This window comes from Papaver somniferum, chromosome 4 (genome assembly GCF_003573695.1).
Source record: "Papaver somniferum cultivar HN1 chromosome 4, ASM357369v1, whole genome shotgun sequence".
Classification (NCBI taxonomy): Eukaryota; Viridiplantae; Streptophyta; class Magnoliopsida; order Ranunculales; family Papaveraceae; genus Papaver; species Papaver somniferum.
Genome location: NC_039361.1, coordinates 73,396,795 through 73,468,632, shown reverse-complemented (window position 1 = coordinate 73,468,632; position 71,838 = coordinate 73,396,795). Strand labels below are relative to the sequence as shown.

Sequence of the window (71,838 nt, the reverse complement as noted above, 5' to 3'; positions counted from 1 at the left end):
ATATTTGTATGCGTAAACTCATCTTTCAAAAATGACTGAACTTGGGAGGTTTTCATTTCATCCATTGATAATAATCCTATGAAATCATTGTCCACTAATAATCCTATGAAATCATACGTACCTTTCGTTACATCTTACATGAAACTTACGTATCTATAAAGATATAAATCAATCCTAGTACAATCCCTTCTTGTTGGAGTCACCTAAGGCTAGCCAAAGACATAGCTAGACATGAAAAGTCTCCCCAAAACTGAAAAAGTATGGCACATTTCAGTGACTTACATAGTGTTTAGAACCATCTCCTTCTCTGGTAGCCATACTCGAACAAGTCGATCGTAAAATGAACATGTAGCCGCCACAGGCCTTTCTATTCCATCTTTCTTTCTTAATGGTCCTCTTTGCCAATCGGCCCCATAAGCAAGAGATTTGTGGTTACTGTAAGTCTCCAAGACTTCAGCTTTCTCCCCTTCAACTCTAACAACTGCAAATCCATTGTGCATGCATGCTGCCAGAACCAGACTTGGTATTGATGGATGTTGCTTCAGTCTCCATACTCCCCCTCCTAAACATATGGAGCTCTCGTTTACTGGCTTTGATATTGATCTCACATCCCATATCCTTAAATGCTCGTCGTAGCTCCCGGTCAATAGTACATTTGGATCTGTTCTGTCCTTAGTAATGCAACACACACCCATTTGGTGAGTCTTCGTGTTTTGGAAGGCCAAGTTTGAAGGATTCTCTCGCAGATCCCAACAACAAAATTTGCAGTCATCTGAGCCTGTATACACTAAATTTGGTTGTTGGGTGTCAAAATTGGCAGCCCAGACCTCATACTCATGTGCTTCCCATGATTGTTGAATCTTTAGTTGAGACTCCGCAAGAGTGAGCACAGATATGGAACCATCTGAAAGCCCGACAGTAATGGATGTAGCTGATGGGTTCCAATCAAGGCACAGACACATGGAGGAGCTAACCATTTCTCCACAAACTTCTTTCAGCACTTCAACTGCATCATAATGTTAAACAAGCTAAGAAAACAAAACTATAACTTCCACCTACCTACAATAAGCTTGTATTCCCTATTCATTAGAATTTAACATAAAAAACTGATATTTGACAGTTCTTGGTTGATGTTTACAAGGATATTTTGCTAATACAACCACAACAGTCGCAATTCATAGTTCGGCAATTCAATTGATCAATAATATAAAAATAGCAGTGAATGGAATTTTGGAAACCTATTACACTTTTGAACTATAGAAAATGAAATAACAATTGAACTGATTATAGGTTTTTGTGGTACTTTGCAGTATTAAGTTTCCAACTTCCAAGTATTTAGTACATGAGCAACCCAAGTTCTTCTGAATCCTAGGTCTTACAATTGGACTAAAAGTACTCACTACATGCTTACAAGATCGTATATATTTATATGATTTTTTTTTTCTCTCACTGAGTAAGCATTTGATACTCGGTGTCTTTCTTAGGCATCGTGGCTGGAGATTTAAGACTTCATTTGTTTCGAGTCAAGTTCAAGGACAGAGCCTGGTAAAACAACAGGGTTATCGTACACAATACAATTTCCAACTCTGAACAAGAGGATCCCCTTAAAATCAAATGAACTTATCACAAGTAGCAGTTGCTATGTTGAAGAAAGTGTCTTACAGAGGTACAGATGATCGCATTTCTTATGAGAGTAAGAATGAATCTTAGTTTACTTTGACGTGTTTTGGTTTGTGTCACAAGGCGAACCTAACATATACTGACATACCATGTTAATAGATACCAATGCAACCAAACATGAAAGCTTTATACAAGATAAGACTGAGTAGAAAGAGAATTTACAGTCAGATGCACCTCCATTTTCTGATCCGTTTGAACCACTTCCTAAACTGTGTAACCTCAGGTGACCACTGGCATCGGCTTGTGCGAGCAATGGACTGGCTCCAACGGAATTCCATTTTATATCAAAAATTCCAGATGTCTCAACTTGATGAAACATATCAAGTTGGTTTGAATCAGCATCAACCGAGAAAAGTGATATACTTCCACATCGATTCGGCTGATCACCCTCCTGTAGTGTATACGTCGAAACAGCTAAAACTTGATGAAACAATTCATGTGGACAAAACTCTACCGCATCAACATTGCCTTCTAGATAACAATGCCCAATTTCCATTCTTAACAACTGTCAAGAAAAAGAAGGGTTTCGTGCATTTGTAAGATTACGTTGAAAAACACAAGTACAACCATTAGACATGACAAATCTAAGACTAGTACACCAATTCAGGTGCTTATCCACATGTTATTGCAGTTATGATGGGTCGTAACTAGGTAATATTTGTTTCTCAAAAACGTGTAACATCACTAGTAATGAGAATAAATATAATGAATCCAAACTCTGAAAAATAATGGGTATTGTTCTGACTTGAAGACATCTAATAGACTAACGCAGATTGATGGACTGGGGCGGGACATAAAAAACATTAGGCTTCATTCTTAAAGTGAGCTGGCCACTCCCTAACACTCAAAATACTGAAATGGGATAGGATCGGAAGTAAGTGTTTTAGGCATTTTATCAAACATATGTACTGCAAATCAACTCAGTCGACCTAATAAAACTAATATCAAAAGTAAATCCTTAAGGGTATATATATTATGAAATAAGCAAGCAAATTCGTAGAAATCAAATGAAAAAACTACTGCGATCGATGTAAGACACGTAATATTACCTGTTAACCAGATATCGAGACCGTTCAGGAGAAGCTTTTCCAACAGAAGAAACTGACCTGACGGCCGACGCTGATGGTTATAATAGCGGGTTATAGTGGTTGCTTTTGTTTTTTCCGTTTTTCGATTAATATAGTCTGCTTGCTATTGCTCCCTGGGTATGACTATCTTTGGTTGACATATACTGTGGTTCATTTTCATTTATGTCGTGGGTTCGAAAGTCACTGGTCCATTCAGGAGAATATTGTGCAAGTCTTTTTTTTCCCTTCTTTCTTTTATACAACAAAGAATTTGTTACTTATATGGGAAATTAATACGAGTTTAGATCCTCCAAAGTGCATCAGTAATAAAGCTGGGAGGATATGAGTTCAATACTTTCGAAACATCAAATTTTCTACAATGCCTAATTATTTTATCAGCTGGCTTATTGCATAATCTATTTATGAAGCTATTAAAAGGATACTGTGCCATAAGTGTATGTCTCCATTAAGCAGGTAATGGTAAAAGTTAGGAAGCTATTAGATGAGACCAAATGTAGATCACCATGTGTACACAATCCAAATGGGTAATTTGTACACTGTCTCCATCCCAATTCCTAAACAGTGGAATGCTAAATTCTTTTGAAAATAATGGGTTCCATATTAAAGTCATGTACGGACTAAATGTCCTTACATTCAGACTCAAATAAGTATTTTCGGAAAAATTATAGGGATTATATTTATTTTTTTAAAAGAAAATTTATAAGAAAACATTCATTTAAAACTCAATAGCTTCGAGGAATAAACCACATTCAGACTCAAATAAGTATTTTCGGAAAAGTTACGGGGATTAAATTTTCTTTTAAAGGAAACTTATAAGAAAATATTCATTTAAAACTCAATAGCTTCGGGGAATAAGAGTCAGATGGTACCTGGTTCGGAATTGATCATGTCTCATGTTGAGATACTGGATTAGTTCACTTTACTATTCATCGACCCGACCCAACTGTTGTTGGTGGTAGTTTTATCACATGAAATAGATATATTTGTCGCTAGTGAATTACCAAGTTTACAAAGTTAAAACGCAAAAGTTAACGAGTTTGTTTTTTGTTGTTCCAAAAAATGTTGTTATTTTTTATTTATTTATTTTTGCAGTCATATACATGCCAATAAACTACAGAAGAGTATGTTCAATATCTCCTTCATCTCTGGTGCCCACTGGCAAGTAGCTTGTGCACCATTTAGATGGATATGTTCTATGGATTTTTAACCAGAAGATTTCTCTCTTACTTCTTTACGGGTTCTTGCATCGATCATTCATTTTAATTAAATCTATAATAAAGTACAAATATATATCGGGGAGCAAGGATAACACAATATGTATTCAATATCTCATGAAGCGAGATAATGCTAAGTGTTAGAGCATCGCTCGGTCAAACTCATTTAGTATATCAAGCTTGTTGTCATATTTAGTTGATCAAAATTATATCTTGATTTGTAGTATATTGGAGTCACTCTCGGACTTTGAATAAAGCATGGTAATTAAATATCAGAATTCACCATTCGACCTTGAAGATTGAATGATGAATATTAACAACGTCAACAGAAACTTCATTAAAAAATGGTACGTGAAGACTGACTATCATATTACTCATATCTACCATTCTGTCTACTAAGACATTCATAGATTCTAGTATTATGATGAAAGAAGAAATTCAAGCAATAAGGAGTAGTCAAGTTAGTTCTTAAAGTTCACCAATTGTTTTAATCAGCTCATGAACTTGAACTTATAAAGATAAAGACTTGATTAATAAATCTCAATCAACTAGAGCACACGAATTGATTAGCTATGTTCATGAACTAGTCGATTTTGAGATAGTCCTGGAAACTATTTAATTTAATAGTACACTGACTGATTTATGTAGTTTGTGAACTAGCTGACTTTGAATATTTCCTGTACACCTTTTGATTTCAAGTACAACAACTATTTTGACAGTTCGCAAACTTGTCAATTTCAAAAGGTTCCTGAGTTACAAGACGACTTTGAGTTCACAAATTGTTGTGACAGTTCACGAACTGATTTGGCCTTGTGATAACTAAACTCCGAATTAAGGTTGTCAGTTCTGGAATTACTTAACCAATGTTCTTAGTTAACCACTTAGTGCATAACATCTACTTACGGTTGCACACATCTTCTTTGTGAATTAAACAAACTTTCACCTGCTTACATGTACAATATATATGGAGAAGTTTAGTTTCTTGGTTACAAAACAATTCGTAAACATGAAAACTAGTTTACAAACCTTTTTTTTTCTTTTGGTATGCCTAGTTTACGAACCTAACTTTGTTTAAAAGCTACCAAGCCTTGTTCACCAATATAAGTAGAGAACTTCTTGCAAACTAGAATCTCAGTCTCGACACTTCTATGTCGTAGTTGCGGCTAGAGTCATCCTCTTAAAACCTAGGTTTTCTCTGGTGAATTGTATTAGGTTATGACTTTGAAAGACTTCACTAAGGAATTCGTGAAGCCTCAGACTATCTTTTACCTGAAGGTTTGTTGTTATCGGGATCTTATTCTACAGATTATTGTAGTTTCCGAACTATAGATCAGGAACAAGATAGATAGAAATCACAAAGTACTCTCCGTCTCAAACTTTTTGATTCCACTAGATTAATATCTAAATCACTTCCGGTTTGAATTGTTTATATTTTTTTTTGCGAGGTAGAATTGATTAGGCATCTCTATAACTTTTAAAGACAGAAAGTTGGTTTAACCGTTGAGTTTGCTTGATATCTTCTTTTCTTGAAGATCCCTCATAAGAATATATATTTTCATACCTTGATTGAATATATTTCTGAAGATAAATTAAATATGCTTCATGTTAGAGGTAAAATAGTCAAAAAGTCTTCACTAATGTTGAAGAAACTCCTAGGCCTGTAAAGGATGCCAGCTAGGGGAATCACGTTGCGTAGGGTCTTGCAAGATCCAAGAGACGTAAAGGAGCACAAATGAAGCCGAATTACTCGTAGTGTCGATTCGGTCTCAACTACATTCAAGTCCGAAGTCTGATGGTAGGATAGTGTCTATAGCGACTTAATACGATACGGTCTTAAAGTTTTGGACTAGGTCCCGAGGTTTTTCTGCACATTAAAGTTTTCCTCATTAATAAAATTCTTGGTATCTTGTGTTATTTGTTTTCCGCATTACATTGTTTTTCATCATAATAAAAATATCACAAATAGTACGCTAAATAACTTACGGTTTTTAAGACTAAAAGACTGTGCTGAACCCACAAGATTTACCTTAAGAATTCGTATTTTGAAAAACAGATTACAAGACTTGCTATTGTTGGAATTCGGTTCACATAACAGTTTGGATACATACTAGGTTATTAATTGGATATTGAATTGTGAGATCACCCAAGTAAACTTGTTCTACAACTCAGGTATATGATCTTATCTGTTGATCTAGCTATATTACTGATTGTATCAAGTTAGTCCATACAAGTTTCCGAACGAAAAAGTCGGTGGTATACTTTGTACCCTCTCATTTTTCACTAATTTTTTACGTAATTATTTCAAGGGTATTATCCTGCATTGAATCATAGTAAAAGTTTTTCTCATGATTGTAGTTCATGTTATCAACATTCTTCGTTACAAATATAAACATTACTATGGTTGTAGACATTATCAAATTGTTTTGATCTTTCTTATTGAAGATTTTGTTGCATTTCCAGATCCATCTATAGTTCTAGAACAAGACCAAAAGTTAACCAATTAATCAAGACATGATTTAGTATTAATTGTTCATCACTGATACTAGATAAAAAAAATCAAGACATGATTTAGTATTAATTGTTCATCACTGATTCTAGACCAAAAGTTAACCAATTAATCAAGACATGATGACAAGCTACAAAGTTTATTTATTTTGTAATCCATATGTATTGATAGTTTTGTCACTAAATTTACAAAGGGGGAGATTGTTAGAGCATTGCTCGGTCGAACTTGCAAGCATTGATATCTCAAGCTTGTTTGTCAAATTTAGTTGCAAATACTATAAGTCTTAATTTCTAGTCTACTTATAACTATGTCTCGGATTAGGATAAAATGTGTAGTTGAGCTTTAGACTTCACGACGTTCATCGATTGAAGACGAAGAACTACTACGGGGAGCTTGTGGAACTTCATCAACAAAAGGTATGTGGAGACTTAAACTCATTTATCACTCAGAAGTCTATTTATATTCTATCTCCTATTGAGACAAAAGTCGTATAGCTAAATAGACTTTATATTATACACATTTGATATTTCGAGCTGAGTTTAACTCGCTTACATATTTCTCGAAATATATGTTGGTAAGCTTTCAGTTTAACCAAGTTCATCTTTATTCTTGACGAAAGTCAAAAGATGATCGTGTGAAAATCGCCTGGTAACATCTTACATGATTTGTGTGAGACAGTCATTTGATGTAGACTCAGAATGTTTCGTGTTAATCTATTGATCACTTGAAAATTGCTTTGAAGCTAATAGTTTGTGTGATATAGCTATTCCCGTCTTCCAAAAATGTTTCAGTGATTAATATGGAGTTTAAAACGATTAACCATTGATTGGATATAGCACAATTTGCATACTTGTATGCTGATTGTTGCGAATTATTCAAAGTCCGGGAACCATAGTATGCATACACGTATGCGTACTGGTTTGATAGTTAAAGTCCGGGAACTTAGTATGTATATCTGTATGCATACCGGCTGAAAAGTTCAAGTCCGAGAATTCAACTGAGTTTGGTCACGTACGACAGGATGCGTACCCGTTCGCATATTGGCGAACCCAGACCAAGCCTGGAACTCTAAGTATGCGTACCTGTTTGCATACTTGAGTGGGTTAAGTTCTAAAATTGGTTTGTTCGTGAACAAATACATTTATATATTAAGGAATGCAACCTTTTTCAAACCGTGGCTATAATGTTCATGAATTGATTCAAGTGAATCAAAACCGATTTTGCTTCAATTGTGTCTCATATACTTCTGTGAGAATATAAACAATTGAACAACTCCATAACTAGTTTCGTTTGAGTCATTTGAACAGTTGTGATTAAGATGAACAAGGTTGATATGAAAGTGTTCATATGGCTAACTTCGATTAACTATTGTTGATCCAACTAGGTGCACACGTTTGGGTACGGTTACTCATACCTAAATGAAGTCACATTTCATTTGTGTATAACAAGAAAAGTTCGATCTAACGATTGAAAGATAGTATCTTGACTCTAATCAGGTTTTTCATATAGCGGTGAATATTGAATGCTTTGTTACCAAGGTAGCATTGATTGCAAACCCTGATTCGAAGACTATATGAGGGAGAACTTTAGCAATTGGGAAGCCTAATCCCAAAACCTCCTGTGTGATACTAGTTGCGACTAGAGTCGATTCTCATTTAACCTAGGTTTTTCCTAAAACCATTATAGGTTAATGACTTAAGGACTTCAGTGGGATTCTGAAGCCAGACCTAACTATTTTCTCTGTAGTTGCTTGTTCTGATCTTACTTTGTTCTATCGTATTGAGTACTATCTTCTCCAAGATTTGCTTGATATTTAATCTCCGATAGGTAAGATAAAAATTAGTCACAAACATCTTCGTCTCATCGTTTGTGATTCCACAATATCTTATTTCGCTTCTATACGATTAAGATTATTGTGAGGTGATTGATATTACCAGGTTGTTCTTTGGGAATATAAGACCGGTGTATCAATTTGTTTACCTTGATTTATCAAAAGATGGAACAAAAACTCGTAGGTATTTATGTGGGAGACATATTTATCTATTCAATAGACTTTTTTGTGTGAGACAGATTTGCTTATCAAGTCTTCGACTTTGGGTCGTAGCAACTTTTAGTTGTGGGTGAGATCAACTAAGGGAATCAAGTACGCAGAATCCGGTGCGGTTCAAGAGGCGTAAGGAACGAGACTGAACCTTAATCAGTGTGAGATTGGTTAGGGCACAACTACATTCCAGTCCGAAGTTAACTTGTAGTAGGCTAGAGTCTGTAGCGGCTTAATATAATGTGGTGTTCAAATCTGGACTAGGTGCCGGGGTTTTTCTGCATTTGCGGTTTCCTCGTTAACAAAATTTCTGGTGTCCCGTGGTTTTTCTGTATTTGCCTTTTCCTCGTTAACAAAATTTTTGGTGTCTGTGTTATTTCTTTTCCGCATTATATTTTTATATAACTGAAATATCACAGGTTGTGCGCAGTTCAATCAATTAGATAATCCAACCTTTGGCTGTTGATATAAATTGATTGACACTTGGATATTGGTCTTTGATACTATCCAAGTTATTTCTCATATTAATCCGGCTCACAGATTTCTATATGTTCGATTGCTGATTGATTTGAGAAATTGAGATATAACTCTTGGATGTATTTTCCTTGACTGAGTCTGACTGTCTTGTTGATTCTATTGGGAATATATTGGAGTTAGTCCATATAGATTGCCTAAACAAAATATTGGGTGTGGTTGTTAGACCCCCGGTTTTTCACTAACGAAGTTAACTCTAGTTCACTTATTAAGCGACTCGAGTTTTGGAACTAAATATGACAACCAAACTTGACATACCAGCGTTTGGTGGGCTTAACCTAGCAGTGCTCTAACAAAAGGTTAATTATTAATATCTCTTATCTCTTAGGTGGATTTTATGAGTAGCTATTGAGTGAATTTTTTATTTCCTATGCTAACCATGATGCCTCTTAGGATAAATAGTCTCCCAAAATCGTAAGGGGAGATATCTGAGAAGACAGCTCGTCTCCTAACCACCTCTATATTAACTTTGACACTGGATAAACAAATTCTATCAAAAAATAATCACAAATGCCAACTCAAAATAAATCCACTCGTCATTTCCAAGAATCCACCTAAGAGTAACATTTATTAAAGAAAACATTTCTTTAATTAAACATATAAACTTTAAATTATATATATTCCAAATTTGAGTTTATCTCCTCTTGAACAATACATGGCTTTATATAGATTTGTGCTCATGGAAGAATTAACAATCATTAGTTAATAGGTACATGCAACCATGCATGCATGGTTGTTCTATTACTTTTGCTAGTATAAAATAACTTAATTTAATTAAAGATATTAATATCCTAAGTGAACCGATACTTGTTAGAGCATTGCTCGGTCGAACTCACAAGTGTTGCTATCTCAAGCTTGTTGTCAAATTTAGTTGTCAAAACTATATCTTGATTTATAGTCTACATTTAGTCAAGTCTCGGATTATGATAGACGTGTGTAGTTGAGTATCGAGTATCACCGCGTTCTACCGTTTGAAAGCGAAGATCAACAGGAGCTCTGGAGAACTTCTTCAACAAAAGGTAAATGAAGATTGAACCACCTATTTCTCAAGTTTTCGCCTTTCCATCTATGAGACATTGTCGCATGACTAAATTAGACAGTACATGCATAACAAAAATTTCGAGTCAAGTTTATCTTGAATATCGTTCTCGAAATATGTTAAGCTTAGGAACATTTGTTCATACTTGAGGAATTTGGTTAAAAACAATTTATTGTTTATAACCTAATTATGATTCAAGATTTAATCATTTGAAAATAGCCTGGAACAGTGACATGTGTCATTGATGTTATCCGGGAATATTTCATTTTGATGATTAAAGAGATATAGAACTACTGTTAATCTGGATATAAGACAGTATGCACCAGTTCACATACGGGGAGAACTGTTATAAGTCCAGAGCCGTAGTACATGTACCCAGTACACATACCGGTGTATCTATAGTTCGGCAACAACTTTTTGGTACGCATACCCGGTATCCATACCATAAAACGTCTATAGACTCGTGAACCAAGAAGGTACACATACCTAGTATGCGAACCAGAAAAGATCTGTTGGTTTCAAAACCGATAAGGGATGCATACCCAGTATGCAAACCATAAAAGATCTGTGAGTTCATGAACTCGTTTTTGTCTTAAGGGTACCCATACCCGGTACATGTACTATGACAAAAATATTCACGAACATGTACAGTACACGTATTTACCCTGTCGAATATTTTCAGATGCATCAGAATTATTTCTATGAGATAATCGGCATTTGAATAACTCTCTAAAAATACTATCTAGACATGATTGATCACATTTGTGACTCAAGGTTAATGTCTTAAAGTGTTATATGAAAATGGTTAAGCTTATCGTTCAATTGGCTAGTTTCGGCTAACTTTTCATGAACATGTCATTATACACAGTTCGGTTACGGTCCATCCTAACCAGAGTGTATATTCTGCTATGTTAATCTCAAGTCAAGTTTTTCATCTAATGGTGATTATTGATTTCTTGATTCCAAAGCTACCTTAGCATAAATTCAAAGCAACCTTGACCTTGACAGTCTATATAAGGAGAACCTCAAACAACTGGGATCTTTGAATCCCTGACACTATTCTTGTGTGTCCTAGTTGTAAACTAGAGTCGCCCTCTCCTTCAAACCTTCTAGGGTTTAGCGACTAAAAAGACTTCACCTAGGGATTCGTGAAGCCTGGTCCAACTATCTTTATCTTGATAGTTGGTGTATCCCGATCTTGTTTTGATTGTTGAGCTTACTCTAACAAACACGATAGATAAAAATCACAAAGTTTCTTCGTCTCAGACTTTTTGATTCCACAAGTTCATACTTGTAAGGTGAATAATAATTTAGGTTGCTCTTCGGAAGTCAAAAGACCAGATTTTGAGGTTTGATAGACTTCGTCTATTTCAATCGGCTTCCTACCTCACCTTGATCTTTGATAGGAATAGAAATCACGTATAGGATTCAATTAAGTTGAAGCAACTCTTACGCTGTAAAGGACGTTAACTAAGGGAATCAGTTGCGAGGAATCCTGCTAGGATTCAAGAGGCGTAAGGAGCGCGACTGTAACTGAGTTGCTGTGACGGTTTAATTCGGTCGCAACTACATTCCAGTCCGAAGTTTTGATAGTAGGCTAGTGTCTATAGATGCTTAATACAATTTGGTATTCAATATGGACTAGGTTCTGGGTTTTCTTTTTTCTTTTTTTAATTTGCGGTTTCCTCGTTAACAAAATTTCGGGTGTCTGTGTTATTTCGTTTCCGCATAATATTGTTTATCTTTATTATTGAAACATCACAGGTTGTACGTAAATCAATTAAAGTAGATATATCCATCCTTGTTTGTTGGATAAAACTTGATCGATTCTTGGATATTGATCTTCAGAATCATCCAAGTACTCTCACGGTATAATCAGGTTCACGGACGAATCTCTGTTAACATTCTGATTGTGAGCTCTTCATATAATTCCTGATTGAGATTCATTAAGTTAAACTCTCAAAATTGTATTCGAGTTTAGTCCATACAGGTTGCCTAAGAAAAGGTTGGTGGTGTATTTTGGTACCCCGCGTTTTCAATTTATATCAGAGCAGGCAAACACGCGAAAGACCTAATAAGTCCGTGTTTGAAGCAATCTGACTATATGGAGGTAAGTATTATCTCAAATAATGTACTATCTCTATATGAATCAACCTAATAAGTCTGTGTTTTCAATTAACTTTTTCTCTCTCCTCTCTCTCACCCCTTCTTCTTCTCCAACAAAAACACCTCTAGCAACTCCTTATCTTCTCGGATCTAGTCCGTTCTAGGCTAGATCTGAGCAGATTTCTTCATTTTTTCTTTCTTACTTTCTAGGTTAGTTAGTAAGTGTAGCTTACTTGTTATCATTTTTTTAGTTATCTACACCATTATGGTGGTTTTATCTCATTTTTGAAGGTTTATCTACGCTTTAATGGCGGTTCTTTGTTACTAGTTTTGGTTTTAAGATCAATAGGGATGTTCTCCAACGACGAAAGTTTCATCTTTGTTGTCTCCAGGGACGAAATCTTCATCATTAATTTATCAGGCGACGGAGACTACGGAGGGATCTTATTCATGCTTATATTTATCTTACTACGGTAATCCTTCTCTTTCTCTTGTCGTATTATTCGGTATTGTACTCTTACGATATGATCTTGTTTCTTTGTATTCTCTTATTTCGATCTTAAACTCATTGTAACCTTGAATTACCATTAATGAAAAGATTCCTTGTAAACACCAGATCCAGGAGATTCAGATTTTTCTTCCATGACTGATTTAATTAAATCCGTAGAAAAAATTCTTTCTCACCTCCTCCGGGTTTAAAATCCCTCGAAATATATCCTAACTCTATTAGAGCTTCTCCAATGGTTGTGTGGTCAGTTTCACATGTGGCATCGTGGGAAAAAATTTCTTCTCCAACCCATGTTTTTTTTTCCTTTTCTTTGCCTAGCTGTCCGCTCTTTCCCTTGTTTATTCTTTTCAGAGTGATTTTCCTATTTTGTTTCGATGCAGCTATATATCATATCATCTTGATATTGTGATATGATGAATGTAACGTAGAGTATTATGATCAAACAGTACATCTAAGAATACGAGTAAACAAATTAATTAAAGGAAGCCACACTAGATATATACAAATCAAATTACTTTTCTGATGTTATCATCTACATCAATTCAATTGTTCATATAGTCAGAGAAGAACATGGATCATTATCAAATCTCTCGTGTACCTATTTTCATTTTTTGATACCTCCCTTATGTTATAAACCCAAAGATCAGACTTGATTTAACTGATGATGATAGACATAACCAGTAACATGCTAACTATGCTATATATCAATCATACTGCTAGGTTAAAGCTATAGCTATTTTTCGAAAAGTTCAATAACCAAAGAAGAAGGCGCGAGACTGGTATATGTTGTTATTAGAGATGTGATTGGTTCAATGGGGTTTTCCGTGAAGAAATCGGAAAAAATATTTCGGCGAGAATTTAGAGTGAAATTGTTATATGGATACGTCTATATATGAGTGGCCCACCATGAAGGATATCCGGACTGTTCCTTACAAGGCCTAAAGATAAACATTTGTGGCTGATCCACCGGCTTAGTTACATTTCTTAAGTGTTAAGGATTATCTATAATCCTATTTTGGACACGTAGCTTAATACGTGGCCTTTATTACTTCTTTCTCTCGGCTATATATAGCCTTGTAACATTCTGTTTAAGATAGATAGAAAGAAATGAAATACAAAACTATCTCCCTTTATCACTTGAGTATATGTTCTCTAATTAGCTCAGTACTTGATTACTATATACTATTAACTCTGATATGTTCGTATACATATACCATATATACTGTTGCCATGAATTAATATGGAAGTCTGCAAGTGAGTTGAGCAACATTATTTTATAACACGTTATCAGCATGAATTGCTCTGCGATAATCCGAGTGGAGACTGACGATACGGAAAAGGATAATTCTCTTCAATCTTGCATATTTTGTTTAACTATTTTTGGATAGTTTTATGCGTAAGTTTTCGTAACGTCTAACTTCATTTCCTATTTTGATTAGGACTTGTTAAAGAGAAAGTTAGATATTTTATTGTGCCTTGTATGTGCTGTTTGGTGCACAAACAATTATACGGTATATGAAGAGATATCCAAAATAGGTACGTATTAGCAACGGTTAATATTTGTGATATTATTCGATTTCCGAATTTAGCCAAATATTTAAGTTTTGCAGCGTTATTGCTATTTTCCTCTTTAGCCAACCAATGGAAGGTTTTTCCGCGTCCTTTTTTTGGATAGCGTAGAGAATAGAATTACCTTTGTTGGTACATCAGTGATTTTTGTGGTATTAATGATTTTAGTGCCGATAGAGCGAGGAATTGTTGCATCCTGAGGGATAGCAAAATTTTAATATTCCTTTGCTATAGTAATCTCCGAAATTCAAAGTTGTTCCACCTAAGGGTCGGAATGCGATGAAAAATGGACACCGGGTTAACATGGTTAGCCTGTCTCTATCGGCGGTCTTTGAAATGACCTGCAGTTGATATCGAGGCGATTTCTTTTAAGATAAAGAATGTGTTCATATTTCAACTTTGATAAATTAATATTTCGTCGACCCTAATAGACGAAGTTGGAGATTTGTCGGTATTGTGTTAGAACCGTATATATTACATTTGAAATGTTTCTTCCTTGTTTTCACTATTGATTTTTGTGGTAAATAGTTCAGCTTAATTTTCTGGAGAAGATATATGTAACGTATAAAATGTTGTGGTGAGCAATAAGGAGAGCGGCATATTTTGCGCCCTTATGTGTTCCCTCTAGATTTATGGTGTGCATTATATGCGCCAATTATATGCATCGACGAGCTTTAAGGAGCTAGTGCTTAATTTGCACTTTGTATATGTTGTGTCAACAACACCGAGTGCTGCAAATGTTAATTGCGCCTCGTAGATATACAAAAGTCGAACGATAATGAGTGCCGCATTTCTTTAAATGATATTTAGATTTAATATCATGTCTTCTTGTCGCCTGAGCTATTACCTAAAATCATGAATTTGGTGAATTAAATTTGCAGCAGTGCCTATGCAAATAAGCCTATCTTTGGCAAAGAAGGAAAATACACTTGTGGTAGGCATATTTGAATATGGGAACCACAATAGTTATCAGGTTTGAGAACCTGGTAAAACCCCTGACCACCAGAAATGGAAATATACGGGACGGTAGCATAATGAATGGTTTAAGTAAGCCATCTTTGAGCCTGGAAGAGCTCTGCTATCGTTGTGACATAAAAGACACAATACATGCATATGAAATGCCATTCATTATTGTTGATCTCTATCGGTCGTCTTGGCAGGACTGGTACTGATATTGAGATGGTGTCTATGGTCACAAAATTCGTTTATAGTTTACCGTTAATTTTACATAACAATGTAAATTCTTAAATTTATTCCAGCTGGACAGTAAACGAGAGAGAAAACCTTATCAGTTATATCTCCTAGTTTACGTGTTATGTTGCTTTATGCACCCAGTTACTCCCTTGACAAGTAGAGTCATGCAGAACTAAATCTTCTGCTGATGAGACATTCCCTCCTGAGGATCAGGGGGAGAATCGTCGATGATATTGGTTAAATCCAATTGTGTCTCATCTAAATTCTCACACCGAGAAATGCCCGAGGTGTTGGAGATTACTCTATTGCTAGATTTAGCAAGAGTACGCTTGCTTGATTCGGTATAAATTAAAGTCCTTGCAAGGCATGCCATAGAATCACAGTGATTATTTCGTCCAAATGCTTAGAAGCATAGACGAAAAACCTCTTGTACGAGGTATGCCAATCTAATCAGATAACGTCCATATTCTCTTTAAGTTGTGAGTTGATATCTCTCCTGACGAGGAGCACATCCATGAAATTTGCGTTGATATCTCATGGCAAAGAATATCTGCATAATAGAATTAGTACCAATGGATTAGAATATCCTCATACTCTAGAGAATGATGTAAGATCGTTATTAACTGATTGTTAACTGGTTGTCAATAATGTTCAAAGTAGCTACTAAAATTGATTTGGATGGATATCCCCCCTTTGCAAAGGAATTGTCGACAAAGTTTATGTGATTGGCAAATATGGATCTTAGTCCATATTGAATTGTTCTCTCACTTATGCTTTTAGGACCTCAGTCCCAGCATTCACGAGCTTTAGTTCGGAATTTGATGCTTATAAGAAAGCGTGATGAGAGAACTAAGGTCGCTTATTGTATAGCGCCAACCTTGACAACGAGTTTCCACATATAATGATCAGGTTGATGGAAGTATGGTCTGGTAGCCATAAATGACTCGACATATTACCTGGGTACGTAACTGTGTAGATTTTAAATGAAACTCTTGATTATTAGTCGTTGATGTTGTATCATCTTGGTGATGCTCTGGACATTGATGGTGAGTATTTTATTGTTCTTATGCATTCGCTGAATGGTCTTGTTTATTCATTCATCAAGAATTTTGAACTTATTACTCGTAAATCGCTATCATGTTTTCTGTTTTGAGACGTGTTATAGTCCACTGTTGTTACTACTCTACTACAAGGTTTGCAAATTTGATGAGAAGGTCTTCCCGCCGTTAGGGAGAGGAAGAGATATCGCCTGAAAAACGGCGTGAATTATTCGGTCTACCGCTTGAAAAATGGCGTGAATGTACACCGGATCTACCTCATATTAGTATTTACACCAATCAATGATGTGCAGAAGATTTAGTATCTCCAGAAATTGCAAATCAAGTTGCTTCTTGAGAAGCTGTGAATGTAGTAGAAAGTGTGTCATTTAATACACACCACAGCGTGGAATGACTAGTTGATTTCAAATATTCTGCCACTCCTAAAGGGAAGAGCCAGTCTCAATCATTGAAAGATAGTGCTCTCAAGGAGACTGTCAAAGGAAGATCTGATTTCTCTGAGCATAGTTCTCATTATATGAGAACATCTTTGCAACGGCTATGGAACCGCAAAATAAGAGGATCTCCATAAGGCATGTGTGCAATAGGGAAATTTATGATCGTAATACAATGATTGTTGGTCACATACTCGAAGTATCCAATGATACTTTTATAGATGATGCTGGTGTTGAACCACTCTCTATATAGGAATGTCATCGAAGGAATGATTGGTTAACCCGGAGAGGATGGATTCAGGCAGAATAACAAGTTCTCATAAAATGCATGGTTTTGGTACTGCAAACAAAACGCTCGATAGTGTGAGTTACTCTTAGCCACAGGTGGGTGTTTGTACCACCGACGTCCGATGATGTAACCCTAGTGGCTACAGGTGGATTTTTACGCACAATGAGAAAAAATCAAAGTCAACTAATGGCACAAAGTCTTTAATAGAAACATGAAATGGATTACAAAGAAACATATTCCTTGTTACGGATGCAACTACTTTTTTGGTATTGTCTGGCAGTCTTTTAAGGACTCTACGTGCATCTAATGGATGTGGATACTGCAAATCTGTATGAAAGTCTAGATACAGATAACTGCAAATGAATTCCTGAAGGTTTTCACCTATCAGTAGAATCACCATGTCATGTGCATTTTCCCAATAAGGACGAAAATGGTAAATCGTCTTAGTGAATGCTTATATTATCCAGGGATATGTGAACCATCTTATATGCTCATAAATTGTGCATTTACTAGATTTGATTTATGCAACGTCTACTTTGTTGGAGCTTCTGAAGATTTCTCCAAAGCACAAAAATGCTTAAAGCAGGAGTTCGAGATGAACTCTCGGTAAAACAAGGTCTCAATCTGTTGGTTGAGCATTGTAGATGGAAGTCCATTATTTTCGTCAACCTTAAAGGGTTGGACATGTTTAAATGGATAAGCTTGCACAATTGCATCTAGACAGTCTCTTACTTTTAAGATTAATCGATTTACATCTCAACAAAGGAGATGTATCACTTTGTGGTTGGTATTACACAAAAAATGTGTAGATGGTATATTAGCTGAAATATGCTACAAATACCTGATATTGGGTTTGTAAGCCTGGTTATACCCAGCACCAATATCGAGATATTGGTCCAAAGAAAACTTCTTCATCTTCGTGGTACCATTAAGCTTGATCTTTTGCATAAAAGATCGCTAGATGTCTCCCTCAGAGAAAAGCTAATCAGACTGTTTAAGTTTTGATTTTTGGCAGGTTTGTTAAAACAGCTAAACATTTTCCTAGCTAATAGTCTGGTATTAGAGGATACTTGTTCATCCTCCGATCGATTATGATTGTTCAGATAAAGCTAGTGAAGAATAAAATGCTGGCAAAACAAGATGATCATTAACAAATTGCACAAAGATAGATCAGAACAATTTTTTCAACTAAAGGAAGCTGAAGCTGCCGAAGTCATTAGAAGATGGCTCGTGGTCTCTATGCAATACTATCGAACATAATGATCAACTAAGATGCCTACTCATCAGGGGGAGTAAAGCCACAGAATACTATGGATATTGGGTATGTTGGACATTACGTCGTGTACTCTTTTTCCTTAGTCAAGGTTTTGTCCCATTGGGTTTTCCTTATCAAGGTTTTAATGAGGCATGCGGGTCCACTGTTATCCACGGTTTCAAATGTTGTACTCTTTTTCCTTCGTTCTGGTTTTTGTCCCTCTGGGTTTTTTCGAGAAAGGTTTTAACGAGGCAACATCCGTGGATCTATCATCGTTCTGACTACTCATGTTTTCCTACGTTCAGTTTTTTTTTTCCCTTCTGGGTTTTCATGGCGAGGTTTTTAATGAGATATCGACTTAGAACGGTGATAATCATCTAAGAAAATGTATATCCATAGAGTTTCTTGAGATGAGTATGTACAATCTGCTTCAGGTTTTTACCGCACATGGTTTTTCCTAGCAAATTTAACAAGATAACAAAAGCACAGCTTGAAGCTTCGCTCGGATTTTGTCCTATCAGAATTTACCAGCAATGCTTTAACAAGTGATGGTGGTCCAAGGGGGAGTGTTATATAGATACGTCTATATATGGGTGGCCCACCATGAAGGATATCCGGACTGTTCATTACAAGGCCTAAGGATAAACATTCGTGGCTGATCCACCGGCTTAGTTACATTTCTTAAGTGTTAAAGATTATCTATAATTCTATTTTGGACACGTAGCTTAATACGTGGCCTTTATTACTTCTTTCTCTCGGCTATATAGAGCCTTGTAACATTCTGTTTAAGATAGATAGAAAGAAATGAAATAGAAAACTATCTCCCTTTATCACTTGAGCATATGTTCTCTAATTAGCTCAGTACTTGATTACTATCTACTATTAATACTCTGATATGTGCGTATACATATACCATATATGCTGTTACCATGGATTAATGTGGAAGTCTGCAAGTGAGTTGAGCAACATTACTTTATAACAGAAATATAAATTTGCAATCAAAAATCAATTTTGAATAAAATAAACTTATTTTAGTTTAGAAAAGGCGGATTAGGATGGGTAGACATCCTCTCCATGAACCTCTAGAATAAGAGGTTTACCAAGTGGATGTCTACCAAAATCTATGTCATGTCAGCTATATAGTAGCCCAAGAAATTGGGGTTGGAAAAGGTTGTTTTTAAAAGTGGATATATATCCCATATGAACAAATACTTTTTTACTCACACACATACTATTGGAAAAGCTGTTAGCCCCTATTAAAAATATTTTTATGTCGACAAGGGATGAAACCCCAAAGAATATTTAGTTTGGTACGATTTAGAACACGAAATCCAGATATATTTAGTTTGGTACGATTAGAATACACGAAATCCAGATATATAGTAGTAAATGATTAGAATAAGATCGTTTCTAGTAACGCATTCGTTCAAATCTCACACGCGGGTCAAGTACACAGAGACACATCACACAGAGAGGCAAGTAGCCCAACTTATTCTTTTGTTTTGTTTTCAGTGTATAAACTTCAAGGGCGCATCCGCCATTATTTATCTGTGTCTCAAATTTCTTAAGAATCTCTCAACCACAAAAACTGACACAGTTCATTCTCCTTCATTCACATGATGGGTCTTTCTGATTCGGTTGAATTTTATGTGTTTTAGCTAATTTTTGTAGGTTTCTATTGGAGCTAGATATGATAACCTAGTATCACTGATTGATTTATTATAACATTTGATTACTTCTATTAGCTCAATTTCTTGATTTTCAGATTTAATACACTTCAATGCTGCTTGGGGTTTCATCAAAATTAGAAAAAGAAAAAAAAAATCCCGAGAGATGTGATGTTGTTCGTCTATGTAGATTAAGTGTTTGTATAATTGCGTTAAAGAAAATAATTCCCAGCTTTAAAATTTCCAGACTTGTTTTATTTTTATGGTTGCAGGTCTTATATATGAGAGTGACCTTCTGTGGCAAATTCAGTACATATTTCCACATTTCCAGTTGGTTATGGCAGTGAGAAACTGATTCAAATAACATAGATATAAGACTGGGAACAGTATAAAATAATGATTGTTTCGGCTCTTTTAACTTCTGTCGGAATTAATGTTGTCATATGTGTTTTGTATTTCACATTCTATTCTATACTAAGGAAGCAACCAAGTTACAATCATGTATATATTCCACGGTTGGTTGCCGAAGGAAAAACAAAGAAGAGTAGTGGTGATTTCCATTTAGATAGGCTATTGCCTTCTACAGGCTGGGTTAGAAGGGCATGGCAGCTCTCAGAAGACGATCTTTTGTCGAGTACAGGTTTGGATGCTGTTGTCTTTATGCGTATTTTCACATTCAGGTAAATTTATACATGATAATTACAAACAATTATATTTTATATCTTTGCGAAAAGGGTGTTCTTATTAACTGAACAATTTGGTCTCTTGGGCAGTGTAAAAGTATTTACAGTTGCTGCTGTTATTGGGATCTTTATCCTTCTTCCAATTAACTATTTTGGGACTCAGATACATGCCTCGGACTTTGCCGGTATTCCAAATAAGTCTTTGGACTTGTTCAGCATTGCAAATGTAAATGATGGCTCAAAAAGGTATTACTCCCTTGACCTTTTCGTCAGATGTCAGGTAGAAAACATGGATAGAATTGTGGGTAATTATTGTTAAAAAGGCTTCCTAAAGCTTGAAGTGGTTAATTTGTGAATGAAAGTCTTGTTTTGTAATCGACTTCCTAATATTATCATTTTAGAAGAGATTTTCAGCATCATATTGCAATTCTTCTTGCAGGTTATGGGTTCACTTCTGTGTTATATATTTTATCACGGCATTTGTTTGCTATCTTCTTTTTATAGTAAGTTATTTCTTTCAGATTTTTTGATAAATTTCAAAATTTGTCTTCAGTACTATTAGGCACCGTCCTGGATTTAGAGATTTGACATTTCCTTCTTGCAACCCATATTGAAAACATTTTGTAGTGAAGATTTACATTTCTTTTGATATCAATTATGCAGGAATACAAATATATTTCATCAACAAGAATTGCTTATTTTTATGCGTCCAAACCTCAGCCACATCAGTTCACCGTTTTAGTTCGTGGTGTCCCTGTATCCCGACTTGGCAAGTTCAGCGAAAGTATTAGGAGTTTTTTAATGGAATATCATTCTTCTACCTATTTGTCACATACTGTGGTCAACACACCAAGCAGAATCAAGAGTCTTATCGTAAGGATATTTTCTGAGACTTCCCTTAGTTTCTCCCTGCATTTCAGATGCTAAATTAAATTCTGAACTCTTGTATGTTGGTTGGTTGCATTTTCCTCCCGATTCATTGCACATTTCTAGACTGATATGGAGAACTTGCATATGCATAAAAGGGTCACCTGCTTAAAATGAATACTCCTTGTGAGAAATTTCACCCTCAGGTTCTAATAATTGTTTAGCAGAAAGTTGATTGTTAGGCCATCTTGAAATGAAGTTGGGTTAATTGGAGGAACGTTTGAGTGCCTCACTCAGATGTTTCATTGGCAGAAGAGATATGCATTACTGTATGGCATGGTTTATCATGACCACTATTCTGGTTGTTACATGTTTAGTCACTAAACAATCACTCCACTACTTTACTGCAAAAAAGAAAGAACTGTTCCTCATAACGGAAAATCATGTTTTAAATGAATTCTTACTAACATTATTCTTACATTAGAGTACTAGATTTTCCCGCTTATCAAGTGTTTAGTGCTATATGGGGTTTAACTTACCAGAATACCATACTATTCAGACCATGCAACCCAATATGTGCAGTGGCACGGGGGAACTCGAGTTTCAGTGGGAAAAGAGCTACTTATGCACTGATTAACATCTTGGGTCATCTAACTTGTTACAGAGTGGTCGTCCTTTACAGGGATAGGTTTTCCACAATAACCCTTTGTCACTATTTCACTGGGCCGTTCATCTGGTAGTGGTAGTTGTGCATTTTCAGTTTTCTTTAAAAATCCACATGCTGTCAGTCAGTACGCTTTCTGAAAATATACTTCAAAAGAATTGCATAATACTACCTCCATTTAAAAAAAGAAAAGAAAAGAAGAGATACTATCACTTTTTCATTTTAGCCTAAAACTAGGCCAAATTAAAAAGTGATAGTATCTCTTTTTTAAAACGGAGGGAGTATTTATTATTCTGAATCTTTATATGTTCTGTTTACCGTTGTTTTGCATTGAGAAATACTAAATACCCATTTCATTCTATATCTGCTTCAATTTGGCAGGAAGTACCAGCAGCATTTGTTTCCTTCAAAACCCGATATGGTGCTGCAGTTGCCTCCGACATGCGTCAGTCAGATAATCCCACTGAGTGGGTCACAGAGCAAGCACCTGAGCCTCGTGATGTTTATTGGCCATTCTTCTCTCCGTCGTTCATGCAGAGATGGATTTCCAAGCTGGTGGTTGTTGTTTTATCAATTGTTCTTACGGTTCTGTTCCTTATTCCCGTTGTATTTGTTCAAGGTCTTGCCAATCTGGATCAACTGAAGACGCTGTTTCCTTTTCTGAAAGGCATACTTAACATGTAAGTGTCTAATCTTGAAATGCATATTTCCTTTCAGGTTCATTTCAGTTTCACAGAATTTCAGGGTAACTGGAGCTACCTCTTGTTGCATCCGGTGTAATCAAAGTTAGTTTATGTTATTACCCAAGTACATAAAGTTCAATGCAGAAAATCTAATTGATATTTTTTTACAATATGCAGAACTTTCGTAAGTCAAGTGATTACAGGTTATCTGCCGAGTCTCATACTTACTTTGTTCTTAAAAATTGTGCCTCCCATCATGATGCTCTTTTCGTCCATGCAAGGTTTTAGTTCCTATAGTAGGATAGAGAGAAGTGCTTGCACTAAAGTACTCATCTTTACTGTATGGAACATCTTTTTTGCCAACGTACTCTCTGGATCAGCTTTTAGGCAAGTGGATACTTTCCTTGAACCAAAGAATATTCCCACAAAGCTTGCTGTGCTTGTTCCAGCACAGGTAAGGATGTATTAAAGATCTTTTTCTGTTACCGTTTTGTATATTATTCTGTTTTTCAGCAAGATACCTCAGTTATGAATCAGCTGTGCTATGAAACTCTTGATATTTCTAGGATTACTGTAACCCATTCTGGATACTTGATTTATCAAGCTTACCTTATTGCTTGATTATGTTTCCTCTACAGGCATCGTTCTTTATTGCTTATGTTGTCACTAATGGATGGACGAGTCTATCATCGGAAATCTTCAGAGTGGCTCCTCTTCTTTGTACTTCGGTTAAAAACTGTGTAGGAAGTCATGATGACGAAGCTCCATCTCTTCCTTTCCACAGTGAAGTCCCGAGAATTCTTTTTTTTGGACTTCTCGGCCTTACATATGTCTTCCTAGCTCCATTGATTCTGCCTTTTCTCTTGGCTTATTTCTGTCTTGGATACATTATCTATCGTAACCAGGTTAGAATAACTCTTTCACACATGTATGCCTAACATAATACTTCGTAGTAGTTTTTATGCTTTGTAAATTCTAGCAAATAACATCTGGAAATCATTTTGCAGTTACTAGATGTATATCAACCAAGATATGAAACTGGCGGCAAGTTGTGGCCTACTGTTCATAATTCGACAATATTTTCTCTTCTGTTACTGCAAACTATTGCAATTGGGATATTTGGATTGAAGAAGCTTCCCGTTGCATCAACCTTAATTCTCCCACTTTTGATTATCACTCTTTTATTCAACGAATACTGTCGGAAACGTTTCTTACCAATTTTCGATTCCCATTCTGCTGAGGTACTATTAATCATTCTTTAACTGCTAATCAAGAAATTGAACCTAAATTTTTCGTGTATCAACGAGTATTGACTCGTAATATTGTGCATTTGGTACAGAGTGTGATAAAGAAAGACAGAGACAATGAAAACGATCCTACAATGCCTGAATTTCTGGAGAAACTTCCGACCGCTTATAGGGATCCAGCTCTGAAGCCAAATCAGGAGTCTGCAGGGAATCAAGACCACAGTACTCCCCTTCTTTCTTCTGTTTAAGTTTCTAATTAAAAAATTTCACATTCTAGTTCCACAATAGTAAGGTAAATTTGAAACTGTTGATGTATGTTGTGTTAAATTGTCCACAATAGAAAGATTGTTGTTTTTGCTCTATCAAAATAAAAAAATTCTTTTGGTGTAGGATTAGCGTCGCTTTTACAGTCACTTTTTTTTGGCTAATATAAACTAAAAATATGTTTTTTTTTTCTTCTTCTGGAATTGCAAAGAAAAAAAAAAGGATGCGAAACACCAATGAATTGTAATTATGCCAGAAATGAGATTATTTATTGTTTGGTACTTGGGTTTTGTCGGAAAGTTTTGTCCAACATTTGTCGAACTTTGAGTTTACTACTTCAGCAGAGCCTTGAGTTTGCTACTTCAGCAGAGTATGATAATACATCAAGACTTGGAAGGTAAGAGTGTTACAGGGGGTATTGTTATTAGTTTATTGCCATATCTTGCATTGTTCAAATAGTTTCGAAATGATTCTTTTCTTCTTTTCCTTGAAGTATATTGCCATATCATGGAATTAAGATGTAATCTCCTGGAAGCTCACTATTATGTTTTTTGATTAAAAACTTCTAATATTCAAGATGTCATCCCCCTCCTTGGGGAAGCTTGCCCAATTCTGACAATTTCATCAGTTTGTCTATTTAGTTTGTACTCGTTTGCTCAGGCAAACAGCAAATAGCAAATCCGATACTCTCTAGGACATCGAGTTGTCGGATACAGCGGTGTCCTAAAAGCTTGTGTTGGTTGGGCATTCTAATGGTAACATAATAAAGTAATTCATGATTGATTTGTCCCTTGCATGGGTCTGCCCCTGAGTGCAAGATTCATTCACACAATAGGAAAAGGGATGAAACCCAAAGAATATTTATGAAGGTTTGGTATGACAAATCAGTAGATACAACTAGTAAGTCGCCCATTACGTGAAATCCAAATAGTAAATAAATCATTCGTAAAGCTAATGAAAATGATTAGAAAACAAAGGATCTTTTCTCAGAATCAAAATAGTAAAGCATTCATATTACACATGATATATCACACGCGGGTCAATTACACAGAGACACATGCACAGAAGGGCAAGTAGCTCACCTTATTCTTTTGTTTTGTTTTCAGTATATAAACGGCAAGGGCGCATCCGCCATTAGTTCTTTGTGTCTCAAATTTCTTAAGAATCTCTCAACCACAAAAACTGACACTGTAAGATCACTCTCCTCCTATCTTCCTAGTTCGTTCACGTGATGGGTCTTTCTGATTTGGTTGAATTTTATGTGTTTCAGCTAATTTTTCTAGGATTTTATTGGAATATGATAAGTATCACCGATTGATTTGTTTATACAATTTGATTACTTCTATTAGCTAAATTTTTTGTTTTGTTCCGAGAGATATGGTGCTATGTCTATGTAGATGAAGTGTTTAAATAATTGCGTTACAGAAATAACTGTGGGCTTTATTTATTTAATTTTCATACGTATTTTATTTTTTTCTTTGCAGGTTTGTATATGAGTCTTAAATTCTGTGCAATTCAGTACATAGTTCCACCTTTGCAGTGTTTATGGTAGTGAGAAACTAATTCAAATAACATAAGATATAAGACGGTGAACATTGTAAAATAATGATTGTTTCGGCTCTTTTAACTTCTGTTGGAATTAATCTTGTCGTATGTATTATATATTTCACATTGTATTCTATATTAAGGAAGCAACCAAGTTACAATCATGTCTACATTCCACGGTTGGTTGCCGAAGGAAAAGCGAAAAATGGTGGTGATTTCCATTTAGATAGGCTATTGCCTTCTACAGGTTGGATTAGAAGGGCATGGCAGCTCTCAGAAGACGATCTTCTGTTGACTACAGGTTTGGATGCTGTTGTCTTTATTCGTATTCTCACATTCAGGTAACTTTACATATGATTATTACTAACAATTATCTTTCTATATCTTTGCGAAAAGAGTGTTCATAATAATTGAACAATTTGATCTCTTGTCAGTATAAAAGTCTTTACAGTTGCTGCTGTTATTGGGATCTTTATCCTTGTTCCAATTAACTATTTTGGGACTCAGATAAACGCCTCGGACTTCGCCGATATTCCAAATAAGTCTTTGGACTTGTTCAGCATTGCAAATGTAAATGATGGCTCAAAAAGGTATTACTCCCTGGACCTGTTCGTCATATCTCAGGTAGAGAACATGTGTAGAATTGTGGGTAACTTTTGTTAAAAAGGCTTCCTAAAGCTTGAAGTGGTTAATTTGTGAATGAAAGTCTTGTTTTGTGATCGACTTCCTAATATTATCGTATTAGCAGAGATTTTCAGCATCATATTACCTTTCATCTTGCAGGTTATGGGTTCACTTCTGTGTTGTATATTTTATCACAGCATTTGTTTGCTATCTTCTTTTTATAGTAAGTTGTTTCTTTCAGATTCTTTGATAAATTTGTCTTCAGAGCAATTAGGCACTATCCTGGATTTGGAGATTTAACATCCTTCTTGTAACCCATATTAATATAAAAGTTGCTAGAATAGTGAAAACATTTTGGAGTACAGATTTAACATTTCTTTTGATATCAATTTTGCAGGAATACAAATATATTACCTTAAAAAGAATTGCTTGTTTTTACGCATCCAAACCTCAGCCACATCAGTTCACCGTTTTAGTTCTTGGTGTCCCTGTATCCCGACTTGGCAATTCCAGCGAAAGTATTAGGAATCTTTTTATGGAATATCACCCTTCTACCTATTTGTCACATACGGTGGTCAACACACCAAGCAGAATCAAGAGTCTTATCGTAAGGATATTTTCTAAGAGTTTACTTGGTTTCTCCTTGCACTTCAGATGCTAAATTAAATTCTGAACTCTCCTATGGTGTTTCCGTTGCATTTTCCTCCTGATTTATTGCACATATCTAGACTGGTATGGAGAACTTGCATATGTATAAAAGGGTCACCCGCTTAAAGCAGATACTCCTTATAAGAAATTTCACCCTGTCGGATTCTTAGATTTGTTTGAGCAGGATGTTGATAGTTAGGCCATCAGTTGATAGTTAAGCCATCATTAAAATGAAGTTAGGTAATTTGGAGGAACATTTGAGTGCCTCGGTCAGATGTTTCACTGGCAGGAGAGAGATGTGTTGCTATATGGGGTGGTTTATTATGACCACTATTCTGGTTGTTACATGTTTAGTCACTGAACAATCTATCCACTACTTTACTGCAAAAAAAGAAAAAACCGATGCCTTAAACAGAACATCACATTTCAAATGACTTCTTACCAGTGTTAATATTATTCTTACATCAGAGTACCATATTTTCCCACTTATCAAGTGTTTAATGCTATATGGGGTTTAGCTTACCAGAATACCAGACCATTCAAATTATGTAATCCAACATGTGCAGTGGCACAGGTCGATAGAACTCAGGTTTCGGTAGGAAAAATGCTAGGTAGCATTGAGTAACATCTTGGGTCATCTAACTTGGTTAGGGAGTGGTCGTCCTTTAAAGGGATAGGTTTTCCACAATAACCCTTTTGTCACAATTTCATTGGGCCGCTCATCTGGTAGTTGTGCATTTTCAGTTTTCACTTTTAGATCCACTTGTTGTCAGAATATGTACTTCAAAAGAATGGCGTACTATTTATTTTCCTGAGTCTTCATATGTCCTATTCACTGTTCTTTTGCATTGAGTAATACTAAATGTCCCCTTTGATTCTATATCTGCTTCAATTTGGCAGGAAGTACCTGCAGCATTTGTTTCCTTCAAAACCCGCTATGGTGCTGCAGTTGTCTCCGACATGCGTCAGTCAGATAATCCCACTGAGTGGGTCACAGAGCAAGCACCTGAGCCTCGTGATGTTTATTGGCCATTCTTTTCTCCGTCGTTCATGCAGAGATGGATTTCCAAGCTGGTGGTTATTGTTTTATCAATTGTTCTTACGGTTCTGTTCCTTATCCCCGTTGTATTTGTTCAAGGTCTTACCAATCTGAATCAACTGAAGAAGCTGTTTCCTTTTATGAAAGGCATACTTAACATGTATGTATCTACTCTTGAAGTGCGTACTTCCAGTCTTCGATTCTTTTGGGTTCATTTCAGTGATGCAGAATATCGAGGTAACTGGAGCAACCTCTTGTTGTATCCGGTGCTTCTGCATGCTTAATTAAGTTAGTTTATGTTATTACCCAAGAAGATAAAGTTTTATGCAGAAAATCAATTGATGTTTTTATTACAATATGCAGAACTTTCGTAAATCAAGTGATTACAGGTTATCTGCCGAGTCTCATACTTACTTTGTTCTTAAAAATTGTGCCTCCCATCATGATGCTCTTTTCGTCCATGCAAGGCTTTAGTTCTTATAGTAGAATAGAGAGAAGTGCTTGCACTAAAGTACTCATCTTTACTGTATGGAACATCTTTTTCGCCAACGTACTCTCCGGATCAGCTATTATGCAATTCGATGATTTGCTTGAACCAAAGAACATTCCCATGAAGCTAGCTGTGGCTGTTCCAGCGCAGGTAAGGATATATTAAAGATCTTTTTCTGTTACTGTGGTGTATATTATTCTGTTTTTCAACACATTTCTAGGATTACTGTAACCCATTCTGGATACATGATGTATCAAGCTTACCCTATTGTTCGATTATATTTTCTCTACAGGCATCGTTCTTTATTGCTTACGTTGTCACTAATGGATGGACAAGTCTATCGGCAGAAATCTTCAGAGTGGCTCCTCTTCTTTGGACTTCACTCAAAAATTGTGTAGGAAGTCATGATTTCGACCCTCCATCTCTTCCTTTACACAGTGAAGTCCCAAGAATCCTATTTTTTGGCCTTCTTGGCCTAACATATGTCTTCCTAGCTCCGTTGATTCTGCCTTTTCTGTTGGCTTATTTCTGTCTTGGATACATTGTCTACCGTAACCAGGTAAGAATAACTCTTTCATACATGTATGCCTAACATAATACTTCGTAGTAGTTTTTATGCTTTATAAATTCTAGCAAATAACATCTGGAAATCATTTTGCAGTTACTAGATGTATTTGAACCAAGATATGAAACTGGCGGCAAGTTGTGGCCTACTGTTCATAATTCGACAATACTTTCTCTTCTGTTACTGCAAACAATTGCAATTGGGATATTTGGATTGAAGAAGCTCCCCGTTGCATCAACCTTAATTCTCCCACTTTTGATTATCACTCTTTTATTCAACGAATACTGTCGGAAACGTTTCTTACCAATTTTCGAGTCCCATTCAGCTGAGGTACGATTAATCATTCATTAACTGCTAATATTGACTCGTAATATTGTCCATTTGGTACAGAGTGTGTACCAAAAAATTGAACCTAAGAATTTCCCTATTTTTAGTTTGCGTGTATCAGCGAATATTGACTCGTAATAATGTCCATTTGGTACAGAGTGTGATAAAGAAAGACAGAGAAAATGAAAACGAAAACGATCCTACAATGCCTGAATTTTTGGAGAAACTTCCCACCGCTTATAGAGATCCATCTCTGAAGCCAAATCAGGAGTCTGCAGGGAATCGCAACCACCGTACTCCCCTTCTTTCTTCTATTTAAGTTTCTAATTCAAGTTTTACATTCTTGTTCCTCAATAGTGAGGTAAATTGAAACTTTTAATGTAAGTTGTGTTAAATTGTCCATTGTGATCGAATAAAAGCGAGAAAGTGGTGGTGGTGGTGGTGGGGGTTGTTGATTTTGCTCCATCAAAATAAAAAAAAAAAATCCTTTGGTGTAGAATTAGCGTCCGCTTTTACAGTCACTTTTTTGGCTAATATAAGCTAAAAATATGTTTTTTTTCTTCTGAAATTGCAAAAAAAAAAAAGATGTAAAACACCAATTGATTGTAATCGGTGCCAGGAATGAGATTATTTGTTGTTTGGTACTTAGGTTTTGTCGGAAAATTATGTTTGTCTAACATTTGTCGAGCTTTGAGTTTACTACTTCAGCAGAGTATGATTATACAGGTATTGTTATTATTAGTTTATTGCCGTATCTTGTATTGTTCAAATAGTTTCGAAATGGATCTTTTCTTCTTTTCCTTGAAGTATAGTTAGCATAAGATTATTTCACAAAGTTCCAAGTGGAAGCTGGAGAACAGTCATCAATCATGGAATTAAGATGTAATCTCCTGGAAGCTCACTATTATGTTTTTTTTATTACAGCACTAGCTAACTTTCAAGATCCACAAAAGAACTTGCCCAATTTTGATAATTTCATCAAGTTGTCTATTTGTTTTCATACTCTTTTGCTCATGCAAACAGCAAATCCGATACTCCCTAGGACACCAAGTTGTCGGATAAGTGGTGTCTTAGAGCATCCACAGTGGGAGTATTCGGATTTGCTGTGTTGACGCAATTCACGAATGATTTGTCACTTATTTGGTTCTGCCCCTGCTTGCAAGATTCATCCGCACTAGGATACCAAATGCTAGCTAGGGCACCTTATTTAAGATGCCTCACAGTTACTTTCGTCTGCCTGTTTGCGATGCACATCTGCACGGTGTCGCGTCGAGTCATAATCATGTACTGTGTCTCCGTGCAACTTTCAGCCACATGCTCTCCCTAATTGCCGATTTAACTTTTGTTTTGATATTGTGACTTTTGTGCTTTGAGCCGAATTAGTATCTACTCCTGACAAAAAGATTGTGTTTAAGAACTGGACACAGGTGAGGTTAAAAAATGAGCAGTTGAACTCGCCAAAAAGGATGACTAATCTGAAACCGTTAAATGAACGCGGTAATGAAAAAGCTGTTTCACTCCCAGCTCAATAATGTGCGACGCTACTCCGTGACAAAACCTCTATATGGTCTGATATGAAGTAAGAAGACAAGCAGGTAACAACAACAAGCTAGCATCAACAAAATTCAATCAACAATCTCTCTTTCTTACTCACTCTATATATTCACCAACCTAGTTAGCTAGACATGAGCTAAGAGAAAAAGAGAGGTCAAATATAACTATTAAAGCTCATAAGAAGCCAAGCTTAATTAATTAACCTTCTTCTTCGAGAAAGAAAGACATGGCGAGGAAAAGAAAGACAACAGAGGAACCAGAAGATGGTACTCAAGAGCATCAGTGTAGTAATGATAATACTAAGGAGCTAGATGAGATAGTAAAAGAAGTAGCAGCATTAAATGGAGGAAGACGAGGCCGTAAACGATTTGTTGGTGTTCGGCAAAGACCGTCAGGACGTTGGGTAGCTGAAATCAAAGATACTATATAAAAGATTAGGGTTTGGTTAGGTACTTTTGATACAGCTGAAGAAGCAGCTAGAGCTTATGATGAAGCTGCATGTTTACTACGTGGTTCCAATACGCGAACAAACTTTTGGCCTTCTTTTAATTCTTCTTCTTCTGCTCCTTTAACACCAGCTCTCCCTTCAAAGATATCTAACCTTCTTCTTCACAAACTCAAGTCCAGCAGAAACAATCTCAACTCTTGTAGTTCAATCTCTAATCATCAGCAACAACAACACCCCCACCAACAACAACAACTTAATGAAACAGATGAACTAGCACATGAAACCCCGCTGACCGAATTCTTCGATGAACCCGCAAGTTATACTGCTGCTGCTACTTACAGTGATTATATGAATATGTTAAGTTTTGATGAGTTAAGTTTAAAAGGAGAATACCAAGATCCAGTAGTAGGAGATATGGGTATGTTAAAAGATTTAGAAACATACAGGATCAAAAAGGAAAAAATTTGGGGGCCCTGAAAAAATAGGGGCCCGAAGCAACACTATCGGTCGCTTGTACCCAGGGCCGGTCCTGCAAACAGAGCAACACCGCTAGACTTTGTATATACAGCATTAAACTAAAGTTTTATTAATAAGTGTCCAAGGAGCTTCAGGATGAGATATTTTCTCTTTCTATTAGTGATCCTTAATGTCAAAGGACTCTCAACTGTGCAAGGAAAGCAGCACAAAGATCAAGGAATAGAAACTGCGGCCCACTGATCCTCTGTAGATCGAGTAGGTACTTATCATCACGAGTCTTGTAGAGCTGTTAATGAAACAGAATAAGCCATGTCAAATGCTAATGAATATCGAAAGTTACCTTTATCATTTTCTGACAGCAATCCTAAGATATTGCAGTATCATTTACTAAAACATTTAAGTCACCATTTGAGAAGCATTTGGTCAAACCATGATGTAGAAGCAAAATTCTATGACGGCTTGAAGGAAGACTAGCAAGAAGATTATAGTACCTGCACTTCAAACTTGACAACATTTTGTGAGCTGATGCCATCACTCTCAACAATGGCAGATTCATCCCCAAAGTAATGATCAACATGAATCAAATTGTCTACCATGCCTCCATGATGTCCAGGCGACCACCTGCACTTCATGTTATAGTGCCCAATCTTTTTCCAGCCCACATTGAGTTGTTGTAGAGCTTTGAGAACTTCTGTCATTATTTCACGAGGATGGGCTCGAGACTGCCACATTAACCAGATAATGCTATCAATAGTGAGTTCTTTTTTCTTTTCTTCTAATCAATGATGAATCAGCTAAAATTGCTGCAAGGAAATTAAGAATGAAAATGGAACTTAATAAGAAAGATAAAAACTGAACCTGAAGTCCAAGAGCCCATTTCCTCTCAACTGGAAACTGAGTTCTTAACCCAATTCCTTGCTGCTCCAAATACCCTGGACATCGTTGTGCTTTGGGTGAACTAGCAGCATCAGCTGCATGAGTGCGTGTGAAACCAGAGTCCTGGAGAGTTACCCATAAGAAAGTAAATTAAAAGATTTTTCAATCAAGAAACATATACTATCTGATAGCATAATATGCGTGATAAATGTGCAGGAAACTTAACCCAACAATTGAAGGCTCCACAACAGAAGCAGAACGGTGGGTTCTAGGAAACCAAAATCGGTTTTCATCGAATTTGTTTAATCAATCAAAATGCATTTAACTTTCATTAATGATACTGAAGACCAGATTCAAAGTGCGTAATAATATTCCTCACGGGGCATAATAAGAATCAATGACATAGAAGAAGGCACATTCAGGAATGAAAAGCAAAGACAGAACAAGCAACATTTTATAACTTAGACAGATGAACCCACCATAGATTCCTGAAACTCAGCTCCAAGATAGCCACTGGTAGTGCGAAACCGGTTGTCCAATAACAAATAGTACGCAACAGTCCCCTGTAGTGATTAACAAGTTAAGCCAATACTAAATACATTACGGAATTAACAATAGCCATCAACATTTCAGTAACTTGATACCTCATTCTGTACTCTGTTGCGAAGAGATTCAACCAATTGATTTCTGTCAAATCCCATCTTAAGTACTTCTTGAAGTATGTCCTCATCAATCTGCGATGGAGAGAGAGGATAAAATATATTGCTTTATTTGTGCTATGAATCATTGTAAGCAAACATTGCCAAAATGGATATCACTAGAAATGCCTCTACGAGTCAAAAAAGGGAAAAGCAGTACAAAAAAAAAACATCCTAGGATCCAAGCAAACTTTTCTATTTGTCATACCTTTTTGGCCTGCTGCATCGTATCAGGTGGGGGAACAGCCAAATAACGTGGAAGATGAGCTTGAAACCACGCATGCTGACGGATCTCCGGAATGGTCATCCGTTTCATAGGGTCAACGACAAGCATCCTTGGGATCAAATCCCTTGCTCCAGGTGATAAATGGCTCGGTAGAGTATAGATTCCCCCCTGTAGAGTATTTTGGTATCAACTATTCAAACCTCTTTGAGGACAATGTGTAACTAAATCCAGTGGGATGGAAAGACAGATAATCAGAACGACAACATCAGCAAATATCGATTTTAATCTTTATTACAACATGATGCTTCCGTACTATATATACATTCACATCGAACCAAATTGACCCAAAAGAAAGCAAACAGAAAGTAAAGACTACCTTAATTTTCTTGAATAGGTTAGGAATGTTTTCATCGTCAAAAGGAAGGGTACCACAAAGAAGCGCATACAAGATAACACCACAGCTCCAAATGTCTACCTCGGGCCCAGCATACAGTCTTCCAGAAATTACCTACAAAATTTGACGGATCACAATTTGAAGCTTAAACCAAAGCTAACAGAGTCCCAGACTAAGTACCATACACGATTTCTAGGTTTAGCGCGATACCTCAGGAGCAGCATAATTTGGGCTTCCACAACTTGTCTTCAGAAAATGACCATCCCGCATAATATTGCTCAATCCGAAATCAGCAATCTTGACGTTACCTTTTGAATCCAAAAGCAAATTTTCAGGCTTAAGATCCCGATGAACCACCATGTTTCTATGGCAATATTCGACACCAGAAATAATCTGCTTACAGACAAAAAATGACATAAGAAAGCAACTTCATTACTCAACAGTCAATAATATAAGCACCCGCAGAAAAAACTTAAAGTAAGAGACATAAATACCTGCTGGAAAAAATTGCGGGCTTCATCTTCCTGTAACCTACCCTTCTCTACAATGTAATCGAACAGCTCTCCAGATTTCACATACTCCATCACAACATAAATATCGGTTTGTGTTTCTATAACCTCATAAAGTCGTATAATATGAGGGTGCATGAACAATCTCAAGATTTTGATTTCTCTCCTCACTGCATGAAATGAAACACATCAGTCGATGAGAATCAACCACATGGCTCCTTTGTTTTGCGCAAATCAAATAAGCCATATGTTTGGATAGCTGAACTATGAATGTAAACAATGATTAGAAAGATGAAGATAACAATAATTCAAAAACAGAAACGGAATATCTGAGATGTGGCTTTCCTAAGTGAAGAAACACATGAAAGAAGTGCTAAGATTGATGACAGCACCTTTTTCTTCCATATCCATGTTCTTTATCTTACGGCGGTTCAGGATTTTGATCGCAACCTTATGACCTGTTAGCGCATGCTCTGCAATTTTAACCTTCCCAAAGGAACCAATGCCAAGTGTCTTTCCAAGTTTATAATTCGATAAAAATGAATCCGCTGTGCCACCTTTGCCACCTGGTCCATCCATTTTCCTGATATCGAATATGATAAACATACATGAGTGAGATGCAGAATAAAAATGACGAACAAGATATGTATTCGTAAGAAAGGGTGGTCATCATGTGATAATAATTTGATCCACTGTAAATGGAAAGCGAACAGAGAGCACATGCATGCCAACCATACATTGATAGTCAAGGAAGCTTTCTGAAAATCGGTCGAGCAGCTTCCGTGCCTCAGGTGCCACTAAAGCAAGAATATAATGTGTAGGAAGTAGAATCTCACTTTTACTAACATATTACATGGAGACAATAAATTACAATATTATTTAAAACCTCCCACAGCAAGTTTTTGCCGAACTATTCCTTTTAAGGTGATTACTTAATTAGTCATAAACTCCACCAAAGAATTACTTACTGCTCTACATACCAATCAAGAAAGCAGCAGTTCTCTACATACCACTCTCTCATAGTTACACTTAGGACATGTCCACAAGCATTACATGATTGGTCCAAACAGGATGCTAATTTAACCCACAACAGCATGCTTTAAAAGGCGACTAGCTTCGCATTAAACCATTCGCCACATGTAGAAAGAAGTGATCAAAATGTTTTACATTCTAAAATCTTAATCGAAGAAACATGGGCATAACACCTAGAAAACCAAAGCAGCTTCTGTTGGTCGTAAATGAAAAAAACAAATCTCAACCTAACAAGCATTCCCAGTATATAATGCAGACACTGTCCTGACATAACAAGAACACTCATCACAAAAATCAATAACTCCCATGATAAATTCAGCAACATATAAAATGTTAACCACATCTGATAAAGCAAAATTGAAATATAACCAACAAATGATTAACAGACCTATGTATGTATACTACAGAAAATGTAAGGTGCATCCTTTTTTTTATTTAATCTAATCTAGTAATTTCTCCTTCCGTCCTTCTCTTAACAGATACAATTTTGTATTCCCCATGTCACTCATGTATGTACTCAACAGAAAAAAAAAAAAAAAAATCCTGGCAAATAAAAGAGATTAAAATTGATTAACCACAAAACCCATTTCTCTAAACACTAAATGCATGTGAAATAATCATCAATTCTCAACAAAAATGATTAAAAACCCCCAAAATAAAAATCAATTTTAGCTAGATATTAAAGATCTAAAATGGGAAAAATAAAAAGTATCAATCAAGAGAAACAGAGAGAATGAAAAATATAACTTACAAGATAGAGACGAGAATTACCCCAAGAAGAATCAAATTATAAGAAATAGATCTTTAAATTCTTCTCCATCAATTAAAGAAAAAAACCACACAGAGGTAAATGAATGTGTTTGTATCTCTGTGGAGAGAAACGAAAGAGGAAAGGTGTAATGGAGAAGAAGAAGAGACGCAGAGAAAGAGAGTGTTTTGTGTTTTTCTTATCCTACGCCTGTTGTTGTTTCAGTTTGTGTACACTGCGCACCCCCCTCTTCTTCTTCTTGACATAAACCAATCGTATGGTTCTTCTTTTCTTTTCTGTTTTATTATTATTTGGATGATGATTCTTCCTGACGTGTCGTAGATTCATTATTTTAGTTTTTTAGTTTTCTTTCTTTCTCTTTTCTCTTCATGACGTGTCTTTCGGGTTTGGAATCCTATACCTGAGAAAGGAGTTGGTGCCCATAGGGAACTTGAACATACTATAAAGGCTGACGGCAAAAGAAATTGTCGACTGTCATAAGGGTAGGAGCTTCTTCAAAGGTTGTTGTGTGTGTTTTCTGGGTGGCAATGCAAATAAAACATCCTTGTTTCAGGAAAAAAAGTTTATCTCCAATCATATTGTTTGTGATTTTTATTTGATTAAATATCTATTATCTGCTTATCCTCAACCATATTATAACACATTGAGTTAAATATGGGATTGCATCTTGCTATCAACTGTGACATACGATCAATTCCAGGTTCCTGTTCACCTTGATTTTACCAAAAGACGGAACAAAAGCCGAATAAAGAATAGACATAACTGTGGGAGATATATTTGTTTATAAGTCTTCGACTTTGTGTCGTAGCAACTCTTAGTTTTGGATGAGATCAGCTAAGGGAATCAAGTGCGTAGAATCCGGCGTGGTTTTATAGGCGTAATGAACGTGATTGTACCTTAATCGATGTGAGACTTGGTTAGGCTCAACTACATTCCAGTCTGAAGTTAACTTGTAGTAGGATATAGTCTGTAACGGCTTAATACAACATGGTGTTCAAATCTAGACTAGGTCCCGGGGTTTTTCTGCATTTGCGGTTTCCTCGTTAACAAAACTTCTGGTATCTGTGTTATTTCTTTTCGCATTATATTTTTATATAATTGAAATATCACAGGTTGTGCATACTTCAATCAGTTGATAAATACGACCTTGTTTGTTGGATAGAACTTGATTGACACTTGGGCGTTGGTCTTTGGTACCTATTCTCGTATCGATCAGGCTCGTAGATTTCTATCTGTTTGGTTTGCTGATTGTATTGAGAAAGAGATAAAATCACTTTGAAATTATATTGGTGCTCTCGGAATTTAAGTTGGTGCTCTCGGAATTATATTGGAATTTAGTCCATACAGATTGTCGAACGAATTATTGGGTGTCGTTGTTATACCTCCGCTTTTTCAATTGGTATCAGAGCAGGCAAACACGCTAAGACCTCATAATTCTGTGTTCGTAGCAATCTGATTTATGTGGATAGAAGTTTATCTCATTCTAACGTGCATAGAAATATTTTCCAAAGTTTTTGATTATGCCAAATATCTTGAGTTTACCTCAAAGGATAATTCCTTAGCAAATTCTTTCGAATCCCGAGGTAGAAAACTTTTGATATCAGATTCTGATAACATTCCTCTAAAATGACAGTTGACACCATGTCGGAATTTGAGATGGAGCTCACTAGAACCTTAAAAAAATCAGTTGAGATTATTGATGTTCAAGCTTCTAAAATTAGATCGCTTGAAGAAAAGTATGGTCAGCTCACTGATGAACTTGAGAAGTCTCTTGATAGGAACGTGAACTCTATGGTATTATTGAGTCTTTTTCTAACAATATAAAAAACTCGTTCAAGAAACTACTCTGCAGCGTGAAAAAATTAGTATGCTTGAAAATACTATTAAAGAAGACTCAATTAGAGAATAACGTTTAGTCAAGACTCATTGATCAGAATTGAACAGTTGTCGTGTTGAAAAAGATAAACTTGTTGCTTCTCTTGCTTTAGCCCATGAACAGTGTAATTCCTTGAAGAAGGAAAACTATGTTTTGGTGAATATGTCTTTAGTGCCCGTGGTATTACCTAGCATGGAGAAAATTATTCCTAAGGAATTATCTGCTAAGAAACGTTTGCGTAACTTGCAGATATTAGAAAAGGCTATGAGTTACAAACGAGAGTCTTCTAAGGTTTCTTATCCACGAATATGTCCATTCTGCGGGAAAAGGAATCATAATGTTCTACATTGCTTTGCTGAAAAGAAACAAATTTCTGATCTTCAAAATCTTCTTCTTTTTACAGTCGACAAAGTAAATAGTCTGACGAAATCTACAATTAATGACATTCCTGCAGAGAACCGGAAGTCTCATAAAATGGGTTTCCAAGATCACTCATCTAAAGATCCTCACCAGAATCGTGTTCATCATAATGGTGCAACTTCTTACATTACTTATGTACACGTTTCCAGTGTTTATGAGAATAAGTCTGGTAAGTCTAAGTCTAGGAGATAAGATTCTCGTAATCCTTATTCTCTGGAGCGGATCTCAAGAGGTCCCAGACTTAATCCTCATAGAAATCCTTCTGATAGAAATCCAAAAAGGTCAATGTCTAAATCTTCTGGATTTAACCGAAGGAAGGTAAGGAATACACGATTCAAACATTCGGATAATATTTACATCTCTTCCCCCAATATATGTAATGGGATTACATCTCATTTCTTTACCTAGTCTCTAGGTAATTGTATCCTTGGAACTAACTTGAGAGTTGCAAGAATAATATTTTTGGGAGACTCAAGTTTATGATGATATTATCTGGTTGTGTGTTTGTCGTTGAAATAAAGTTGTTTTCTTATGTGAATGTTGAGTCATATCTTCACTCCTAATAACTGATGTATCTTGATTTTTTTTTTCCTGTGCTCTAATTTAAAGTGAATATTTTAATTATCGAGCTATGAAATTAAATGAGATATCTGAAAACAGATAGTGTATTTCGTTATTTTGGATCTTCGTTGACCCATTAACTTTCATAACCGGTCCGTGAACATCCATGTATTCTTCTTCTTGAGAGTTTTTTTATAGGGTTTCCATGACAAGGGTTTGATAGACACATTTTTGTGTCTGAATTGTCCTCAGTGTCTTTATTGCTAGTGCTTGATTTTGTACTTATTATGGTGTTTTTATGTTTGTGTAGGTGTTTTTGGAGAAATACACTTGTGCGGAAAAAGTTGCTCAAAAAGTGCTATTTGGACCCTTGGAGGACATTTGATATACAGACCCCATATTTGGCTAAGGGACACCCAAGGTTATGTGTAGCCCAAATTCATCCTCAGTACCCAAATTTGTCCTCAGCACACATCTGTTATTCGCACCCCAGAAAAGGATAAGGGCACTTCATCTTCAACATTTCAAAAAAAAAATTTGGCGGGAAAACATTTCTATTCACAGGCAGATTTTTCGATCGGATTTTGGAGAAGTTTTTGTGTGATTCAATCGTTGAAACTTCATGCGTAGTTGTGATATATCCTAACAGAGCTGGTATGGGTGTTTGTTTCGATCAAATTTGTCTAGATAACCCAAGATATGAAATCAGAGCATCACGGGTTGGTTTTCCATTCCGAGTCCTGTTTGAGTGACAAAGAGATTTTCGCGTGGCTGCTGATAATTGATTTTTTTGATGGGGTTTTTGTAGTAAATAGGATTCGAACTCAAAGATTTGTGAAGATTAAATTTAAAGGTTTAATAAAATTATATACAAAAATATTAACAATGGTGAGAGTTACTGGGGTTAAGGATTCGGCCAAATTCATTTCTTAAATGGTTCAGAAATTAATTTTAGGCAATTATAATTCAAAACAAAATGAATATTAACTCTATTCTTTGCCAAAGTAGATTTTATAAAATATTACTTGTATTTCTTAAGCATGGCATATCAAAAATCCCTAGGACTAAGCATAAACCATCAAATGAAATCACAAATAATTAATTAAAATCTTAATTCAATTAAAATTGGTGCAAAAAGTAAATAAAGAATTAAATAAAATTACCACATGGATGAATTAAGGCTTCCTCCGTCGCCCCAGTGTTGGGGTTTAGCTCCTCATATTAATCATAATCTCAAAATACATGTATAAAGCTCAAAAGTTGATTAAAGGGAGTAAAACAATTGAACAGAAATAACTGCAACATAAATAATTGTTGCAAAGGCGTTGTTCAACTGTTACAAGAAGAACGATACAAATGTTATGTTGTTGCAAGACCCAAACTACGACCCACTGTTGTGCGTCGTAAACATTGTTGGAGAACGACTGTCTATGCAAGTCCGTTCTTCGTGTTCTTGGCCTTCATCAATGGCAGCAGCAGCAGAAACTCAACTCGTGATTTCTGCTTCCTGCGCTCTCTTCTCCTCCCAACTCTCGACCCCTCTTCCCAATGACCGATACTTGTATTTATAGTGTTTTGGAGCAAGAAATCCGACCATTGATTGTGTATATTTTCTCTTTAATTCGATTATTCTTTGCTGCCCAAAAATGAGAATACTTACCATTTATAGAATTTCCACACGTTAACTCGCTCCCAAAACGCTCCAAATTAGTTTCTTCATGCCTCAGAAGCTTTCCCGCACCTCCACATCACTCCATGCACAGCAGAAACACACTTGAGCTCGTGTTCAGTGTGTGTTGCTCTGTTTTGAGTTTGGTGAATCGAACCGAGAATTCCAGCCTAAATTGATCGATTCTGACACCCATAATGTGTTCCTTAAGCTATATCACATCTTCCTACCAAGTTTGAGCCATTTAATCGCACCACAACACCTTCATTTTGTCGATTGAAATTCTGCCAGTTGATGAACCAATTTTCCCGCCAATTTTATTTTTTCAAATCGTGAAGAAGGTGTCCCCTTAGCAAACAGTGGTGTCCCCTTAGTAATTAGGTTACCCCTTATCCAAAAGCGAAAGTCCGAATAACACTTGTCCTCCGGGGTGCCAAAATCAACTTTTCGAGCCGAATTTTCCAAAAATGCTTATTTCCTAAAAATACATAAAAACACAATATTAGTGCAAAAATAGAGTTCCAACAATACGGACACTGAGGACAAATTAGACACAAAAATGTGTCTATCAAATACCCCCAAACTTATTATTTGCTAGTCCTCGAGCAAATTTATTCTAGAAAGGAAAATCATTTGAACCCCTAGGTGGCCCTAGTGACGGAGTGTTGTCTCCAGAGGGTTTACCAGAGGTGTACCCACAAAACCTTTACTCCAGACCCTAGTTATCTACGCAGAACCTTGGAAGGCACTAAAGAATCTCCTTGGTTGGCATACTTATTGACTACAAGAGGAAGTACCCTGGTGCGAAATTCCAACTGATGTACACGAGTTTGCACTCAAGTATACTAAAATTCATATGTAAGTGACAGAGCTCTACTCAGATAGTTGCACTATGGACATCATATTCGGAGTCAAACTAATCACATGGAAAGATTAAGAGATGGATATAGAAAAACATAGGTGGTTTTGATGTTTACTAAGTGAACGGCGTTTCCCATATCTGTCTGAAGGCCTCCGCTAAAATGAACCTATCTTAATGGATTGAGATACTAGTCTGACTAATATCAACACACTGGCATATACAAGGGAACCAGTGGTCGATAACCTAACTCTAGGTCAACACAACTGGCATATACAAGGGTACCAGTGGTCGACTTTATTGAATTTATTCCTTTTGGTCAAATGGTCTGGTATCAATTTTTTTTTTTTTCAACTTTTTGGTAACTACCATTTTTTTTCATGGTATCTCAATCACTCTAATTCACCCTAGCATTGGTAACAACTTGAATCGTGGGCCCCACCTAATCACTTAGAGTACATGGTTTAAAAACAAAATAAAAATAGAAGTGAAAAGGACTCAACGAGATATGGTGCAACTATCATGTTATTTCTAACACCTGAGCTCTGTGCTTTTATGAATAGACTCTTTAGATGTTTCCATCTATTCAGATTGGTTCCTCAACTCCTACAACCAAAATGCTTCCATCCACTTATATTGGTTAGTGCCATCCTAAATACGCATAAATTTCTAGGCTCTGGAGTTTATTTATTGCGACTAAAAAGTTTCTACCATACCCCCAAACTTAAATCTAACATTGTCCTCAGTGTTCTAAAGATGAAACTAAAAGCATGAACAAGGAGAAACTGTTACCATTTGAAGCAAAAAGAGTTAAGGAAGGATATTACCGTGTTGCATGAGATTGGGTTACCTCCCAAGAAGTGCTAAGTTTAAAGTATTCAGCCAGACGTAGGAAAGGTTTAGTCAACTCGAACCGTATAACAGTAGGCGGAATAACTGTGGGTCTTTAAAACCAAAAAGAGCTGACAAAAGGAAACTGCAGTGAACCAACGAAATGAACAACACTAGCATGCCCTTACCTAGTTTCCTGATAACTATTGCTAATTGTGGTTCAGGTTCAGGTTCTATGAAAGGGTCTAAATAGAATATTTTCATTGGCTGCGTTTCTTCATAGGTTGGATCCAAATTATTAAGTCCTAGAGTCTGGAAAAACTCAAATATGATCTTAGAAGCGCACAATAATAACCTAAATAACTGAGGATCCTCTAAGTCAATAAGATTTGACTTACATAATTGACCAAATGAGAGTAGTGGTCATTCTTAAGCAAATGTGTCGATTCTAATTTCCTAAAGCATTTAGGTTTAGTCTCACAACTTAATATTCGACACATTTGGAATATAAACGTTCCCACAGTTGGAAGAAAACTATTTGGTGGGAAAACAAAGTCAATCTGGGGATCATAGCCTGGGAAAACCACATCAACCAGAGGATGGGTTTCTAACGACTGAACTCCTTCATGGACATCATTAGGCTCGGGAAAACGAGTATGAAGGTAATCTTGTAAAATGGTCGAGGCACAGATATCAAGTCCTAAGTGTGGGGACTTTCTGAGAGTTAAAGGTAAGGCACTAGGGAAGTGATAATCACCCCCAAACTTAGAGTTTTCAGTGTCTTTAGATAGACCTCTAATTATTTCTTGAATTTCCGTATCTTCAGAGTCCTTAAAATATTCAAGAGATTCTTCTAAGTTATTATCAGGTAGTGCATCTTTACTCATCTCTACGGGTCTATCTTCTTCTTCCAAGACTATTGTTTCTAAGTCGCTAGACTCTAAAACAGTATTTTCGAAATGAACCCGTTCCTCTAAACCACTATCGGTTTCGTAATCAAAAGGAAAAACTACATCGTCTAAAACGGTGGTATCCCTAATCAAATCCTCGTCCTTTTGAATAGGTGAATAATCATAAAAATTATTTGGATTTGAACTAGAAATAATATAATCACTATACAGCTCAATTGGATTACTAGACTCCTGATCACTATGCCTACATATTTCAGATTCTTCATTACTGCTATCCTCATCATCATAGTACGAAGATGATTGAACCTTATCTAAATAAGTAGTGTCTTTTATTCTAACCTCGTCCTCTAAATTAGGCAAATATTCACTATTTACATCAAGGGTAAAATTGGAAATACTATTTTGGAAATTTAGATCTTTTAGAGAAGTTCTATTCTGGGTCTCTAACAAAAGCTTTTGGGTCGACTCACATGAATTCCTGACGTAATCTAAAAAATCAGGTAAAGAAAGTTCACTCATTGCATTATTTTCGTCCATAACTAAGTTATTCATTTCGGCGAACTTACGTGCTGTCTCAGCTAACTTACGTGTCGACTCAAGTAAAGAGGAATTAGCAGAATTTTTCTCGTATGACTGATGGTTGTGAGGATAGTGATTGGGCTCACCATGGTATGAACCATAACCTTGAAAAGTTTGGCGTTCCCAACCACTATTCCCACCATGGTAATAAAACTGATGATGTCCATATTCAAATTCAGGTCGATATTCATTGTATTGGCTTCTATCATACCAGCTCGACATTCTTAATTGCAAGGGAATTCTATACAATCACAAACAAGGCTGACTCGACCAAATCAAACCTATAAAATCTAGCAAACAAAAAGCATGATGGCTCCACTTAGATTGTTTCTAGACTAGCTTCTATCTTTCGAAATGGAATTCGTAGAAATTTGAGCAAACCCCTCTGGAATCAATCCGAGTCAAAGTAAGTTGAATAGAGGCGAGGGAAGCTTAGTAGAGCTTTGATACCCAAGGCCTCACCGCATTAGAAGGAGGCGCAGTCACGCATTCAACTCACAGAAACCATCATGAACTTTGAAGTGTGCTTAAAGAGCAACCAATATTTTTCGAAAAATTTTCCTAACAAGCTCGATACCCTATAGGTCTCTTTCTAATCAGATTTTAAAGCTTGGGTTCGCGTTAGGTTTTGTTTTCCTAAAACGGGCAAGAAGGGAACGGTGATGAAATCCGAACCCTTATCTTGTTTAGGCCAGGCCTTGCCCTTTACTAGGAAAATAAAGACAGTCTGGTTCGTCCTCAAACAATTATCACCTTAAGGCAGACAGTAACCCGCTTGCAGGAAATTCGCGGGTGTTTCGATTGGACTTACCTCCCGTACCAGACGGGCTATGAACCGTTGTCGTCGACTCGGGCCACGACTCCTATGCCGTGTGCGAACCCGAGGGGCCGAGACGATATAGTAATCGTCGTCCTTCTCTGCAAACAGTTTGTATTTAATTTTATTTTTTTTAATTATATAACCCTTTCGTAGGGTTTAAAAAAATGTCCAATGTTTAATGTCCGGAAAAAAAAGTGTCCAAAAATAAAAGATTACAAAAATAAAACCTTAATTACAGTTTCTAAAAAAGAATTAATAATAAAAAAAAATATCTAAAAAATAATAATAAAAAAAAAGTCCTTCGTCTTCTTTCCGTTCTTTTTGCTTTAAGCTTTGCTCACAGTCTTTATGAAATCGCCAAAAATCTTTGACAACTTCTTTTTTTTTTTTTTTTCGATCCAAGCCTCAAAACCTGTATCACATGGACAAATAACCAATGAACGTAAAAAAGAACAAAGAAAAATAAATCTAAAAAAAAAAAATTCTACCTAAACACAATTCCCCGACAGCGGCGCCAAAATGATAATTGATTTTTTTGATGGGGTTGTTGTAGTAAATAGGATTCGAACTCAAAGATTTGTGAAGATTAAATTTAAATATTTAATAAAATTATATACAAAAATATTAACAATGGTGAGAGTTACTGGGGCTTAGGATTCGGCCAAATTCATTTCTTAAATGGTTCAGAAATTAATTCTAGGCAATTATAATTCAAAACAAAATGAATATTAACTCTATTCTTTGCCAAAGTAGATTTTATAAAATATTACTTGTATTTCTTAAGCATGGCATATGCATGGGACATCAAACATTTAAGCAAGCATGCCGCATCAAATAAAATGATAACTAATTAATCAAAATCATTTTTTCAATTTTAAATCAATGCAAAAGTCATAAAAAGAATAAATTAAATTTACCAGAATGACGAAAATCGCCTCCTCCGTCGCCCCAATGTTGGGGTTTAGATCCTCATATTAATCATAATCTCAAAATACATGTATAAAGCTCAAAAGTTGATTAAAGGGAGTAAAACAATTGAACAGAAAAAATTGCAACAGAAATAACTGTTGCAAAGGCGTTGTTCAACTGTTACAAGAAGAACGATACAAATGTTATGTTGTTGCAAGACCCAAACTACGACCCACTGCTGTGCGTCGTAAACACTGTTGGAGAACGACTGTCTATGCAAGTCCGTTCTTTGTGTTCTTGGCCTTCATCAATGGCAGCAGCAGCAGAAACTCAACTCGTGATTTCTGCTTCCTGCGCTCTCTTCTCCTCCCAACTCTCGACCCCTCTTCCCAATGACCTATACTTGTATTTATAGTGTTTTGGAGCAAGAAATCCGACCATTGATTGTGTATATTTTCTCTTTAATTCGATTATTCTTTGCTGCCCAAAAATGAGAATACTTACCATTTATAGAAATTCCACACGTTAACTCGCTCCCAAAACGCTCCAAATTAGTTTCTTCATGCATCAGAAGCTTTCTCGCACCTCCACATCACTCCATGCACAGCAGAAACACACTTGAGCTCGTGTTCAGTGTGTGTTGCTCTATTTTGAGTTTGGTGAATCGAACCGAGAATTCCAGCCTAAATTGATCGATTCTGACACCCATAATGTGTTCCTTAAGCTATATCACATCTTCCTACCAAGTTTGAGCCATTTAATCGCACCACAACACCTTCATTTTGTCGATTGAAATTCTGCCAGTTGATGAACCAATTTTCCCGCCAATTTTATTTTTTCAAATCGTGAAGAAGGTGTCCCCTTAGCAAACAGTGGTGTCCCCTTAGTAATTAGGTTACCCCTTATCCAAAAGCGAAAGTCCGAATAACACTTGTCCTCCGGGGTGCCAAAATCAACTTTTCGAGCCGAATTTTCCAAAAATGTTTATTTCCTAAAAATACATAAAAACACAATATTAGTACAAAAATAGAGTTCCAACAATACGGAAATTGAGCACAAATTAGACACAAAAATGTGTCTATCAGCTGCTACATGTTGGAACACTTCTGGACGATGACTGGATGCGTTGAGAGTAATTTGGCGTGGGGAAACAGCGTGAGAAGCTAAATCAGGGAAGAAAATATTCCCAGAATATTTTTCATCGAAGCCGGAGTTATGAGGATTATTTGGAGTAATGGGGTGATATTCGAAGGCCTTTGTGGGTATATATAGGCTTCTGGTATCACATAGAGGAGGGACGGAGAGTTTGGGGTCGAGAGGAGAGCTCAGGAGGCGTGAATCAAGAGTTTTCAGAACTCTGTTTCTGCTGCTGCACCAAGAACACGAAGAACAAAAGACCACCAGAGGCAGTCGTTTATCAACAGTGACAACGACGGCCACACGAGGGTCGCAGAGATACAACAACATCAGTTCTTTTTTTCTTTGTAACAGTGTTTTGCAACAATTATAAACGTTGCAAACACCCGATTTTCATCATTTTCTCCATTTCATCATTTGTACACCTACTTTGAGCAATGAAATCAACTTTTGAGCGTGTTTCCAACATCGTGATGAGCTAAACCCAATCCTTGGGGCTATGGAGGAAGCCGTTGTTTCGGTAAAAGTGATATATTTCTATTAATTAATTACAACAACTCTATTATGATTTTTGCATTGAACTAAAAATTGTTTATATGATTTTGATTAATTAGGTGTAATTTCTCTTGATAGAATATGCTTGCTTTAGGGTTTTGATATTCTATGCTTGGATTAACATCTATTCTTTCGGAAATCTACATGTCTAGGCAATACTATTAGAATCAATTTAAATGTTGAGTTGCATAATTATTGTTTTATTAAATCACTAATATCAACCAATGGTGGAATCCTATCCCCATTCTCTCCATAATTTACACAACATCTTTTTAATTTAGTTCGCTATTTTTATTTATTAAAAAAAATCTAAAAATCCGCTTTTACAAGTATTGAACGAATCATATTACTGCAACAACATTGAAAATCACATCAATTTTTGGCGCCGCCGACGCGGACTTGTCTTTAGGCTAGAGTTTTTAGATTTTTTTAGGTTTTTATTTTATTTGTTCTTCTTTACGTTTTTGGGTTTTTGTGTTTTTCTTACAAAATTCGGAATTTGGAGCGAAAGAAAATTTTGCCAAAGCTTTTGGTGAATACTTAAAGACTTCGATTGAAAGGCAAAGCGAAAGGAGCGAAAGAAGAAGATTTTTTTTTATTTTATAAAAAAAAAGAGACTTTTTTATTTTTGTCGATTTTTATTTTTTTTAGACTTTCTTTTTCTTTTGCACTTTATATTTTTGGACTTTGGACTTTAAATTTTGGGACATTATTTTTAAACCCTACGGAAGGGTAGTTTAAATATAAATTGTTTGCAGAGAAGGACGGTGATTACGATATCACCTCGGCCCCTCGGGTTCGTACATGACATAGGAGTCATGGCCCGAGTCGACTACAAAGGTTCATCCCCCGTCTGGTACGGGAGGTAAGTTTGTCGAAACACTCGTGAATCCCATGTCAGCGAGTTACTGTCTTCCTTCATATGCATGTATGTTGAGGACTTGAAAAAAGCTGCTTTAATTTCCTAGTAAAGGGAAAGGACTGGCCATACAAGATAAGGGTTCGGATTTCATCACCGTTCTCTTCTTGCCCGCCTTAGGAAAACGACACCAAACACGAACCTAAGCCTAAAATTTTGACTAGAACGAGACCGATAGGGTAACGAGCTTAACAGGAAAATCATTCGAAAATATTGGTTACTCTCTTAAGCATACTTCGAAGTTCTTGACGGTTTCTATAAGTTGAATGCGTGACTGCGCCGCCTTGTAATACCGGTGAGGCCTCGGGTATCAAAGCTCCACCGAGCTTCCCTCGCCTCTATTCAACTTACTTTAACTCGAATTGATTCCAGAGGGGTTTGCTTAAATTTTAACGAATTCCCGTTCGAAGGATTAGAAGCTGGTCTAGAAACAATCTAAGTGGAGCCATCATGCTTTTTGTTTGCTAGAAATCAGTAGGTTTGCTGTGGTGGAGTCATCCTTGATTGTGTCTGCATAGAACATCCCTTCCTTTTTAGGACTTTTCTTTTTGATTTTGTTTTTCTAGTGTATGCCCGAAGTTTTTAAACGAGCTTGGAAAAGAAACACTCTAGGTCGTTTGATTAGTGAAAAACCTAGTAGTTCTTCTTTTGAAGGCGGGGAGCTCGAAGACTCTTCTTTTGAGAGCCCCGTTTTTGGAAACTTCAGTTTTGAGAATTTGTCCCTTCGTGAGGGAAGTACCCATAGTACTCCCAGTCCTTTGGTAGTGCCAGAAATGGCAACATTGAAAGCTTTGCTAAACCCAACTAGGACCTATCGTCCGTCTTGTATCAAGTTAGCTGAAACCGAGGCAAATTATGAACTGAAACCTGGGACTTTACAGATGCTCCCAATGTTTTTAGGGAAGGAGAATGAGAACCCCTATTTTCATGTTAGGGAATTTGAGGAAGTTTGTAGTACTCTGAAAATTAAAAACCTAAGTGATGATGCGTTGAAACTTAGTTTATTCCCCTTTTCCTTAAAAGATAAAGCCAAATCTTGGTTGTACAGTTTGGAATCTGAGTCAATTAAAACCTATGACCAACTTACTTCTTCCTTTATACATAAGTTTTTCCCAAGGCATAAAACATCGTCTATTAGGACACAAATATGTAATTTTTCCCAAAAAGAGAGATAATCTTTATATAAGTACTTAGAAAGGTTCAATGACTTGATATCTCAATGTCATCATCATGGTTTGGAGAAGGTTAGGCTAGTTCAGATCCTCTACGAGGGTCTAGATTATTCAACAACAACCATGGTTGAGTCCTTATGCACATGTGGGTTTGAGAATAAAACTGTTGATGAAGTGATGGCATTTTTGAATGAAATCGCCGATAAGACCCAACAATGGGAAAATAGTAGGGAACCCCAGAAAAAAATTCTTCTAAGTAGAGGAAATGTTAATAGGGTAGAAGGATCTTATGAGTCAGATGCCAAAATAGCAGCTATAGCCAAAAGGTTAGAAGCCTTAGAATTAGGTCATTCTAGTGGTAGTAGTGGAAGAAATGAGCCTTTTGGGAAGGCCATGCTGTTGAAGAGCAAGCCAATTCTCTTTATAACAACACTAGGTTTGATAACCGACAGAAGTTTGACCCATATTTAGAAACCTATAACCCTGGCTGGAGAAACCATCCAAACCTTTCTTGGTCCAAGGGCCAGAATCAATGTCAGTCTAGTAATGCTCAGGTTCCCCCAGGTTTTGGCTATACTAAGAATCCTTCAGCTCCGGCACAGTTTCAGATCCCTTCAGATAAGAAAATCATGAGTTTAGAAGAGTCTCTTGCCTTGTTAACTCGGAACACTTTAGAATTTCAGCAATCGGTCGCACAAGGATTAGATGAAAATAAAAAGATGGTACAAGCTAACTCTCAGGCTATTTCCGAGTTGAAAACCCAGGTTAGTCAGATAAATGAGACATTAAGAGAAAAAGGAAAGTTTCATAGTCAACCACAACCCAACCCTAGGGGAGTCCATCAAATATCTTTAGTTGGTGAGAAATCATCAAACCATGTGAACTCGATAACAACCCTTAGGAGTGGTAAAACGATAGACAATAAGGTAGCCATGCCTAGTGTACATACTGTAGTTCCACCTTCTACTTCCCAAGAGGAGCCCGTAGACGAGGAAACTGAAACAGTCTCTAAGGATTCCCAAGAAATTCCGGATAGGTCTACCTTTGTGCCTAGAGCCCCATATCCATATTTGTTAGCCCCAACAAAGAAGGATTGGAATTTCAACGAGATAATGGAAACATTTAAGCAGGTGAACATCAACATTCCGCTATTAGAAGCAATTAGGCAGATGCCTGCTTATGCCAAGTTCCTTAAAGATCTTTGTACACGAAAGTGTAAGCTTAATTTCCATAAGAAAGCTTTTTTAGTTGGTCAGGTAAGTTCCATTCTTCTAAACCAAACACCCTCTAAGTATAAGGATCCTGGATGCCCCACCATATCTTGTGCGATTGGTAATCACATGGTCGATAAAGCTTTACTTGACTTAGGAGCTAGTGTTAACTTACTCTCGTATCATGTATACACCCAGCTAGGTCTTGGTAAGTTGAAACCGACTAAAATGATAGTACAATTAGCTGATAGGTCTGTCAAAGTACCTCGTGGTGTCATAGAGGATGTTCTGATTGAGGTTGATAAGTTTATTTGTCCTGTGGATTTCGTTGTTCTAGACACCCATCATGTTCAGGACCCAAGTCGTCAAATCCCATTGATTTTAGGTCGCCCATTTTTAGCCACATCTAATGCTGTCATCAACTGTAGGACTGGGATTATGAACATATCCTTTGGTAATATGACCACTGAACTAAATGTCTTTAATGTTACTAGATAAACTTCTGAGAACGATGATTTAGAAGAAGTGAATATGATTAGCACTTTAGTTCAGGATTTGGTTCAGGATAATTGGATTGACACTTTACTGGTAGATTCTTTAGATGATTTTGAGGAAACCATTCTCTTAGATCAGATATGTGATCAATCTTTAGAAGAAGCTCTTGAGTATTTTAAATATGGACCCAGAAATTCAGGCAATAGTTTTAGGTTTTTCTGAGAATAATGATGACCCTAAGTTTGGGGGTAGAGAACTAGAAGAATATCTTGAGTATTCTAAGGACTCTGAAGATCCGGAAATTCAAGAAATAGTTAGAGGTTTGTCTGTGAACCCTAAGTTTGGGGGTAGTGATGGTTCTTGTGATTGTATCGTATCCCTAATTAGAGTCCCTAACTTGGGACTCGAGACTTGTACATCTGAGATATTACTTGAGTCTTTTCAGACTCCGCAATCTGATCCTCCTGATACTGTCCTGGAGGTAACCCAGGTATTAGAAACCCGTTTTTCGGATGAATCTATTTATCGAGACACACATATGAATTTCAATTACGCGTCGCAGATAAACCCAGTTGTCTTGACAGAAACCTTAGATGAGGACGTGCTCTTTCTTTCTTTTTTTCTGAATTAGTGTAGTTGTCTCATACTGATGTCAGCTCTATTTGGTCTTATGGACCCACAATTGTTTCGACTATTGATATATGACTTTGGAAGGTGACAATCCTTTTTGAGGTATTTGATGTCAAGCTAAAGACTTTAAATTTAGCATTTCCTGGGAGGTACTCATGCTTACGGTAATATCCTTCCTTATTTCTTTTTTCATCCATCAAGTGGTAACAGTTTCTTATTGTTCATGCTTTTAATTTCATCTTTAGAACATTGAGGACAATGTTAGATTTAAGTTTGGGGGTGGGGAAGAAACTTTTTGTTAGCTCTTAGCTGCAACAAATAAACTCCGGAGCCTAGAAATTTATGCTTATTAAGGTTGTCACTAACCAATCTAAGTGGATGGGAACATCTTAGTTATAGGAGTTGAGGAACCAATATAATTAGATGGAAACATCTAAAGAGTCTATTCATAAAAGCACAGAGCTCAGGTGTTAGAATAAAAAAACAAACATGGTAGTTTCACCATATCTCGTTGAATCCTAATCCTTCTGTTTTTATTTTTTTAAGTGATTTGGTGGGGCACACGATTCAAGTTGTTACCTTTGCTAGGGTGGAATAGAGTGATTGAGGCCAAAAAAATGAAAAAAAAAAAAGAAGAGAGACCAGACCATTAGACCAACCGGAATAAATTCAATAAAGTCGACCATTGGTGCCCTTGTATATGCCAGTTGTGTTAACCTAGAGTTAGGTTTATCGACCACTGGTCTCCTTGTATATGCCAGATGTGTTGATATTAGTCAGACCTGTATCTCAGTCCATTAGGATAGGTTCACCTTGGCAGAGGCCTTCAGACAGATATGGGAAACACCGTTCACTTTTAACCATCTCTTTATCCATCTTCTTAATCTTTCCATGTGATTGGTTGACTCCGGTTATGATGTCCATAAACTATCTGAGTAGAGCTCTGTCACTTATATATGAATTATAGTATGTTGAGTGCAAACTCGTGTACAACAATTGGAAATTCGCATCAGGGTACTTCCTCCTATAGTCAATGTTTTTATGCCAACCAAGGAGATTCTTTAGTGCCTTCCAAGGTTCTGCGTAGATAACTAGGGTCTGGAGTAATGGTTTTGTGGGTACACCTCTAGTAAACCCTCTGGAGACAACACTCCGCCACTAGGGCCACCTAGCGGTTTAACGACTTGCTGCACGTGCTGAGTGTAGTCATTTTATATTAGATTTGCTCGAGGACTAGCAAATAATAAGTTTAGGGGTATTTGATAGACACATTTTTGTGTCTGAATTGTCCTCAGTGTCTCTATTGCTAGTGCTTGATTTTGTACTTATTATGGTGTTTTTATGTTTGTGTAGGTGTTTTTGGAGAAATACACTTGTGCAGAAAAAGTTGCTCAAAAAGTGCTATTTGGACCCCTGGAGGACATTTGCTATACGGACCCCAGATTTGGCTAAGGGACACCCAAGGTTATGCGTAGCCCAAATTCATCCTCAACACCCAAATTTGTCCTCAGCACCCATCTGCTATTCGCACCCCAGAAAAGGATAGGGGCTCTTCATCTTCAACATTTCAAAAAAATATTTTGGCGGGAAAACATTTCCATTCACGGGCAGATTTTTCGATCGGATTTTGGAGGAGTTTTTGTGCGATTCAATCACTGAAACTTCATGGGTAGTTGTGATATATCCTAACAGAGCTGGTATGGGTGTTTGTTTCGATCAAATTTGGCTAGATAAACCAAGATATGAAATCAGAGCATCACAGGTTGGTTTCCATTCCGAGTCCTGTTTGAGTGACCAAGAGATTTTCGCGTGGCTGCTGCATGTTGGAACACTTCTGGACAATGACTGGATGCGTTGAGAGTAATTTGGCGTGGGGAAACAGCGTGAGAAGCTAAATCAGGGAAGAAAATATTCCCAGAATATTTTTCATCAAATCCGGAGTTATGAGGATTATTTGGAGTAATGGGGTGATATTTGAAGGCCTTTGTGGGTATATATAGGCTTCTGGTATCACATAGAGGAGGGACGGAGATTTTGGGGTCGAGAGGAGAGCTCAGGAGGCGTAAATCAAGAGTTTTCAGAACTCTGTTTCTGCTGCTGCACCAAGAACACGAAGAAATACCACCAGAGGCAGTCGTTTATCAACAGTGACAACGACAGCCACACGAGGGTCGCAGAGATCCAACAACAACAGTTCTTTTTTATCGTTCTTTGTAACAGTGTTTTGCAACAATTATAAACGTTGCAAACACCCGATTTTTATCATTTTCTCCATTTCATCATTTGTACACCTACTTTGAGCAACGAAATCAACTTTTGAGCGTGTTTCCAACATCATGATGAGCTAAACCCAATCCTTGGGGATACGGAGGAAGCCGTTGTTTTGGTAAAAGTGATATATTTCTATTAATTAATTACAACAACTCTATTATGATTTTTGCATTGAACTAAAAATTGTTTATATGATTTTGATTAGTTAGGTGTAATTTCTCTTGATAGAATATGCTTGCTTTAGGGTTTTGATATTCTATGCTTGGATTAACATCTATTCTTTTGGAAATCTACATGTCTAGGCAATACTATTAGAATCAATTTGAATGTTGAGTTGCATAATTATTGTTTTATTAAATCACTAATATCAACCAATGGTGGAATCCTAGCCCCATTCTCTCCATAATTTTTACAACATCTTTTTAATTTAGCTCGCTATTTTTATTTATTAAAAAAAATCTAAAAATTCGCTATCACAAGTCTTGAACGAATCATATTACTACAACAACATTGAAAATCAGATCATGGTTTTCTTCTCTTGTTTTCGAACATATATATATATATATTATTTTATTTTCCATCCCTATTTAAAAAAAATATGGAAAACTCTTCAAGATCTCAGGAAGTGGTAAATCTTGATACAGAAAAAGACATCAAAGGATGCAGTTCAGTTCAATAACTTGTTTTGAAAAGATGATTGTAAGGAAAAAGTACAACTCTTGGATTGTTGAATCAGTCAAGGATTTAATTCATTTTCAGAATGACTCAAAGGTCGAACTTGCAAACCTTCAACTGCAAATAAATCATCTCATCGATGGTCAGACCAAAATCCTTGAAAATCAAAAAATCTTGCTACGGAGGAACCAGAAGAAACTTATCTCTGATTGCATCAAGGCCAAACAACTTTCTCGCATTATTGATAGAAAAGTGAATGTTCTAACTCATGAACATGGAGTTACTACGGTGAAAAAAATCAAGGATATAAACGATAACTTTTATGATTGAGTCATGGAGAGGTATGAAGTTATCAAAGAAGTCTGAATTTTGTCTAGGAAACTTCTTATGAGAATTTATTATTATGTTTAAGAAGGATAACTAGGGTTTGGAATAACATTATTTGTGATTACACATAGTTGTTTCAACGATTTTCATCTTGCAATGTTTTTAGATTTATTTATTCAAATTCTAAAATTATTTGGAAGATGATTTTCGCACTATTTAATCTTTTTGATTTCATATATTGCAATTACTTACGAGATATATATGTGTTTACATTGTGAACTATGATTATCTCATATATGTTCAAAAGTTAAGTCTATTGTGTCATTATGCAAATATTGACGAAAGATAGAATGAAATTTTGAAAGTATTCCGCAGTATTGATCTTTCCCTAATCCACTTTTATGTGAAAGTATTGTATGGATCCGTAAGTTTTCTTATGTTGAGCGTTTCCGATTAAATTAATGAATAAGGTCTTCTCATGGTTAACTTATTCGAGTTTATTGGATACAAATCCATGTGGTTTGTTAACGTCCAAAGAAATCCTTCTTTTCCATGTAAAAGTAAGGTCACCCATGTTGTTCTTTCGGGAATGACATCAAATGGGGAGAATTCTTAATTGGACTTATGCTTAACTGCCATATCTTTGTGGGGAGTGCGGTTGTGGAATATTATATGAGTTATCTTGTATATTTATAAACTCCTTGATGAATACACTAAGTTTCGACTATGTGAATTCATCGAAACAAAGTTGATATGTTCTATTTTAGTCATGAAGTATATTTTTGAAAATTCCATTATGATCCCGTAGTTTTCGTACCTTTGCCAATTTATATTGACAAAAAGAGGGAGAATTATTTGGTAGTTCACACTATATACATATGGTTTATGGATCATTATGTAAGGGGGGTAGTTTTTATTGTAAGATGAAGTATTGACTAAGGGGGAGTGATATATATCACCATAGTATTATTTCAAAGTTGCGATACAATTGAACTTTGAGTACATATAGTAATACTATGACATTGTATAACAATGATTGAGAACGTTTGTTTCTTATTGTTATGGCTACGGATCTTAAACAACAATGATGTTGAGTTGAACACGTTCAGAATCGTTGAAGTACTTGGAGTAGCGAAGAATTCAAGGAATGTTGAAGATCCAAGGAAATCAAGCATGATTGATGAGAAGCTACAAAGTTTACTTATTTTGTAATCCATATGTGTTGATAGTTTTTTCACTAAAATTGACAAATGGGGAGATTGTTAGAGCACTGCTCGGTCGAACTCGCAAGCATTCTATCTCAAGCTTGTTTGTCAAGTTTAGTTGATCAAAACTATATACTTGATTTCTAGTTTACTTATGGCTACGTCTTGGATTAGGATAGAATGTGTAGTTGAGCTTTAGACTTCACGGCGTTCACCAATTGAAGACTAGGGTCTACTGAGGAGAGATTGGAGGAACTTCATCAATAATAGGTATGTGGAGACTAAAACTTATCTATCACTCAGAAGTCTATTCTATTCTATATTCTAATGAGACTAAGTCGTATAGCTATATAGAGTTTTACACTATACACATTTGATATTTCGAGACGAGTTTATCTCGCTTAACTTTTTCTCGAAATATGTGTTGGAAGCTTTTTGCTTTAGCTATGTTCATCATATTATTGACGAGTTTAGTTCGAAACAATTTATTTGTTGGAAACTAAATGAAAAAGCGAGGGTCTAACAATCTCACCCAATATTTTGTTTAGGAAATCTGTATGGAAAAACTCCAATATAATTCGAAGAGAATCAACTAGATAGTCAGACTCAATCAATGGAGATATATCCTAGAGTTGTATCTCAATTTCTCAAATCAATCTGCAATCGAACAGATGGAAATTTGTGAGCCGGATTAATATGAGAAATAACTTGGATGGTACCAAAGACCAATATCCAAGTATCAATCAATTTATATCAACAACCAAAGGTTGGATTATCTAATTGATTGAACTACGCACAACCTGAGATATTTCAATTACATAAACAAATATAATGCGGAAAATAATTAACGCAAACACCAGAAGTTTTGTTAAGGAGGAAACCGCAAATGCAGAAAAACCCCAGGACCTAGTCCAGATTAGAACACCACACTGTATTAAGCCGCTACAGACACTAGCCTACTCCAAGTTAACTTCGGACTGGAATGTAGTTGATCCCTGACCAATCTCACATTGATCAAGGTATAGTCGTGTTCCTTACGTACACCTCTGAATCCCAACAGGACTCTGTGCACTTGATTCCCTTAGCTGATCTCACCCACGACTAAGAGTTGCTACGACCCAAAGTCGAAGACTTTGGTTCCGTTTTTTGATAAATCAAAGTGAACAAGAACCAATTAATACACCGGTCTTATATTCCCGAAGAAAAACCTAGTAATATCAATCACCTCACGATAATCTTAATCGTATGGTAGCGAAACAAGATGTTGTGGAATCACAAAAGATGAGACGAAGATGTTTGTGACTACCTTTTAATTATCTTGCCTATCAGAGATTAAATCTCGAGCAAATCTTAGAGAAGATAGTTCTCAATACGATACAATAAAGCAAGATCAGAACACGCAACTATAGAGAAAATAGTTGGGTCTGGCTTCAAAATCCCAATGAAGTCTTCAAGTCATTAACCTACAGGGTTTTGGGAAAAACCTAAGGTTAAAGGAGAATCGATTCTAGTCGCAACTAGTATCACACAGGAGGTGTAGGGATTAGGTTTCCCAGTTGCTAGAGTTCTCCCTTATATAGTCTTCAAATCAGGGTTTGCAATCAATGTCACCTTAGTGACAAAGCATTCAATATTCACCGTCAGATGAAAACCTGGTTAGACTCAAGCTAATATCTTTCAACCGTTAAATCGAGCTTAGCTTGTTACACACAAATGAAAAGTGACTTCATATAGATATGAGTAACCGTACCTAAACGTGTACACCTTGTTGGCTCAACAATAGTTAACCGAAGTTAGCCATATGACACTTTCATACCAAACTTATTCATCTTAACCATAACTAGTTCAAATGACTCAAATGAAACTAGTTCTAAAGTTATTCAATTGTTTATATTCTCATAGAAGTATACAGGACACAATTGACGCAAAATCGATTTTGATTCACTCGAATCAATTCATGAACATTATAGCCACGGTTTGCAAAAGATTGCATTCCTTAATATATAAATGTATTAGTTCATGAACAAACCGATTTTAGAACATAACCTATTAAAGTATACAAACGGGTATGCATACTAAGTTCCCGGACTTTCAATAAACCAACCAGTACGCATACGGGTATGCATACTATGGTTCCCATACTTGAAATAACATGCAACAGTTAGCATACAAGTATGCATATTGTGCTATATCAGATCATGGTTAATTGTTCTAAACTCCCATTTCAATCATTGAAACATTCTTAGAAGATGACAATAGCTGTCTCACACAAACTATTAGCTTCAAAACAATTTTCAAGTGATCGAATGATCAATACTAAATATTCTGAGTCTACACCAAATGACTGTCTCATACAAATCATGTAAGATATTACCAGGAGATTTTCACATGATCATCTTTTGACTTTCGTCAAGAATACAAGATGAACTTGGTTAAAGCGAAAACTTACCACACATATTTCGAGAAATATGTAAGCGAGTTAAACTCATCTCGAAATATCAAATGTGTATAATCGAAGTCTATATATCTATACGACTTTTGTCCCAAATAGGAGATAGAGTAGATAGACTTTTGAGTGATAAATGAGTTCAAGTCTCCACATACTTTTTGTTGCTAAAGTTCCACAAGCTTAGTAGTTCTCCGTCTTCAATCGATGAATGCCGTGAAGTCTAATGCTCAACTACACTTACTATCATAATCCGAGACTTAGCTATAAGTAGACTAGAAATCAAGACTCATAAAATTGACAGCAAGCTTGAGATACTAACACTTGCGAGTTCGACCGAGCAGTGCTCTAACAATCTCCCCCTTTATCAATTTTAGTGACAAAACTATCAATATATATGGATTACAAAATAAATAAACTTTGTAGCTTCTCATCCAAATGCTTGATTTCCTTGGTTCTTCAACATTACTCGAAATCTTCATTACTTCCAAGTACTCCAGTGATTCTGAACGTGTTCAACTCAACATCACATTTGTTGAAGATCCGTAGCTATAACAATATTGAAAAAAACAAGATGTTTTTGTATTGTTATACGGTTTCATAGTATTATTACACGGCATCAAAGTCCAATTGTATCACAACTTTGAAAACAATACTATGGCAATATGTATCACTCCCCCTTAGTCGATACTTCGTCTCATATGAAAACCACTCCCCCTTACATAATGATCCGTAAACCATATGTATTTGTAGTGTGAACTACACATTAATTATCCCCCTTTTTGTCAATAAAAATTGGCAAAGGTACGAAAACTAGTGGGATCATAATGAAATTCTCATAGAGATTCTTCACGACTAAAAGAAAACATATCAACTTTGTTTCGATGATTTCACATAGTCGAAACATAGTGTATTCATAAAGGAGTTTATAAAGATACAAGAAAACTCCTACAATATTCCACAACCTCACTCCCCACAAAGATTTGGAAGTTAAGCACAAGTTCAAATAAGAACTCTCCCCCATATAATGTCATTCCCGAAAGAACAACAAGAGCGACCTTACTTTTGCAAGGAAATAAGTATTTCTTTGGACATTAACAAATTACATGAAACATGAATTTGTATCCAGAAAACTCAATTAAATTAACCGCAAGAGAATCCATGATTAATTTAATCGGAAATGCTCAACATAAAAGAACTTACGGAGCCGCACATTACTTTCATATAGAAGTGGATCAGGGGAAGACCAATACTGCAAATATTCAAAGATTCATTCTATTTTTATCAATATTTGCATAATGATATCATAGACTTAATCTTTGTAATTAAAAGTTCATCTTATTTTCCATCAATATTTGCATAATGACACAATAGGCTTAACTTTTGACATATATGGGACAATCATAGTTCACGGACGCAAACACACATATCCCGTAATAATTTTTGCAAATATATGAACCCAATAAAGATTAATACTGCAAAATCATCTTCCAAATAAACTTTAGAATTTAAATAAATAAATCTAAAACATTGCAAGATGAAAATCGTTGGCAATAGCTACGTGTACTCACAATAATTGCTACTCGAAACCCTAGTTATCCTTTTTAAAACACAAGAATAAATTCTCATAAGAAGTTTCCTAGACATTTGAAAAATTCTTAGTGTCCCCAAACTCCTCGTCGTCAACAGCCATTGGAACATAAGGTTCATGAAGAAAAGAGTCAATTTCAACAAACCTTCATGACTGATGCCGAACCAGGGCCTTCGGAATTTCAAGAGTCCTAAAAAAAATAGCCTTTATTTGTTGTGTCTCCTTTCTTTTTTCCTTCAAACTCTTCAAGAACACCAAAAAATTTCTGAAGATTTGAAGGAACAACCCTTGGTTTTCTCACATTCCTCCGTTTTCTTTTCAAAGTTGAAGGTACAAGAGTTTATCCTTTTCTTTCATGATTGATGGCTTAACAATCATATTAACATCTTTTCCATCAAAAGACATAATACTTGGAGTCTCCATATAAGTATGTGATTGTGAGAGGAATCAGAAATCAAGCTCAACAAGAAATCTTGTGATAAAAAGAGTTTTTCAGAGAAGGAAAAAAATGTAGGGTTACAGAACCTTTATACAAAAGAAGATTCACGTACGCACAATTCTCAACCCTAAATAAGGCATAGCTGTCGATTTTAACCCTCTTTTATTGATCAAACAGGGAAAGTCCTGTTAATATCAATTAGATATGAAAAGATGAAAAAACTCCAAACAGGAGAAAAACGAAACCAAAAAGAAAAGCAAAACAAACAAAATTCTTTTTCTTTTCTTAAACCCCGAAGAGTGCAAAATCTTGTCTCTTTTGAACCAGGCATCTGAGACAAGAAACACCAACACCACAATTAAGTTGTGCTGGGGTAAAAAATAATATGCCCACCATAACTTTCTTGAATGGAGTTCTTAGAACCATGTTTCACAGACTGTTTAGACCATATTTTTTTCTCTAGTGGTTTAATCTTTTCTTTGGAAACTAACTTCTTCGGAGAAGAGATGAGTTTACATACCTCAGACGACTTCTCAACAGGTTTGAGCTTGTTTGTTAATCGATTTTCTCTACGTTGAAGTTTGTTGACATATCTTACTTTATGTTTGTACTTGTAACACGTAGAGAGTTCATGACCCGTAAAAGTACAATAAGAACATGTCAATGTGGAGGACGGTTCAGACACCATAGCTAAGCATGTTGCTAAACAAAAAGAGGTACATGAAACATGTGAAATAGAATTTTCAGTAGTCAGGGAAAAATCCATTTTATCCTCCAAAGTGGTTGACGAAGTTTCTCCAGGAAGAATATCAAGATTTTATCAAAATCAATATTTTCTCTAAGGAGTGCAACACTTGGCTTTTCATCTTCATATGAATCATAGTGATCAGACATCTCATCAAGAGTTGCAGCAAGACCTTTGTTCCAGTGTATTTTCTACGATTTGGACACTCATTAGCAAAATGACCAAAACCTTTACACTTGAAGCACCGTGGCATATCCTCATCATCAATATCGATAATGTTTCTGTTTTTAGGAGGGGCATGGTCGTATGGTTTGACAGATGACCTAGGTTTATCTCTGATGAACCGTTTACTTATCTTCAACAGAAGATCTCTAAACTGTCTAGTGATTAGTGAAACTGAGTTGTCAATATCTTCATCTGATGAATTAGTCTCAATAGGATCAACTGCAGAGTTGCCAACACGTTTACTTTTATCAAGTAATTTAGTGTTCTTTTGTGCTTTGAAAGCAATATCCTTCCCATATTTGGATGTATACTCATGATCAAAGATCTTTGATGAGTCCTAAAAAGTGCATATTTCTATATATTTTTCTTGGCATTTAACTCATCTTTTGTGCATTAATTCTACATTTTATCCCATATTCTGTATTTTCTTTGTTTTCAAGAATAAATATTTTTATTATCTAATTTTGCATTTTTAGGTAATAAATAAAGTTTGGATGAATAGCGGAGCGGAAAAGAGCAGAAAAGTGGTGAAAAGCCGGGAGGAATTACACAAGGAAACCGCGAAGAATGTTGTGCACAAGACCAGAAGGATGAAAATGGGCTCACAAAGGAAGAAATTGTTCTTAAAGAAGAAGTGGGCTCAAGATTGTTTAAGCCCAAACACATTTCCTAAACCCAAACCCATTTTCTAAGCCTAAAATCAATACCCAAACCCGTTTCCCCTCTTAACCGTCAGATTGGATCCATTCCATCATCCAACGGTCGCTTCATCACAGTGCATCAAACTCTGAAGCTCCTGTCTAACACTACAGCACCTAACTCCATCTGGAGCCATCAGTTTTGTTGTGTCTCACAATCCTACGGTCGCTGCAAGCATTGCCATCTCAGCCGATAGATTCGATCCAGATGTGTCGATCCAACGCTTTAACTCACTGGACATCGAATTCTGATACATCCGCTCAATACTCTAGTACCTAACCCTATTCCTACCCAACCAAACACCCCCCTCACTCTTTTCCATCGACTCCATCTTCTCTTTCTCCCCTCACCTCCTCTGCAACCACCATTCCCACCACCTTCTCCTGCTGCCTCCACCAACTCGAGCAGAGCTCGAGAAATCAAATCATCACCACCCTATACCACCAACCCATCACTACCCTATCTCTCTCTAACGTCTACCAATTCCTTTCACTGATTTCCCCTACTGCTAGGGTTTTGAAAATTGGGAACGAGAATTGATGGACGTGGCAGAGAAAAATAGCTGAGGACGGAGAAAAGACAGCAAGCAGAGGAACAACGACGACATGGGTGTGATTTAATTAATCGAATTAGGTGAGTGGAACCCTAATTTTGTCACTGTTGAATTTGGGAATTTGGGGGAAAACATTGTAAACCCTAATTTTGAATTCTGGGTATAAATAGAAGGTGTGGGTATGTGTTGTGGTTATGCCTGGACTAGCCAGTGCACCACCAAGAGGACTGGACTAGCCAGTTCCTCAATTGTTCATGTTCTGTTTTTGTTTCACTTTCAAATTCAGTTTTATTTTCACATATTCATCATGTTTTAATTTATCACTTGCTAAGGTTGAGATGAAGCTTCCATGCTAATGCTAGTTGGTTAATGTGTAGACAATGTTCTTGTGCTCTGAAACTGTGTAGGACAGTTATAATTTAAGCATTTCATCACATTGCTCTCACGTTGTATGTCAAGCATACATTGTATTTAGGATAACCCTGTGATTGATGGTGCTGCAGCTCATGATTAATGTTTATTGTTCAAACCTTAGACTAGTTGTGCTCTAATCAGACAGTTAGTGCTATGGAAGAACATTTTAGCTGTAATTAGATTATCCTTTAGGAAGGTTTAATCATCTAAGTGGCTTATCTGCGGGTAGTTGCAGTGTGAGAGCCCCAATTACTACTAGGACTAGACTTAACTTAGTGACCCTAAATCCTTCTCTTAAAACCACCTCTTTGATAAGCAGCAGGCTTGAACCTCCACTGCTATCCAGATAGTTAGCTGAGGCTAGAATCTCACTAATATATAAACAAGGGGCAAGAACATGAGTTAGCATTGAAAATTGACTTAGCATAGGTTAGAGGTGGAATCAAAAGCCTTAGTGATTAAACCTAAAGTCACTGTTTCTTTCCCTCACTGCCTCACTGCCTCACTGCCACTGTTACCTTTGCTTCATTGTCTTTGCTTTACTTACTGCCTTGTTAATTTAGATAACTAGCTTAAAAACTTCAACTATACACCCTAGTCCCTGTGGAAATGACCCGTATTTGCACAAGCTACAATCGACACCGTGCACTTGCGGTATAACCATGTAGGCTTCTCTTATTCTCTTATTTTACACACATTCCCAAGCCTTTCAATCTTTAACTTCCCAACTAGCGTATTTCTGGATAAAGTATTAAGGTTATTTCCTTCAACGATGACATGTTTCTTAGAATCGTATTTGGCTGGCAACGATCTGAGAATTTTCATCACAATGTCCTTTTAAGGAATAGTCTTACCCAACGCAAAAGATGCATTAAAAATTTCAGACACTTTGTGATTAAACTCATCAAATGAATCTTCATCATCCATACGAAGGTTTCCCAATCAGAATTTAGGTTTTGAACCTAGCTTCCTTTTCAGAGGAGTTTCATTCGAATATAGTTTCTAAGATATCCCACTCATCTTTATACCGAGTGCACGTAGTCACATGGTGTTGAAGATCTGGGATAATGGCATGAATGATAGCATTTAAACCGTCAAAAATTTCCTTTGCAGCGAGAATCTCGTTAGGTTCATATCTACCAATATCCTTTGCAATAGTGACACCGTCTATTGTAACCATTGGAGGATTATAGACATTAACAACATAAACCCATGATTGAAAATCACGCGCTTGAAGAAAGGCACGCATATAAATTTTCCACCACAAGTAATTTTATCCATCGAAGACTGGTGTATGTTTACTGAGATAACACTTCTGTCCATATAGTCAGATCACTACAAACACAGACTTATACGGTCTTAAACGTGTTTGCCTGCTCTGATACTAATTGAAAAAGCGGGGGTCTAACAACCTCAGCCAATATTTATCTTAGGAAATCTGTATGGACAAACTCCAATATAATTCTAAAAGAATCAACTAGACAGTCAGACTCAATCAATGGAAACATATCCAACAGTTGTATATCAATTTCTCAAATCAATCTGCAATCGAACAGATGGAAATCTGTGAGCCGGATTAATATGAGAAATAACTTGGATGGTACCAAAGACCAATATCCAAGTGTTAATAAATTTATATCAACAACCAAAGGTTGGACTATCTAATTGATTGAACTACGCACGACCTATGATATTAAGCCGCTACAGACAATAGCCTACTCCAAGTTAACTTCGGACTGGAATGTAGTTAAACCCTAACCAATCTCACAATGATCAAGGTACAGTCGTGTTCCTTATGCCTCTGAATCCCAACAGGACTCTGCGCACTTAAATCCCTTTATAGCTGATCTCACCCACAACTAAGAGTTGCTACGACCCAAAGTCGAAGACTTGATAAACCAATCTGTCTCACACAGTAAAGTCTATTGAATTGATAAATCTGTCTCCCACAGAAATACCCACAAGTTTTGTTCCGTCTTTTGATAAATCAAGGTGAACATGAACCAATTGATACACCGGTATTATATTCCCGAAGAACAACCTAGTAATATCAATCACCTCACAATAATCTTAATCGTATGGTAGCGAAACAAGATATTGTGGAATCACAAACGATGAGACGAAGATATTTGTGACTACTTTTTATGTTGCCTATCGGAGATTAAATCTCGAGCAAATATTAGAGAAGATAGTACTCAATACGATAGAATAAAGCAAGATTAGAACAAGCAACTACAGAGAAAATAGTTGGGTCTGGCTTCACAATCCCAATGAAGTCTTCAAGTCGTTAACCTACATGGTTTTGGAAAAACCTAAGGTTAAAGGAGAATCGACTCTAGTCGCAACTAGTATCACACAGGAGGTGTGGGGATTAGGTTTCCCAGTTGCTAGGGTTCTCCCTTATATAGTCTTCAAATCAGGGTTTGCAATCAAAGTTACCTTGATAACAAAGCATTCAATATTCACCGTTAGATGAAAACCTGATTAGACTCAATCTAATATCTTTCAACCGTTAGATCGAACTTAGCTTGTTACACACAAATGAAAAGTGACTTCATTGAGATATGAGTAATTTTTAGAGCACTTCTCGCTCGAACTCGCATGCGTTGCTATCTCAAGCATGTTTGTCAATGTTAGTGATCAAAACTATAGGTCTTGATTTCTAGCCTATTTATAGATGTCTAGGACTAGGACATAGATAGTGTAGTTGAGCTTAGATTTCACATAGTTCATCATTTGAAGACGAAGAACTACTAAGAGGAGCTTGTGGAACTTCTTCTACAAAAGGTATGTGGAGACTTGAACTCATCTATCACTTGGAAAGTCTATTTCTACTATCTCCTATATTGAAACATAAGTCGTGTTAAGATATAGTTTTCTCTATACACATTTGAGATTTCGAGCTGAGTATATCTCGCTTACATATTTCTCGAAATATGTGTTGGTAAGCTTTCGCTTTGACCAAGTTCATCTTATATCATGAGAAAATTGCCGAGTAACATATTACATGGTTTGTGTGATACAATCATTTGATGAAGGCTTGGAATGTTTCGATAATGATTATTTCAATATATTGAAAATTGACTTGATGCTAATAATGTGTGAAAATGGCTATTGTTATTATAGAAAAATGTTTCAATGATTGAAATAAAGAGTTGAGAATGTAACCATGTTTGGATATAAGCATATATAGTGTGTTCGCACATTAGTGTATGAATCCATAAACCGGGAGACAATGTATGCATATGTGTGTATACGAAATTGGTGAAGGAGATAGGTTAAGTATGCATACCCGTACGCATACTAGCAGAAGTTTTCGAACCGAAAATTTCTGCTGAGTTTGGAAACTAAACAAACTCAAATCCGGTTGCTTAAGTACGCATACTTAAGCTGGTTACTTTGTCAAATCGGTCAGTTCATGGACTTAAACATTTAAATCATAAGGAATGCAATCTTTGCAAACCGTGGCTATAATGTTCATGATTAATTCAAGTGAATCAAACCGATTTGGTTTCAATTGTGTTTTCTGTATCAATTGAACAACTCTTTAACTAGTTTCATTTGAGTCATTTGAACTAGTTATGGTTGAGATGAATAAGGTTGATATGAGAGTAATCATATGGCTAACCTCAGTTAACTATTTGTGAACCAACATGGTGTACACGTTTAGGTACATTTACATAAACCTAAATGAGGGTACATTTCATTTGTGTGTAATAAGCTAAGTTCGATATAACAGTTGAAAGATATTAGCTTGGTTGAATAGGGTTTTTCATATAACGGTGAATATTGAATGCTTTGTTACCAAGGTAACTTGGATTGCAAACCCTGATTTGTAAACTATATAAAGGAGAACTCTAGTAACTGGGAAACCTAATCCCCACACCTCATGTGTGTTGCTAGTTGCATAACTAGAGTCGATTCTCCTTTAACCTTAGGTTTCTTCTCGAGACCCTATAGGTTAACAACTTGAAGACTTCATTGGGATTGTGAAGCCAGACCCAACTATTATCTTTCTAGTTGCGTGATCTGATCTTTCCGTTTCTATCGTGTTGAGTACAATTGAAATAATTGGCTCGAGATTTTGTATCTCCGATAGGCAAGATAGAAAAGTAATCACAAACACTTTGTCTCATCGTTTGTGATTCCATAATAACTTGTTTCGCTAGTCGATTAAGTTTATTGTGACGTGATTGATAATTCTAGGATGTTCTTGAGAAATATAAGTCCAGGTTATCAATTGGTTCATGTTCACCTTGATTTATCAAAAGACAGAACAAAAACTCTTGGGTATTTCTGTGAGAGACAGATTTATTCAATCCTATAGACTTTTCTGTGTGAGACAGAGTTATCTATCAAGTCTTCGACTTTGGGTCGTTGCAACTCTTGGTTGTGGGTGAGATCAACTAAGGGAATCAAGTGCGTAGTATCCTTCTGGGATCAGAGACGTAAGGAGCGCAATTGTACCTTGAATCAGTGTGAGATTGATTAGGGTTCAACTACAGTCTAGTCCTAAGTTAATTGGTAGTGGGGTAGTGTCTATAGCGACTCAATACAATGTGGTGTTCGATCTGGACTAGGTTCCGAGGTTTTTCTGCATTTGCGGTTTCCTCGTAAAATTCTCGTGTATGTGTTATTTCTTTTCCGCATTATATTTTGTTATATAATTGAAATATCACAGGTTGTGCGTTAAGATCAATCAATTAGAATATCCAACCGTGGGTTGTTGATTTACATTGATTGACACTTGAATATTGGTTTTTGGTACCGTTCAAGTTATTCCTCTTATTCAATCGGGCTCGTAGATTTCTATTTGCTGATTGCGGATTGAATTAATAGTTACAGATATTAAACTCTTTGATATACTTTACTCTAGATTGAGTCTGACTGTCTAGTTGATTCTCTAAAAAGTGTATTGGAGTAAGTCCTCTCAGATTTCCAAACGAATTGTTGGGTGTGGTTGTTAGACCCCCGCATTTTCAGTAATCGTACCTAAGCGTTTACACCTTGTTGGATCAACAATAGTTAACCGAAGTTAGCCGTATGAACACTTTCATATCAACCATATTCATCTAAACCATAACTAGTTCAAATGACTCAAATGGAACTTGTTCTAGAGTTGTTCAATTGTTTATATTCTCGTAGAAGTATACAAGACACAACTGAAGCAAAATCGATTTTGATTCACTCGAATCAATTCATGAACATTATAGCCATGGTTTGCAAAAGATTGCATTCCTTAATATATAAATGTATTAGTTCATGAACAAACCGATTTTAGAACATAACCTACTCAAGTATGCAAACGGGTACGCATACCTAAGTGGCCGGACTTAGTTTGGGTTCGCCAGTATACGAACGGGTGCGCATACCTCCAAACTCAGTTGAATTTCCGGACATGAACTTTACGCCAGTTCACATACGGGTATGCATACTAAGTTTCCGGACTTTTATTAAACCAACCAGTACGCATACGAGTATGCATATTATGGTTCCCGGACTTGGAATAACATGCAACAGTTAGCATGCAAGTACGCATACTGTGCTATATCCAATCATGGTTAATTGTTCCAAACTTTCATTTCAGTCATTGAAATATTCTTAAAGACGACAATAGCTGTCTCACACAAACAATTAGCTTCAACCAATCTTCAAGTGATAAAATGATCAATACGAAACATTCAGAGTCTACATCAAGTGACTGTCTCACACAAATTATGTAAGATGTTACCAAGCGATTTCCAAATGTGTATAATCAAAGTCTATATAGTTATACGACTTTTGTCTCAAATAGGAGATATAGTAGATATACTTTTGAATGATAAATGAGTTCAATTCTCCACATACCTTTTGTTGATGAAGTTACACAAGCTTAGTAGTTCTTCGTCTTCAATCGATGAACGCCGTGAAGTCTAATGCTCAACTACACTTACTATCCTAATCCGAGACTTAGCTATAAGTATACTAGAAATCAAGACTTATAGTTTTGGCAACTAAACTTGACAACAAGCTTGAGATAGCAACGCTTACGAGTTCGACCATGCAGTGCTCTAATATTAAATATAAGTCAAAATATGATCATGATAAAATCACCTTGAACATCTTATATGATTTGTGTGAGACAGTCATTTGATGTTAGCTTGGGAAGTTTCGTATTGATCATTCGGTCACTTGAAAATTACTTGAAGCTAATGGTTTGTGTGAGACAACCATTGTCGTCTTCCAAGGATGTTTCAACGATTGAAATGAGAGTTTATAACAATTACCCATGTCAATATACAACACGGTATGCATACCTAGTATGCGAACTGTTTTGTAATGATTTATGTCCGGGAACCTTGTTTGCGTACCTAGTATACGAACGGTTTTACCTGAGAAGGTTCAAGAACCTTGTTTGCGTACCTAGTATACGAACGGTTTTACCTGAGTTGGGTCCGGGATGGCTGTATGCGAACCGGGTTTGCGAACAGATTACAGTCCAAGGTCCGGAGCTGCTGTTCGCGTTCTTGGTTGGCGAACACAGTGGTAAAGTTATAGAATCGGTCATGTATGATTTTCATACTCATGAACTAAAAAATTTATGATCTAAGGAATGCAATCTTTGCAAATCGTGTCTTAATGTTCATGAATTGATTCTTGTATAAGTACTTTGTACAATTACAAATCAATCCGATTTCGATTCAATTTTTCATATATATTTCTATGAGATAGTGAACAATTGAACAACTCTATTTGAAACACAATTAGATCCATTTTATTATCTTTCATGATTTATTGATCTTCATATTTGATCTATATGTGTTAGATGAATACGACGAAGAAAAAAGTGTTCATATGGCTAACTTCGGTTAACTATTAATGAGCCAACTCAATATACACGTTTAGGTACGGTAAACTATATCTAAATGAGGGTATATTTCATTTGTGTGTAACAAGCTAAGACCATCTAATAGTGGAGATTGATAGATTTATTTTTAAGCAGACTTAGCTTGAATCTTAAATCAGGTTTTCATCTAACGGTGAATATTGAATGCTTTGTTACTAAGCTATCTTAGCTATGACTGAATGCAACCCTGATTTGAAAGACTATATAAGGGAGAACTCTAGCAATGGGAAAACCTAATCCCCACACTTTTGTGTGTTCATAGTTGCGTACTAGAGTCGATTCTCCTTTAACTTGGGTTTTTCCTATTACCATTATAGGTTAATGACTTGAAGACTTCATTGGGATTTGTGAAGCCAGATCCAACTATTTTCTCTTTAGTTTCATATTTTGATCTTACTTGTTCTATCGTATTGAGTTTTCTTCTCTAATATTTACTCGAGATTTATCTCCGATAGGTAAGATAGAAACAGTAATCACAACAGTTCTTCGTCTCAGACTCTTGTGATTCCGCAATAACTTTTTCTGTTAATCAGTTAGATTATTATGAGGTGATTGATATTTCTATGCTGCTATTCAGGAGTATAAGACCGGATTATCAATTGATTCATGTTCACCTTGATTTTATCAAAAAATGAAACAAAAACCGAATAAAGAATAGACATATCCGTGGAACACAGATTTATTTATAAGTCTTCGACTTTGGGTCGTAGAAACTCTTAGTTGTGGGAAAGATCAGCTAAGGGAATCAAGCGCGCAGAATCCGGCGTGGTTATAGAGGCGTAAGGAACGTGCCTGTACCTTAATCAGTATGAGACTTGGTTAGGTCTCAACTACATTCCAGTCCGAATTTAACTTGTAGTAGGATATAGTCTGTAGCGGCTTAATACAGTGTGGTTTTCAAATCTGGACTAGGTCCCGGTGTTTTTCTGCATTTGAAGTTTCCTCGTTAACAAAACTTCTAGTGTCTGTGTTATTTCTTTTCCGCATTATATTTTTA

General features: G+C 36.2%; 5 protein-coding genes across 7 annotated transcripts; 3 read left to right on the top strand and 2 right to left on the bottom strand.

Moving 5' to 3' along the window:
* Window positions 1-32: 32 nt before the first annotated feature.
* Window positions 33-2,982, bottom strand: LOC113275898 (diphthine methyltransferase homolog). 2 transcript variants are annotated; one of them, XM_026525472.1, is made up of 3 exons: window positions 2,730-2,982; window positions 1,843-2,185; window positions 33-1,006 (listed from the first exon to the last, which is right to left on the bottom strand). In XM_026525472.1, the coding sequence occupies exons 2-3, from the start codon at window positions 2,174-2,176 to the stop codon at window positions 279-281; spliced, it is 1,062 nt and encodes a 353-aa protein (XP_026381257.1). In that variant the 5' UTR covers window positions 2,177-2,185; window positions 2,730-2,982; the 3' UTR covers window positions 33-278. The 2 variants fall into 2 exon arrangements, with proteins under 2 accessions (XP_026381257.1, XP_026381259.1); XM_026525474.1 differs by having other exon boundaries at window positions 1,855-2,185.
* Window positions 2,983-19,780: 16,798 nt separating this feature from the next.
* On the top strand, window positions 19,781-24,871 carry LOC113275894 (CSC1-like protein HYP1). Its single transcript, XM_026525468.1, has 10 exons — window positions 19,781-19,990; window positions 20,455-20,862; window positions 20,956-21,111; window positions 21,305-21,368; window positions 21,529-21,738; window positions 22,778-23,076; window positions 23,257-23,533; window positions 23,718-23,984; window positions 24,087-24,320; window positions 24,419-24,871. The coding sequence occupies exons 2-10, from the start codon at window positions 20,579-20,581 to the stop codon at window positions 24,572-24,574; spliced, it is 1,947 nt and encodes a 648-aa protein (XP_026381253.1). The 5' UTR covers window positions 19,781-19,990; window positions 20,455-20,578; the 3' UTR covers window positions 24,575-24,871.
* A 601-nt stretch (window positions 24,872-25,472) lies between these two features.
* Window positions 25,473-30,472, top strand: LOC113275893 (CSC1-like protein HYP1). Its single transcript, XM_026525467.1, has 11 exons — window positions 25,473-25,490; window positions 25,697-25,780; window positions 26,075-26,476; window positions 26,570-26,725; window positions 26,919-26,982; window positions 27,157-27,366; window positions 28,308-28,606; window positions 28,810-29,086; window positions 29,229-29,495; window positions 29,598-29,831; window positions 29,986-30,472. The coding sequence occupies exons 3-11, from the start codon at window positions 26,196-26,198 to the stop codon at window positions 30,145-30,147; spliced, it is 1,950 nt and encodes a 649-aa protein (XP_026381252.1). The 5' UTR covers window positions 25,473-25,490; window positions 25,697-25,780; window positions 26,075-26,195; the 3' UTR covers window positions 30,148-30,472.
* A 1,136-nt stretch (window positions 30,473-31,608) lies between these two features.
* Window positions 31,609-32,307, top strand: LOC113272688 (ethylene-responsive transcription factor ERN1-like). The gene is made up of 2 exons (XM_026522492.1): window positions 31,609-31,741; window positions 31,847-32,307. The coding sequence occupies exons 1-2, from the start codon at window positions 31,609-31,611 to the stop codon at window positions 32,305-32,307; spliced, it is 594 nt and encodes a 197-aa protein (XP_026378277.1).
* Window positions 32,175-37,060, bottom strand: LOC113275895 (SNF1-related protein kinase catalytic subunit alpha KIN10-like). 2 transcript variants are annotated; one of them, XM_026525469.1, is made up of 11 exons: window positions 36,794-37,060; window positions 35,403-35,593; window positions 34,996-35,180; window positions 34,712-34,894; window positions 34,484-34,615; window positions 34,090-34,275; window positions 33,828-33,917; window positions 33,663-33,746; window positions 33,166-33,306; window positions 32,799-33,029; window positions 32,175-32,593 (listed from the first exon to the last, which is right to left on the bottom strand). In XM_026525469.1, exons 2-11 carry the CDS (start codon window positions 35,587-35,589, stop codon window positions 32,480-32,482), a joined length of 1,533 nt encoding a protein of 510 aa, XP_026381254.1. In that variant the 5' UTR covers window positions 35,590-35,593; window positions 36,794-37,060; the 3' UTR covers window positions 32,175-32,479. The 2 variants fall into 2 exon arrangements, with proteins under 2 accessions (XP_026381254.1, XP_026381255.1); XM_026525470.1 differs by having other exon boundaries at window positions 36,814-37,060.
* Window positions 37,061-71,838: the final 34,778 nt, after the last annotated feature.

Bases quoted from the DNA above. Each gene is read 5' to 3' on its own strand.
- LOC113275895 (XM_026525469.1), bottom strand. From the start codon at position 35,589: ATGGATGGACCAGGTGGCAAAGGTGGCACAGCGGATTCATTTTTATCG. The intron at 33,307-33,662 runs GTGGGTTCATCT...GTAACTCTCCAG, and splicing joins CTGAGTTTCAGGAATCTATG to GACTCTGGTTTCACACGCAC. The intron at 32,594-32,798 runs GTACTATAATCT...TTTCATTAACAG, and splicing joins TTGTCAAGTTTGAAGTGCAG to CTCTACAAGACTCGTGATGA.
- LOC113275898 (XM_026525472.1), bottom strand. From the start codon at position 2,176: ATGGAAATTGGGCATTGTTATCTAGAAGGCAATGTTGATGCGGTAGAG. The intron at 1,007-1,842 runs GTAAATTCTCTT...ATTATGATGCAG, and splicing joins AAATGGAGGTGCATCTGACT to TTGAAGTGCTGAAAGAAGTT.
- LOC113275894 (XM_026525468.1), top strand. From the start codon at position 20,579: ATGATTGTTTCGGCTCTTTTAACTTCTGTCGGAATTAATGTTGTCATA. The intron at 21,739-22,777 runs GTAAGGATATTT...TCAATTTGGCAG, and splicing joins GCAGAATCAAGAGTCTTATC to GAAGTACCAGCAGCATTTGT. The intron at 23,077-23,256 runs GTAAGTGTCTAA...TACAATATGCAG, and splicing joins CTGAAAGGCATACTTAACAT to AACTTTCGTAAGTCAAGTGA.
- LOC113272688 (XM_026522492.1), top strand. From the start codon at position 31,609: ATGGCGAGGAAAAGAAAGACAACAGAGGAACCAGAAGATGGTACTCAA. The intron at 31,742-31,846 runs GTAAACGATTTG...CTTTTGATACAG, and splicing joins AAATGGAGGAAGACGAGGCC to CTGAAGAAGCAGCTAGAGCT.
- LOC113275893 (XM_026525467.1), top strand. From the start codon at position 26,196: ATGATTGTTTCGGCTCTTTTAACTTCTGTTGGAATTAATCTTGTCGTA. The intron at 26,477-26,569 runs GTAACTTTACAT...ATCTCTTGTCAG, and splicing joins ATTCGTATTCTCACATTCAG to TATAAAAGTCTTTACAGTTG. The intron at 26,726-26,918 runs GTATTACTCCCT...TTCATCTTGCAG, and splicing joins GTAAATGATGGCTCAAAAAG to GTTATGGGTTCACTTCTGTG.